This window comes from Podarcis erhardii (assembly GCF_964252035.2).
Source record: "Podarcis erhardii genome assembly, chromosome: 2".
Classification (NCBI taxonomy): domain Eukaryota; kingdom Metazoa; phylum Chordata; class Lepidosauria; order Squamata; family Lacertidae; genus Podarcis; species Podarcis erhardii.
This window is the reverse complement of record NC_138498.1, coordinates 38,432,091-38,504,179: the sequence shown is the minus strand read 5'-3', so window position 1 is coordinate 38,504,179 and position 72,089 is coordinate 38,432,091. Positions and strand designations below refer to the sequence as shown.

At 43.1% G+C, this 72,089-nt stretch overlaps 3 protein-coding genes across 3 annotated transcripts in view; all 3 read left to right on the top strand.

The window, feature by feature from the left end:
- Positions 1 to 1,092: 1,092 nt before the first annotated feature.
- Positions 1,093 to 20,638, top strand: LOC309335671 (butyrophilin-like protein 2). The gene is made up of 7 exons (XM_081850910.1): positions 1,093 to 1,112; positions 13,924 to 14,079; positions 15,627 to 15,950; positions 16,910 to 17,164; positions 19,063 to 19,209; positions 20,102 to 20,146; positions 20,344 to 20,638. The coding sequence occupies exons 2-7, from the start codon at positions 14,019 to 14,021 to the stop codon at positions 20,352 to 20,354; spliced, it is 843 nt and encodes a 280-aa protein (XP_081707036.1). The 5' UTR covers positions 1,093 to 1,112; positions 13,924 to 14,018; the 3' UTR covers positions 20,355 to 20,638.
- A 10,680-nt stretch (positions 20,639 to 31,318) lies between these two features.
- Positions 31,319 to 35,652, top strand: CD7 (CD7 molecule; the record flags this gene model as incomplete). The annotated part of the gene is made up of 3 exons (XM_081850969.1): positions 31,319 to 31,574; positions 32,452 to 32,570; positions 33,891 to 35,652. The coding sequence occupies 3 exons, from the start codon at positions 31,319 to 31,321 to the stop codon at positions 33,999 to 34,001; spliced, it is 486 nt and encodes a 161-aa protein (XP_081707095.1). The 3' UTR covers positions 34,002 to 35,652.
- A 26,146-nt stretch (positions 35,653 to 61,798) lies between these two features.
- The window catches only part of SEPTIN9 (septin 9), a 194,293-nt gene continuing 184,002 nt past the window's right edge, over positions 61,799 to 72,089 (top strand). Inside the window, exon 1 of the mRNA XM_081850852.1 lies at positions 61,799 to 62,129. Within this exon, the coding sequence (XP_081706978.1) occupies positions 62,108 to 62,129 (22 nt within the window). The 5' untranslated portion in view covers positions 61,799 to 62,107. The remainder of the gene's footprint in view (positions 62,130 to 72,089) is intronic.

Genomic DNA, 72,089 nt, shown 5'->3' with positions numbered 1-72,089 from the left:
ACTTACATCATAGGAGCCTACACAATGCAAAACACTGCTGCTGTATGTAGGTTTTTTAAAATTTGTTTTTTATCTTATATTTTGGAAATGTACATACAGCTTTTTAAAAGGTTTTTTTGGGGGGGCAAGAGAGTGGGACCCTAAGCTATAGCTTGTAAATCCGGCACTGGTCATGGCAGCAAAGAGAATGTGTGTATGAATTTAGTAGTGCTTAGTTTATTTTTTTAATTGCTGTCCTCTTAATTTTGTTAATACTGTTTTATCGATTAAAATGTCATATTGATTTGTCGCTCATACAATATGAGTTTTGCTCTCATTGTGGTTTATCTTATTTTTTTAAGTTGTTGCTTTGTTGACAATGTTTTATAGACCACAATTGTTTTGTTGATGACTTGTTAATTATTTTATATGATGTTCTGCTATGTTCTTGTTGTTTATTGTTTGTAATCTGCTTTGGAATTCATTTGAATGAAAAGCGGGATAGAAAGACAATCAAGGTAATTTGTTGGCTGCAAATTTTGGTGGTGGTGGGGGGGAATGTCTGCTTCTCTGAAAGGGAAGCATTATCTGTCTTCCTAACATGCTGCTGTCAGAGGGAAATGTCACTGTTAAAGGGAGCCTTTTTGCAGCAAAAGTTTGCAATGTATGAAAGAACCTGAAACGTCTAAGATAAGCAGTCAGATCATACCTGGACTAGGACCAACTCAAACCTAACGAAAGCGACTCAGCTACGCTTGGCAAAGAAAAAGCGCTTCATATGCGTTGAATACGCATTCTAACAATTGTGACACCAGATGGCGCTGTGGAGTTCTGTTTTTGCCAACCCGATTTCTCATTCAACGTTAACGACGGGTTTAACCAAAATGCTTCTTTGATGTGTCTATATCCAGCCCAGAACACGTCGTCGAGATGTGAAACAAGTGGGGTGGGGTGAAAGTGGGTAGCCTAAATGCTCAATTCCCTTATTTCCGGGAGGGTGGACTCATTGAACTTAATCCCTCATACGAGAAGTGAAAGCATTTCTCCGTGTTTTCCTTTCGTTTCGTTTTGCGAGCGCACCGTTGCTTCTTGCTGCTGGCTCACAAGCAGGGATCGCGCTTTCTACTTCTCAGGTAAGGCTTTTCCCAGTGGTGTTTTTTTTGGCTTCGGTCGCCCGTTTGAGAAAGCTGCAAAGGTCTTGCGAGGCTGGAGCGAACTCGAGTTCCTCTTGCAACGACAGCGCTTAGAATCCGGAGTGGGAGAATCCGATCCAGGCTGCATGGCGTCAAGATTCATAGCTGTCAACGTTTCCCTTTTTTTAAGGGAAATTCCCTTATTCCGAATAGGATTCCTCGCAAGAAAAGGGAAAGGTTGACAGCTATGCTGAGGGTGCCTACTAGAGGGTGTACTTCGGGATGAACGCTGTCCGCTTTCCTTTAAATCCAAAACAGATTCTGGATTAGAAGCCCGGGAGTTGCGGGGGACAGCAGAGTCCCTTTCCTTTACCAGCCATTTCCCTACTCAAAATCGCCTCCAGGTGCAGTTTAAGAATGCCTGTAGTGTACTCGCTGGATACCAGTATTGATTTCGGCTCAGTTGCTGTTGTTGTTTCGTCGTTTAGTCGTGTCCGACTCTTCGTGACCCCATGGACCAGAGCACGCCAGGCGCTCCTGTCTTCCACTGCCTCCCGCAGTTTGGTCAAACTCATGCTGGCTCAGTTGCATCTTGTGGCAAATCCGTTCGGCTCTGCTGTACACAACGGAGTTCCTCTTTCCTAAGAACTAATGCACAGCTTAGCTATTGATTGAGTTTCTTCCAGAGAACCATAGTTGGCAGGGGAGGGGGGGGGGTTCAGGAAGAAAGTGATTGGACGCCTTAGCAACTCTTCCCCCCACCCCCGTTCCTAAAATAATGCAAAACAGTTTATCCGGAAGGGATGCTTCTTGGTTTTTTGTTTTTGCAACGTGACAGTTTTGCTCCTTGGGGTGCAAATACTGTACATGGAGTGGTTGGTATTGACATCAGTTTGACTTAGAGTTGACCCATTGAAATGAATGGGCCTGGGTTACTTATGCTCATTAATGTTAATAGCTGTACCCTGAGGAAAACTGAGTTTGAAGACAACATCCTTTGAATTACTGCCCATCTCCTAAATGAAAGGGTTTCTTTTCCTGAAGCCTTTTATTTGCCCTGTAGGGCAAAGCCTAGCCAGTTATTATAAGGAGGCTGCTGAAGAGCATACTCTCCATTGCATAAGGAGTTTTGTTTACGTGGCAATGACTTATCTGACTTTGTACCTGGATTAAACTGGACTTGATGGGTAATGATACAAAGGTTGTGAGCCATCCGCAATCTCTGCCCAAGATCCCATGTGGTTCCAGGTGCTCACCCAGGGTTGTGTTTCCATTGAGAACAAAACGCAGTGGAGGCTGCAGTGTCTTTAAGAAATATGACTTAATTACACATTTTTATACCTGAGTTTTTAGGGACGTGGGTGGCCCTAGGACTTGCCGATCAGAAGGTCCGCAGTTTGAATCCCTGCAACAGGGTGATCTCCCGTTGCTCAGTTCCTGCTCCTGCCAACCTAGCAGTTTGAAAGCACGTCAAAGTGCAAGTAGATAAATAGGTACCTCCCGGCAGAAAGGTAAATGGCGTTTCCGTGTGCTGCTCTGGTTCACCAGAAGCGGCTTAGTCATACTGGCCACATGACCCAGAAGCTGTATGCCGGCTCCCTCAGCCAATAAAGCAAGATGAGTGCCGCAACTCGAGAGTCGTCCGCGACTGGACTTCATGGTCAGGGGTCCCTTTACCTCTACACCTGAGTTTAGATGAAGATGGTGCAGATCTTACAGCACTGTCATCTCAAGAGCCCTTTTCTTTATCTAATTGTTGTTGCTGGGTTGGGAGAGTCTGGTTGTTTGTGTGCTTATTGCTGTTGAGCACTCAACAGAAGGTCTCTCTCTTCATCACGGTAAAAATCAGATTGGCCTTGGATGGCCAACAGATCCATATGCTGATCTTGCAGACAAGGCGGCACTGTCCAGAAGAGCTAAAACTGAGGGACTGTAATGGAGGGAGGATGGACTTAGAATCATAGAATCATAGAGTTGGAAGAGACCACAAGGGCCATCGAGTCCAACCCCCTGCCAAGCAGGAAACACCATCAGAGCACTCCTTGTTACATGTAGTTAGCAAATGTTTGCTTTAACTGATTAACATTTAAATTAATTCCCCCAGATTACAGCTCGGCATTTTCCTTGTACATATCCCCATTTCCTTTTAAAAAATAAATCAGCTCAAGTTGTTCAGCTTTTAAAAAATAATGGGGTGGAGGAGTAAGACAACTTCCCTCTAATGTTCTACCATAAAAAAATAAGGCTTCTGCCTCTCTCAATATTCCCATGCAATCTAACAGAGTTGCCTCACTCCATTAGACTGCATAGGAGGTATAGATACAGATGGAATCCCCCAAATCCATGGAGACAAAAGTGCTCACCTCCTGCAGAGGAGCCATGGGACACCCCCATACCTCATGCAGAGTTTCAGGGGTGCATCCTCTTTACTACCAGGTGCTGTGAATGCACCTGGACTTTTTCGAAGCTTGTGAATGGGGCTGCAAACCTAGAGGGTGGAATTTGGGGCCAGCATCAGTTTTCACTATAATTCATGCACTTTTTGGAATTTGTCTTTCAGTTTTATGTTCCCAGAAACAGCATTATTTTTTTAAGCATCTTCGATTTTTCAAGTGGCTTTGTTTCTTAACTTCCTTCCTTAACAAGTAACATGCCTCTCTCCTGAGGTTTGACTTGTGGTTAACAGAACAGCATTAATCCTTCGGGTCCATGCCTGCCGAAATTAATTTGATTCGGTTTCATTTTCTTCATCCCCTAAGGCTTGGCTAAGGACCAGACCTGAAAGGAAGGGCCATAGGTAAATTGTAGATCATCTGCTTTGCAGGCAGAAGGTCCCTGGTTCGATTCCTGACTCGTCTCCAGGTAGGGAATGTGCCTGATCTGAACCCATGAAAAGCCACTGCCAGTCAGTGCAAACAACATTGAGTTAGATGGAATAATTGTTTTATTCAGTATGAGGCAGCTCCCTATGTTTCCTATGCTGGTGGATGTTTGTTTATTATTTATTTAATTTATATACCACCATATACCCAGAGGTCTCAGGGCATTTCACAGAACAAAATCAAAATATAAAACCACAAAATAAAAAATAAAAATAAAAACAACAGCCCAATAACTGCCCACCCCCAAAAAAAACATTTTAAAAGGGCATCAGATGTTAAATAAATCAGTCAAATGCCTGGTGTTCCAGAGGTCGGTCAGGGCTTCAACAGGGGTGCTAGTCATATCAGCCAGAAAACCCCTCAGAGCCATTTTGAATCCCACTTGACTCATCAGCCTCCGAGGGCTAATAGATCCCCTGCCTCTGTGGAGGGGAGAAGGTGCTGACAACCTACCGTATTTTTCGCTGTATAGGACACACTTTTTCCCCTCCAAAAACTAAGGGGAAATGTGTGAAAGCTTGGGGTTAGCTGCGCAAAGCCTCCACAGGGCAGCGGGGTGAAGGCACCCCGCTGCCCTGCAGAGGCTTCAGAGGCTGTCCCCGAAGCCAGAATAGCGATACAGAGTGATGCGCAGCTTGGGGATGGCTGCGCAACTCCTGCTGCACTCTGGGGGCTTCAGGCAGCTATCTGCAAGGCTTTGGAGTGCAGCAGGAGTTCCCGCTGTGCTCTGGGGGCTTGCAGATAGCCTCCTGAAGCCTGGAGAGGGAGAGGGGTCAGTGCACAGCAATCCCTTTTGCTCTCCAGGCTTCACTTTGCTGGAGAGGCGCTGCACAGTTTTCCCTCTCTGCGCAGCACCCCTTCAGCGAAGCGGGAGGAGAAATGGAAGGGGGTCTGTTTCTCCTGCCGCTTCGCTGAAGGGGCGCTGAGCAGAGAAGGGGAGATTTTTTTTCCCCCTGTTCTCCCCCACCTATGGTCCAGTGCGTCCTATAGAGTGAAAAATACGATAAATCTCAACAGAAAGCGATCTGACCATGACTGATGTCTAGGTCCGACCCCTTCAAATCACTGTCTTCCTGCCCAGTCGAGAAAAGGTCCAGAGCCTGGCCTGCCGTGTGCATTGGGCCAGTGACATGTTGGGAGAGCCCCATGGTTGTCATGGGGGCCATGAGGTCCTGAGCTGCCCCAGAACCAGCTGCCTGGGCATGGAAGTTGAAGTCTCCCAGTACCAGCAGTCTGGGAGTCCTCAACACCACCTCTGAGACCAGCCCAGTCAGTTCAGACAGGGAGACTGCTGGGCAGCAAGGCAGGCGGTAAACCAGCAGAATCCCTTATCTGTCCCTGATTGCCCAACACCAGGAACACCCACACACCCGACTGGACAGAGAGTCTGGAGATGGAGAGACTCTACAGACCACAGCAGCTCCCCCTCCTCAACCCTTGAGTCTGGCCTGATGCTGTACTGAGTACCCAGGTGGGCACAGCTGGGTGAGACCCACTCCACCCTGTTTTTTGTTTTGTTTTGTACTGTACTGTACTTTTAAAAAAAAAATTATTCAAAGTTATAACAAGACATATTATCCAAAAACATATCCTTATTCCCCCCCATTTTTCCTTTTTTTAAAATGATATTTATTAAAATTTCAAAAAAGTTAAAAGAATAAAAAAAAGAAAAAGAAGGAAAAAATACAAAACACAAAAAACAATTAAAAGCAAATCAACCTTTCCATATCCTGACTTTCATTTGCTTGTTTCCCTGACCTCCTCCCTTTTTTGTATTCTAGTTCAGTTACTTATTTCAGCAAATCCTTTCCATTTTTGCTTTTATCTTAATAATTTATCTTAATATATTATAACTTTACATTCTCACCTGTTAACAATCCATCTTTAAATACTCCTTTATAACATTACTGCTAAAACCACATAACTTCATTCCAACATCCTTCTAACATTCCTTAATTTTACAATATTTCAGTAAATAGTCTTTAAATTTCTTCCAATCTTCTTCTACCGACTCTTCTCCCAGGTCTCGGATTCTGCCAGTCATTTCCGCCAGTTCCATGTACTCCGTCACCTTCATCTGCCATTCTTCCCGGGTGGGGAGATCTTGTGTCTTCCAATACTTTGAGATGCGTATTCTTGCTGCTGTTGTGGCATACATAAAAAAAGTTCTATCCTTCTTTAACACCAATTGGCCGACCATGTGTAAATGCAGCTGCAGATGAGGCAGAAGGACCAGATGTTGATGCTCTTCACTGAAAAGATTTCCCAGACCTCGTTGTTTTGTCTTGGAGCAAGTCTACTTTTTCTTTTCCATCTGCCATAACACTTTAGCTGAGTGTCCAAGGTCAATCCCACAGCCACAATGTGTTTTGAAGTGGAAAATCCCTCTGGCCCAATTGTTGTAACAAATGCAAAAACTTCCTCTAGGGGGACACAGTAGCAGTCTGTACTTGTTGCAATAAAAAGTAGCACTTTTAAACCCCCATTTCACAAAGTAAAAAAACAGTTTCAAATTCAGTTACTTTCCAGTTACTTTCCCTTCTTTCAAGATCAGGAGGAGACAGCCAAAAACAATGTATCTCCCTTGCAGAGCTGTCAAAAAGTACTCTATTCACAAACAGTGCATTTCATAATACGGCATTTTTCCTCCCCCCCCCCCCAAGAATGTACCTTCAGTCTCTTTACATTTCCAGCATTTATTATCGGGCAAATGATATATTTTTGCGAGCTTGACTGGTGTCATGTACCACCTGTATATCATTTTCATTATATTCTCTCTTAAGGCATTACATGCCGTGAATTTCATACCTGTGGTCCATAACTGTTCCCAATCAGCCATCGTAATATTATGTCCAACGTCTTGTGCCCATTTAATCATAACAGATTTCACTGTTTCATCCTGAGTATTCCATTTCAACAGCAAGTTATACATTCTTGACAAGTTCTTAATTTTAGGATCTAGCAATTCTGTTTCCAATTTTGATTTTTCCACCTGGAAGCCATTTTTTTAAATCCAAATTATATGCCTCCATTATCTGGTAATAATGATTTTTTTTGGGGGGGGGGGTACAGTAGATTTTTTTTTTTAATAAATATTTATTAAGGTTTTTAAATATAAATGCACACATAACAAACAATCTTACTTCTTTTGCAACAATTTCAACACTTCTTTGGACTCCCTCACGTCTCCCGCTCCCATTTACATCATTAAAAATTTTTTCCAAAGAAATTATCAACTTGTTTACAATCTCATGTCCACTCATTCAAATATAATCTAACACTTCTTCCAAATTTTTTTTTATATTTTCTTTAGTCTCACTTATCATCAAATTTAAATCTAGTTTAGTGGTGGCCAATTTTTTTATAATCCAGCATCCTTCTTAACATTCAACCAAATTACATTGTTTTTGTAGATACATCTTAAATTTCTCCCAGTCTTCCTCCATCTTCTCTTCTCCCAGATCACGGATTCTGCCGGTCATCTCGGCCAGTTGCATATAGTCCATCAGCTGCATCTGCCACTCTTCCAGTGTGGGTAGATCTTGAGTTTTCCAGTTTTTTGCAATAAGAATCCTTGCTGCCGTTGTTGCATACCATTATCTGGTAATAATGAAGCCAATCTCGCACTCTATTTTTTAGTTTTTCAAAACTCTGCAATTTTAGTCTGTCTCCCTCTTGTTCCAAAATTTCCTAATATTTCGGCCATTTGGCCTCCATATTGAGCTTTTCTGAGCCTTCGCTTCCATTGGTGACAGCCACCTTGGAGTTTTATTTTTAAGCAAGTCCTTATATCTTATCCAAACATTAAACAGTGCTTTTCTGACAATATGGTTTTTAAACGCTTTATGTGCTTTGACCTTATCATACCACAAATATGCATGCCACCCAAAAACATTGTTAAAACCTTCTAAATCCAACACGTCAGTGTTCTCAAGAAGCATCCATTCTCTCAGCCAGCAAAATGCGGCTGATTCATAATAAAGTTTTAAGTCAGTTAATATCTTCAGTTAATATCTTGAATTTTATTCGAGGCTTCTTGCCCTGCCAGACAAATCTAGAAATATCTCTCTGCCACTTCTTGAAACACTCCATTTTATCCAAAATTTGCAATGTTTGAAACAAAAACAACATCCTTGGCAATACATTCATCTTTATCACAGCAATTCGGCCTAACAATGATAACTTCAGATTTGACCATATTTCTAAATCCTTTTTCACTTCCATCCAACATTTTTCATAATTATCCTTAAATAGGTTCACATTCTTAGAAGTCATATTAACCCCTAGGTATTTCACTTTCTTAACCAGTGTTAATCCTGTCTCCCTCTGAAACCTCTCTCTCTCAATCACTGTTAGATTTTTCTCTAAAGCCTTAGTTTTTAACTTGTTCAACTTAAAGCCCGCTACCTGGCCAAATTCTTGAATTAATTCCAATACTCTTTTGGTACTAGATTCTGGCTCCTGTAATGTCAAAACCAGATCATCAGCAAATGCTTTCAGTTTGTACTGTTTGGCTCCAACTTGTATACCTTTAACTGTTGTTTTTTCTGGGAGTGACAAGTCTATTTTTTCTTTCCCATCTGCCATAACACTCAAAAAATCCAAGGTCAGTCCCACAGTCAGGCAGTTTTGTTTTTCTAATGGAAAATCCTCCTGATCCAGCTATAACAGTTTCTAAACCTTCCTCTAGGGGGAACCGTTACAATCCGTACTTATATTAATCCAAAATAACTCCTTTTAAAGCAAACTTAAGTAGAAAATTTAGTCTCAATTTTTAGTTACTTTCTTTCTCCCTTTAGAGTCAGAGGGAGACAGTTAGAAACAGTTAGAAACAGTTCAACACAATGTATCTCTCTTTGACAGCTACCAGTCACAGCTTCAGACACAGCAGCCTTATTGTTCTATTTGCAGTCCGTTCCCAGGTTCTGAGCAATGGAATTTTAGCTTCCTTCCCTCTCTCTCACAGGTATAAATAGTCCAAAACTCCCCCCCCCTTCTCCTGCTTCCAGGGGGGGAATTTACTATTTTTGGAGGTTGAAATTAATCCTTTCCAATCGGCTTTCCAAGACTCTAGCTTGCAGGCTCTTTGCTTTGTTCTATTTACAAAAGCGGAAGGCGGACTTCCTGTTTATGCCTCCCCGCTACAATTCCGAATTGAGACTTTCTTCTTTTAAAAGTTTCCAATTTGTTCTACTCACGGGTAGTGTCTTTTAGAGCCCAATTGTTCACAGGAAAAAGTCAGCGCTCTCCGGCAACAGCTGCGCAGCTTCACTCCATGGAAAAAGCAGTTGATTCACAGCACCGTGCTGCTCACCCCACTTCACTCCGGAGACCCGAAAACGGGTTTCCCCGCGAGTAGGGGAGGCACAAAGGGTGCCCGCCGAATCCCACGTTCACAGGCTTCACCTGGCTGTGATTTCTGAAGGGTCTCCGTCTTCGCCGTGACGGCCAGACCCGATTTTCTCTTAGTCAGAGGAATTCCGCCATTACCGATGGCACTACCCCGGAAGTCCCTGGATTCTCCATTCATCCTTAAAGTCACAGTTATCCTTGTCCCATAGCTTATATGTCAATTTTGCCAGTTCTGCATAGTCCATCAATTTTTCTTGCCATGATTCTTTAGTTGGGTCCACCGTGTTCACCCACCCAGGTTTCAGTGATACATGCCAGATCAGCCTCCTCATCCATAATCAGATCATGGATGAGGGAGATTTTATTCTGGGCAGACCTGGCATTCAACAGCAGCAGTTGCAGACCCGAGGGCTGGCTGATATGATGACAACAACAATTCCCTAGGTTGAAGGGGGGGGGCTGGCACACGGCATGGTCACTAACTGCCTGTGCTGTATGCCCCTTACCTGGCCTGCCCCTCCTCCCACACCATACCTCCCTCTACCCAGTGGCAAAGCTGCGTGCTCCACTACTGGGAGTGGAGAGCAGGCAGGGGTGTGGCTGGTGCCCCCGGGGGCGTGGCACGCCTCCCAGGGGCGTGGTACGTGGGGGCAGTGCGCAGCGCATGTCCAGGGGGGCTGCCATGATAGCAACCTACCAGAATAGTGGTGCTGGGGGCGGTCTGTTTCCTCTGCACTCCTGTTCCTCCGCCAGTGCCTCTATCCGCAACCACTTTTATTGGGTCTCTCCCCCCCCCGCCCGCTCTCCCCTGCTCCTCTTCTCCCAGGCACATCCCACAAAATGCCCTTACAACTCAGTTAAAAACAGTTAAAACACTTAAAAAAACCTTTAAATGATATAAAAAACAATTTAAAAGCAATTTAAAAGAAGAAGCCCTTTCTGCTGAGCAGCAGCAGCAGTCCTTATAGAACAATTTAAAAGCAATTTAAAAGAAGAAGACCTCTCTGCTGAGCAGCAGCAGCAGCAGTCCTTATAGAACCTGTCAGGACCCACCCTGGGCCAGGTGGATAGAGGCAGGAGCAGGACCCTAGGGCTCTCAGCAGGGTTTTAAGCAATAGCTGGGCTGAGGAGGAGCCAGATTAGGTTTGTGGCATGGGAAGCCTTTAACTGTGTTGTGGGGTTTTTTTTGCCCTGAATACAGTCCCCAGTCAGAATTTGACTCTGCCCCTACTGCTCTGGCATTTTCCTTTTATAAGGAATAGCAAGTGCACAATTTGATCCAGCTACAGTGTATAATGTACAGTGGTACCTCGGGTTGGAAGTCTGTTCTTAACCTGAAACTGAAAAAAAAACACCTGAAACTGTTTTTAACCTGAGGTACCACTTTAGCTAATGGGGCCTCCCACTGCCACCATGCCACCACCACTCTATTTCTGTTCTCATCCTGAAGCAAAGTTCTTAACCCGAGGTACTATTTCTGGGTTAGCGGAGTCTGTAACCTGAAGTGTCGGTAACCTGAAGCATCTGTAACCCGAGGTACCACTGTATATAGGATTGTTCCTAACTAGGTTCGGTCACAGAGGTCAAGCGGGCATAAAAACCCAAAGCTGGCCTGTTCAGTTTTTGTTTTTGTTTCGATTTTTGGTCATTTGCCCAAAAATGTCAAGGACAAAGGCCAGGATTTCCTGCACAACCTGTCTTAAAAAAAATGCTGTGCACTTTTGGAGCTGGACTCCACCTCTGGACCTCTGCCAAGGCTCCTTCGCCTCTCTGAGGACCTCAGTTCAAGGATGGGAATTTCCTGATTTGGTGTTTTCATGCATCTTATCGTTTGTATTTGTATTACTGGGTGGAATCTCCCTTTCAGTTCTTAGATAGTTTGAGAGCAGAGTTTGCTGTGATGTGACCTAGAGATAAAGCTGCAGGCTGGAGAGCCAGAGAAGTAGAGCACAATGTTTGATTTCTGCTTGAATCTGAGGCTGCCGCTATGGGAGAAACAAGACCCTCTTGGGGTGTTAATGCTGTGAGCCCCTCCATCCTAGGCTCAGGTTGCATATAAATAAACCATATTTCAGAAAAGCAGCACAGTCTCCACTGGGCCTCATTTCCAAAAGGAAACATGGACCCTGGCTAAGCTCCTGGAACTCCTGGGACCTCATACCGCTTGGAGATTGGGGTGGCATGCAGCAGTATACCGGAAATCTGCATCCAATGAAGATACGGTCTTATTTTTTCATGTTTCTTCCTGTTGCAAACTTGGTAACTGGTGATAAGGAACTGTGAACAGGATACTCTTGTCTTGTCTGTAAGATATGAGCAGCACCCCCTCTGTTGGTAGAAAAGATAATGACATGGTAGATCCTTATTCAATAGCAGAATGGACCTATGCTATTTTTTCTGGCAAGGAAGTTGCTTCAGAGCTAGTGTTCTGGGATTCAAACCTTAGGAATTGTTGTTATTCATGTTTATAGCATGATAACCTAAAGTCTAAATTGTAGGGAGTTGGAATGCAGCCTCTTGGGTCTCGTTGGGTCACCATCCTCTTGCCCACTGGAGCAAATAAAGAACCTCATGTTCAGCAGGGAATGTAAGCAAATAATATAGAGGGAATTTCAAAATGGGTCCCTACCTGTAGTAGTCTGAAGCCATACAGCCATCTTCTGCCATCTTAGGTCTCTGCCACCTCATTTGCATAGAGGAGGCCTGTGCTTGGCAATGTTTCTATGTGCTGGATATGAGCAGCCTTTACAGTGGTACCTCAGGTTAAGTACTTAATTCGTTCCGGAGGTTCGTTCTTAACCTGAAACTGTTCTTAACCTGAAGCACCACTTTAGCTAATAGGGCCTCCTGATGCCGCTGCGCCGCTGGAGCACAATTTCTGTTCTCATCCTGAAGCAAAGTTCTCAACTTGAAGCACTATTTCTGGGTTAGCGGAGTCTGTAACCTGAAGCGTATGTAACCCGAGGTATCACTGTATATGAATGTTGGTGTTGCACTGAGGTTGGTAGACAGCAGCCACAGGGCACTGTTGTACCAGTCATGGTTCTCCCCAAAGAATTTTGGGAACTGTAGCTTGTTCCCCTGTTTCTTTCACGGGGGGGGGGGGGTTTAACAATTAATCCCTATTGCCAGGAAACCCTGGGAATTGTAGCTCTGTGAAGGGAATACAGTTGTATTTTAGATCTCAAACGCCTTGGCTCCCGAACAAATTGGCTCCCGAACGATCAAAACCCAGGTGTGAGTGTTCTGGTTTTCGAACAATTTTTGGAAGCCGAACATCCAGTGTGGCTTCCAATTGGCTGCAGGATGGTCCTGCAGCTAATTGGAAGCTGCACCTTGGTTTTAAAACGGTTTCTGGAGTCGAACAGAGTCCTGGAACAAGGTAGGACTGTAGAGTTCTCTTAAGAACTCTCAGCACCTGTAACAAACTATGCTCCCAAGGATTCTTCAGGGGAAGCTGCTTTTTTTCCCTCTAAAAAAATGTTTAGGGGTAGTCTCATTTTCCTACTCATATTGAAATACTGCCCCTCAATGAGGCCAAACATAAATTCACAAAATGTTTAGGGGTATGCGTCCCCCCAGAAAAATCCACTGGGTTTAACAGTGCTTTAATGCAAGAGGATGACGTGGCCAAAATATCCCAATATGATCTCAGTTCCTCACAAGACTTTACTGGATGTATGTACACGCAGATATGATAAGTATTTCTCAGGAGACTATCAGAAAGGGACAGCACTAAAAAAGCAGGGGTGGTCAACGAGGGACACTGTTGAATTGATACATTAAGAGAGGTTGACACCAGCACCGCCAGCCCCCCGCTAGGCCTTCCATACTTTGCAGTTTTAAGAGCTGGTTGAGTGTAACTTGTAAAACCCTGTAATTCAACCATAGTGCCCGCTTTTGCCCAAGTTTCTTGAAGAAAGATGATATCATGTGTTTGTTGACAGGAACAGAAATCACTGCAAATCAATGCAAGAGGATGATGTGGCCAAAATATCTGTGCCCCACTGGATTTTGAAGGCCTCCATCCCCAATGGGTACCTTTCAAATATATGAGCAGGTTTTGTTTTTTTATGCCTCCTTCCAGGAATTTTTTCCCTTCCCCAAGAAGTAGGGAAGACTCCCTTCTGTGACTGACACCCAGTCACATTCATGCTTGCTGATTGCCAGTCCCTTCATATTATGAAGCAGTAGCAGACAATGCGGTGATGACATTTACCTGACTTCCCAAAAGGTGTCTCACTGCCGCTTACTGGGAAGGAGAGAGCAGCACAATGCAGACATACCTGCAAGAGCACCAGACTGGCTTTGCTGGTGCATTTGCATTGTGATGGCAGTGACTCACCTGCTGGGAGGTCAGGTAAGCACCTCCATACCATTCACTACTGTTACAAAGTGATTTCACACTTATCCAACATGTTCTTTGTTCTGCAATATTTTTGGTGTGTTTTTTTTAAAGGATGAATCAACTTCAGAGGTAGAATGCGAAGGACTCTGTTGGAAGTGGTCTTCTTTCAAATCCGTTTCAACTGCATGAAAATGGAGGAGGACTCTCACAAATCCTCTTTTCTCAACAGGTGAACAACGAGGTCTTTCTCAGGTGTGCGACATGGTGTCAGAAACCTCTTCCAGCAGCAGGGCTGGCCTGTAGCACTATTTCAACATCGTCCCGATGGCATCCCTCCAGCTCTTACCTCTGTGCTTCCTATTAGTAACCACTCAGGGATCTAGTGGTAAGCATTCCTATGCGCATTGGTGACTGTGGGGTGCTTTGGAATTATCTTTTGCTCTTATCTTTGCCTTTCATTGCATAGGGATAGGAGATAGCCCCAGCTTTCAATACTAAAAATATGTATCAGCTGCTCTGTGTTCAGGTATTCTGAGCTATTAAGCACATTTCTGAAAAATGAGAGCTGTATTTTCTGCATTTCAGTAATATTACATAAATCTTGGTACAACTACAGCCATGGTGCATAAATCCTGATTAAGTACAGCTGTGCAAATTCTCTTGCCATGTGTACCTTTCTAAGGGATGCTGGGCAGAAAAATGAGACTGGTGTTGACCTCCAGAAGTTGGACTACAGGTCCCATAATCCCTCACCATTGGCCATGCTGGCCAGAACTGATGGAAGTTGGAGTCCCACAATATATTGAGGAACACAGGCTCTGCTCTCATCAATGGGTTGTGCTTTGCAGATTGTATACAAAGTGGTCCTTATGTGCTAATTTATGCTCCCTACCTATTGCTGTTGGTGATGGATTATATACTTTCCTGGCCAGTGCTCCTAACTGGATTTAAATGATTGAGTATTACAAATTCAACACCCTTCGAGCTTGTCTCCTGTTACTATTTTCTCCACAGCTTTATACTCCGACATGCATTTGTACAGGAGTAAGATGTTCAGCCCAAACCCACTCAGCATTTTATGGTACAAGCCTACACATGTCAACTCAGAAGTATGCACCAATGAAACTCCTTCTTCCCCAAATTTATGCCTTCCAGGTGTTCTGGACTATAGCTCCCATCAGTACCAGCCTGCATGGCTAATGGTGAGGGATTATGGGAGCTGTAGTCTAACTTCTGGAGGTCAGCATTAATCTCATCTTTCTGTCCAGCATCCCTTAAAAAGGATGGAAATTCCAGGTGGAGTTTATTATGCCTTAGGATTGTACCTTTTGCCAGCCTTAGGGTACAATCCTTATCTCAAGGGCTAAAACAGCCTTCACTAAACTTCCCTCCAAATGTTGTGGACTACAGCTTCCATCAGAGAGGCCAAGAGGTGGAGATGAGTCAGGCTGGTGAAGAGTCATACTGTAGGTGTCTTTCCCTCCTGCTCTGACAAATTCCCACCCCCCACCCCCATCTCCCAGAACCAGGATAGGCATGAAAGGGGAGGAGCAAAGACAGGCACACAGGTGCAGTCTCTGATTGTTTGTGGGGGGGGGGGATCCCGGAGATGAGGGGACTTTGGCAGCTGTGGGGAGGTGGGGGTCTTCAGTCTCAATAACTGCTTCACAGGAGTAAGACCTACTAGAGATGAGTTGCTGTGCTTATTAGGCCTGACACTCCTGTGCAGATTATAATTTTGGTAATAAAGAGTTAATTCCAACTTTCACGTTGTGATTTACTGCTGGTTTGCTTCTGACACTGAGCTACAGCCATCCCTGACTGACAGATGCAGCTGACCTTGGCTGTCATAATAGTGCCTTTTAATCGCCTGTTTCAGTGCTTGAATCAACTGATGCATTTGCTATGTCTCCCCACCCCATTTTCTCTCAGAATTCCCAGATTTCACATGTGTTGAAGATGTTACTGCAGCACTTGGGAAAACCGTCAACCTTACATGTGAGAACAACAAAGCAATGCTAAATGCAACAGTGAAGTTCTGTCATAATGAGACAAGTTGTCCAAAAGAAAGTGACCTCAACTCAATAAGCAATAAATATATTACTGACAATGGAAGAATTTCATTGATGGTGATAAATCAATCTGTTATCCTCAGTGTCCACAAAGTAAAAATATCTGACCAAAGACATTATAAGTTTTTTTTGGAAGCTGTTAATGGAGATGATCACAACAAATTTATATATCTAAAGGTTGTTGGTAAGTTTAAGCGAATGAACAACGGACATCAAGAACTCTGGGTTTGATGGGTTGGGGCTGGTGTCAAAAGCAAGGTGATATTAAAGTAATGAAAATGCATATTGGAGGAAGTGTGGGCATGCTAAACATATAGCAAATGACCTTTAGCTGAATGTGGTCCATAATAGTCTGGGAACAATTTCTTTATTGTTCTATTTACATACGTAGGTACCTGGCTGCAAAATTTTCTTCCACCCCAGATAAAGCTGGTGCCAACCTTTATAAAATTCTAGTGCCAGTTAAAGGCCTATTTATGACACAGAATCATAGAGTTGGAAGGGACCCTTAGGATCATCTAGTCCACCCCCTGCAATGCAGGAATAGGCAGCTGTCCCATACAGGGATCGAAGCTGCAACTTTGGTGTTATCAATACCACACACTAACAAACTGAACTATTTCCTGAGGCTTTGTGGTGAATTGTTGACTGCTGAGCTTATTATGTTATTTTAGTTTTCTTCAGTCAGCTGTTTGTTTGTTTACTTATTTTTATACCATCCTTCATCCAAGGATCACAGGGCAATTTATGATATAAAAACACAAAAATACATATCACAGTAACAAACAAAAATAATACCACCCCTACACACACACACACACACAGAGAGAGAGAGAGAGAGAGAGAGAGAGAGAGAGAGAGAAAGTTTAAAAGGCCATAATTTATCTTGGTTGGCTGGTGGTTTAGTTTATGTACATGAGATGTCTTCAACTAAGTCCTACTCAAAGTAAATTCAACAGAATTAATGAACTTTAGTTTGTAATGTCCATTAATTTCAATGTGTCCACTCTGAATAGGAATATCTTATGCTTTTAACTTACTGATATTGTAACCCACTTTCGGCTTCTTTTTCATAATGCAAAGTGGGGCTAGAAATATTTTAATTAAATTGATTAAATAAGTTACCACCTACATATTTTCCAGCACCGTATTCTGAACCTCAAATCAAAATTCAGAAGGACACTGTGGTGTGCACAGCATCGGGAGGGCATCCACAGAGGCAGCTCTATTGGTTTGGTGACCATGGAACCAACCTAACTCACAATTCAAAACTTGTGTCTTTGAAAAATGAAGATGGCTTATTCTCTCTCATCAGTACTCTTCAGCGGCATTCTCTTGATAGTGGCACGATATGCTGCTCCATCTTCAACAACAACACAAATTGTGATAATCCCCAGGGTGAGTTCAACAAAAATGTCTTGTTGCCTACAGACTAAACTGTCCAGAAAGCCATGGCAGTGACACTGGCTTGGATCCATTTGAAAATCAACTTTAACTTGTACTGTAGTGGAAGATTTTTGGAAGGGGAGTGGGTATTTTGAGGGCAAATTAACTGACAGGAAACTGGTTGTGATTTTGATTATGTTGTGAACTGCCCTGAGATCTATGGATGAAGGGTGGTATACAAATTTAATAAATGAAGAATAAAATAATAATAATCTAGATGGGAATGTGTTTTGGGGGGAGGGGTGAATTGGAAAGAAATGATTGGTGGGTTTAATGTTTGGAGCCCAGAGCCCAGTCTCTGCTCTGTACTGGAGGTCACTTCCAGAGAACCTGTTTATTGAGCATTCATCCTGATTTTTTTTTTTTTTTTTTTTTTTGTGGGGATGTTAAGCAATCAATGATGTTGCATCAAGCAATTGTTACCCCACACTTTCTGGTGTGTTTTCCTGTCAGATTAAGTCAGAATTGTGGGGTGGGTGGGTGGGTGGGTGAGTTTGTTATGCAAGAGCTCCCGATTAAGTTTAACTGAGCAACCTGAATTTCCTGTGTCAAGAGCCCAAGCTGCCATCTTGATAACACAGCATGCAAGTCGTAATTAGCTAGAAGATTTATTGCGATACAAACAATTAGTCTCGGACGTCTAACCAAGCATCTGTGCCTTAGGAGTCAGTTGACCCTTCTGAGGAGTGCATCCTGGTTCTGCAGAATATCCTGAACCTATGACCCTTATGTCTCTGGGTTTGTTTCCTGTCTAATACCTTTTCCATACGTCTACTCTTTGGGCTCAGGGGATTAATTGCCTCCTCTTCCAGTGAAGAAATGCTACCCCTTCTGCTTTCTGAGCCTGCCTGTGCTTCTTGAGCGAGTTGACTTCCCTCCCTCACACTCTCTGCTAACACCTTATCTACATTCCATTCCTTGTCAGGAGGAGGGGGAGGGAAGCTGCTCCCAGCTCTCTGACTGCTTCCTAACTCATGTTGTGTTTCTCTGCTTGGGGCAGATGTGTTCACAACATCCTGGTATATGATTGAATCCTACCCAAAATAGCAGTGGTCTCCAAGTGCCCTGAGTTTGTAGCCTTAGCTAGTCACTTATTTTGAGCTAATCCAACACTGCTCCTTGCAGTAGTCATTTCATACCCTCCAACATTTTTCAGATGAAAATAGGGACGTACTATTCCAACATCATCATCATCATCATCACCATCATCATCATTTTATTATTTATACCCCGCCCTTCTGACTGGGTTGCCCCAGCCACACAGAGCAGATTCCAAGTTATATAAACATTAAACAACTTCCCTGTTGTTTAATGAGATGTCTTCTATAGGTTGTATAGTTACTTATCTCCTTGGCTCAGGGGTTGGATAACGCCATACCCTCCAACATTTTCCTGATGAAAATAGGGATGTTGTAAGGAAAAGCGGGACATTCTGAGATCAAATCAGAAACTGGGACGGCTTCTATAAATCCAGGACTATCCCTGGAAAATAGGGACACTTGGATGGTCTGTCATTTGCACATCTCCAGGAATCTTCCAAGCAGGATCCAAGGACCACGGCCTTTCCCTCTGACCTGTCTCCTGCATCTGGTATTCAGGGGTCTACTGCCCCAGAACATGGAGGTTTTATAGGAGGGACTTCCACTGACAGATTCATGATGGAGGAGTAGAGCTGAGGAAAGGGATGTTGGCAGTGGTTTTATGATTATTTGTAGCTTCCTCACTTTTTTGAGGTACTGGTGGCTTGATTGTACCTGAGGCCTGAATATTTGCACATTGTCACAGTCAGTTGTGTCCAAAGAGACAATTCACTCCAGATGTTGCTTTTTTCCTCTTCCCCTCCTATACAGGTTCTGCTCTTGTTCGTGTTGGAAATGAAACAACTACCAATAAAGTATCACAAGATGCAGAAAAGAAAATATTAATTCCAGTTTTCATCGTTATTATCCTGGCAGCCATTTGTGCTGTTACGTTTTTTCATTGCAGAAAGAAGAAAGGTCAGTTTTTTATAAGAATTGGCTGCGGATTCATGTTTTTCTTCCCAGGATATCATTTGGAAACCTTCCTATGGGGGAGGAAACTTCTTCAGGGAGCTTATATACGTGTGTGTGTGTGTGTGTGTGTGTGTGTGTGTGTGTGTGTATTACAAGAAAGATCTGTGTGGAGCATATAATTTACTTATTAGAATAATTGTTTTCCCGCAATCTTTGGGACTCAACACTTCAGTTTTGCCTATAATAAGCCTACCCAGGCACCAGATGATGCTCGGTGTAGCATTTAAATTTCTTCAGCTTGAATCCAGAGGAACTACCACACAGTCCAGCCATGCACCCCAAGTCTGCCTCAAGGTGAAACTCTTCCAGTGTGAAGTGTGCCTGGGCTGGGGTGGTGCAAAGGTAGGCATTCCTCGTTGAGCCTTGAGCTGGGTGGCTGTCCTACTGCAGAGTTTAGGCTGGAGAAGTTTTTGCTGCCATGATGAAATCACTACAAAGGCAAAACGTGCTTGCTGTTTTGTAGATGCATGCGCAGGAGTTTGCGGGGAGGACAGAGAAGGTCCCCCTCTCCAAGCACAGCCACATAAAGCGTTTTCATCTTCATGGAGTTCAAGCCAAGATTTATGCATATGTGCAGCAAAAAGGTAATACAAACCACAACATTTCCGTGAAGAGCCCACAACTTGACTTTGAGTGAAAATTTTTAACAGCTTTTACAATGGTTTAGATGAAGTTTCAGCAAAGTATATAAAAACAGTGGCTACCAGGACATAGATGCCTTATTTTCTAAAGAGTGGAATGGATGGGGTAAAAGTAGACAGAAAAATACATAATTCTTCCTCTCCTCCCATCTGATTTGTCTTTTCTGGTTTCCCTTTGTTTTGTCATTCCTCAGGTGCAATAAGGAATACATATCTCCAGCGGCTTTTCCTATTTGAAGGTAAATATCTATTAAGTCTGCTAGTTAGTACTGCAGTTAATAATACAGGAAGAAAGGTGTATACATTGCTCTGGCCTTTTCAACATTGGCATGTTATAGAAAAATATTTTATATATTATGCTGATAGGCGAATGATTTCTTAGTTCATTGCAATCAGTGGCATTCTTGCTGTCATTATTATTCTTTCTTTCTCCTAGAGATGATATAGGAACGTCAGTGACAAACCAAATTGAAGCAAATGCAGTGACTGTGTAAAGAAACACATGGAAAACTGTAACACTGCGGGACTCTGCAATTCAGATTGCGAAGGCAAGGGACTCTGTGTGATCTTCTGCTCTGCAAGCCCATCTTACGACATCTCTAAGCCATTTTAGTGTCTTATTAGTCAAGAAAGACTTGCCTTTCACGTGAAAGAAGCAGTCTGCTATTTGGATTCCACTTCTTTCTCCAGCATAATACAATGCATCTTTCTTCAGGTTTTGAGAAGGGTTGTTTTCCATGCAGATGATAGATAGATAAATAGACACTGTATATACTTGAGTATAAGCCGACTTTTTCAGCACATTTATTATACTGAAAAAGCCCCCCTCGGCTTATACTCGAGTGAGGCGGGCGGCGGAGGGACAAGCGGCCTGAAAGGTGCCTCGGCTTATATTTGGGTCGGCTTATATTCGCGTATATACAGTGTATGTATGTATGTATGTATGTGTATATATATATATATATATATTTGCTTTCGTAGATTTTCACGGGTACAGGAATGCAGGTTTTGGTGTCCTCGGGTGTCTTCCCGTGTAAAAGTTGGGGTGTCTAGGCGACGTTTCGACGAGGTCTCACTCGTCATCTTCAGGCTGGTGCTTTCGGCTTCTTGTTACTGGAACAGAGCAGGGTCTCAGTGTTTGAGTTCCTATAAATACTGTAGAGGGGGTGTGGTGTATAGCCTCCAATGTTCTGGGCAGAGAGGAAGTTCCCAGGCTAGTCTACAAAAAACCTGATGGCTCCCTAGGACACACTATCTACCGGAAAAAAACACACACCAACCGCTACTTACATGCACAATCACACCACCACCCTGCACAAATAAACTCCGTAGCCAAGACTCTCATCTCCAGAACCAAACGCCTGGCTGACAAAGACCACTTGACAACTGAGTTACAGAATCTCTCAAACGTGTTAATTGCCAATGGATACCAGCAAAACAGGATTACGAAGCTAATCCAAAAGGAAACACCCCCCAAAAACCAAGACACAGAAGAAAACAATGGCATGGCCCTCCTTCCTTATATCAAGGGCACTACAGATAAAATTAGCAAAATCCTCCATAAACACAATATCAAAACAGCCTTTTGCACCAACCAAAAAATAGCCAATATCCTCAGAAACCCCAAGGATAAAATCCAGTTGGAAAACCAAGGGATCTATGAAATACCCTGCAAAGTCTGCCCAGCCACGTACATTGGACAAACAAACAGACGAATAAATGCACGTATCGCAGAACACAAGAATGCCGTCAAAAAAGAAGAAAAAACTTCCTCTCTTTTCCAACACATGAAAGAAACAGGACACGAAATTAATTTTGCAGATTCCAAATTGCTCTTTAACACGGAACATCACCACAAGAGAATAATCATGGAAGCCATCGAGATAGAGAAACACCCTCACAACATGAACAAGCGTGACGACACATCCCGCTTGCCAGACATCTGGAAATTAGCCCTCCCCACAAAAACTGACACCAGATCCAGAGGCACACAGAACGCCAACACCAATCAACCACACCAGACCCAAACCCAGACCCTCTCCACAGATGAATTACAGACACCATCCAGTAGCCAATCCATGGTGGCACCTCCGGATGCTGCACCCCCCTGCAATCCCTACACAGATCTGGCTGACACAAGCCACAAAACCACAGCTCGCCCCTATACACGAAGCCAAGCCAGAGCACAACTAAGTACAGTACAGCCATCTTCTCAGGAAAACTCTTCACAAAGTTCAAGAGGTCAAGACACAAAGACTTTAACAACTAATCCACACCTAATGACCCACCTAAGTGGTACTCAGGATATCACTCAAGAAATCACTCAAGATATCTCTCAAGTAATTAAGGAACAAAAGAAGAAAAGGCACACTAGCCTGGGAACTTCCTCTCTGCCCAGAACATTGGAGGCTATACACCACACCCCCTCTACAGTATTTATAGGAACTCAAACACTGAGACCCTGCTCTGTTCCAGTAACAAGAAGCCGAAAGCACCAGCCTGAAGATGACGAGTGAGACCTCGTCGAAACGTCGCCTAGACACCCCAACTTTTACACGGGAAGACACCCGAGGACACCAAAACCTGCATATATATATATATATATATATATATATATATATATATATATATTGTAAGTGCTATCGTTTTGTCTTTATTTTTTAAGAAGATATTTACCATACTCATTTGAAGAGGCCTTGTGATTATTACTTATTTTAAAAAAATAATATTTATTGCTTTTAAACCTTACAAACAAGAAGAAAAAACAGAAGAAAGAAAAAACAATACAATACAATTTATAAACATTACACCACACAACATTAACGCATTAAACTAAACAAAACAGAACAAAAACAATTTAAAAAACATACATCATACCATTTCAATGCCTTATCTTTCATTCCCTTGTTTCATCGACTTCCTCTCACCTCCCTTTTTGTATTCCACTTCTATTAATTATTTCAGCAATTCCTTTCCATCTTTCACTATTTTCTGTCATATCAATATCTTAACTTATTTTAACCTTATTTTCCATTAATACTATAATACTTATTTATGCTTAACTCCTTGTAACACTTCTACTAAAGCCATATAATTTCATTCCAACATTTTTCTAGCACTCATTAATTTTACCATATTTCTATAAATAAACTTTAAACTTTTTCCAATCTTCTTCCACCGTCTCTTCTCCCTGGTCTCGGATTCTACCAGTCATTTCCGTCAATTCCACATAGTCCATCAACCTGGTGATCTTCTGTCCGAAGCTCTTAACTCTTTTCCAGGTCCCTTTGGCAAGTCTTCTTCGTATTTATACATACACTTTACTTTGTCTTCTGCTGATCTTGTTCTTAATTTCCTTTCTTTGATGCTGAAGAGTAGGTCTCGGGGGAGCTCCAACCTAGCAATGTTTTTATTCCTTCTCGACATGTCATCCACATCTCCATGGTTAAAACTAAAATCCAAAAGATATTTCAGGACGTGTTTCAAAATCCCTCCAAATCTGAAGGTCTCCACAACTCCCATTTCCTTCTGACCCAGCTCCAGATCCCAAAGGTCAATAAATCCCTGCATGAGATGATCTATCCAACTTTCCTTCTCCAGTCCAAGCAGGGTTCCAATCTGACTTTCTCTGAATTCAATCATAGAGGGCAACAACTTGTAGTCATCAAATTGCCTCTGTAAGGCTGGGGCTCTCTCCCTCTCCACTTGTATTACTTTAGGTTCAACAACCACAACTTTCCCCCTCGCTTTCTCCACCATTTGGCATGTCAGAGTAGATTCCTGTATCGGTTCCTGAATAGTTTGTGTGTAGATGTTCACTTTTTGTCCCAAATTAGTCACTTTTTGTTCCAAAATATCAATTTTAATATTCATCACATCTGTCTTCTTATGGAGCTGTTCCAATGACTGACTTATCTTGCATAGTGCAATCACTAAGGCTTCTTCTGTCGACATTCTCAAGCGATCCAAGGTCAATCTCACGGTTTTCTCTTGCAGCTGGAAATTCCACCAGCCCAACTCTTGTAACAATTTCAAAGGCTCCCTCTAGAGGGAAACAATTTCTGTTTGTATCAATCCTTTTAAGCACAGTTCAAGCAATAAAATTAGTTTCAATTTTCAGCTACTTTTACTCCTTTTTAAACGCAGAAGGAGACAATGGAAACAGTGTATTTCTCTTATTTAACTACCTGTCACAGTCAATGAACTTTCCCAAAAACGTCAATCTTACTAGCAGTCCGTTTCCAAGTTCAGAGCGGTGGTGATCCAACTTTCTTCACTCTCTCCTGCAGGCTTACACGATCCAAAATTTTCCCACTCTTCTCCTGCCTCCAAGGGGGGTTTAATGATTTTAGCCGATGGAAGCTTAATCCTTTACATAGGACTTTCCAAGACTTTAGCTTGCAAATTCTTTGCTTCAATCTATTTACAAAAGGGGAAGGCAGACTTCCTGTTTGAAACCTCCCCGTTTCGGTGCCAAATTAAGACGTTTAAAAATCCAATTTTCCTTTTTTTAAAAATAATATTTATTAAGGTTTTAAAGGTTACAAAAAGAAAAGAGAAAACACCAAATTAAACAAAAACTAAACAACACATCACAATATAGAAAAAAGAGAATAGAAAAAAGAAAAAAATAACTATAAAAAACAAAAAAACAAAAAAATAGAAACAATTAAAAAACACACAAAACAAAAACAATTTAAAAACAAACATCATACTTTTTCCATATTCTATCTATCATTCCCTTGTATCATCGACCTCCTCTCACCTCCCTCTTTGTGTTCCACTTCCATTAATTGTTTCAGCAATTCCTTTCCATCTTTCTCTATTTTCTATCATATAAATGTCTTAACATATTTTTAATCTTATTTCCATTAAAATTAGTATACTGTACTTATTTAAGCTTAACTCCTTATAGCATTTCTACTAAGGCCATAAAATTTCATTCCAACATTTTCCTGTCACTCATTAATTATACAATATTTCTATATATAGACTTTAAATCTTCCAGTTGTTTAGAATCAAATTGTCCACAGAAAAAGTCAGCGCTCTCCGGCAACAGCAATGCGGCTTCACTCCGTGAAAGAAGCAGTCAATTCGAAGCACCGCGTCGCTCACCCCACATCGCTCCAGATCCCTGAAACCGGGTCTCCCCGTGAGTAGGGGAGGCGCCAAAGGTGCCAGCCGAATTCCACGTTCACAGGCTTCTCCCGCCTGTGATTTTTAGTGGGTCTCCGCCTTCGCCTTGGCAGCCAGACCCTGAATTCCATGGAGCAAGTTCCTCCCGATCAGAGGAATTCCGCCATTGCCGGAGGCGCTAACCCGGAAGTGTGATTATTACTTTTTTTGAGGGAGGGTGTGTGTCTTCAAATAAAAATACCTGAACTGTGGAAGAATAATACTACTACTGAACTATTTTAGTAAACTCCCCCTGCCCCCAGAACTGCCCCCAGATTAGTCTACCAGCTCCTGAAAGGAGTGTCTTAGCAAAGTAGCTGAGAAGTGGCACAGCCAACTATACAACTGTTGGTCAGTTTTGGTTTCAGCCACACTAAGCCCTCAAATTTAGGAGTGAAGCCCCATTGAACAGAATGGCAATCTCATTTTAATGTGCACTTATGGGACCAGTCAATTGCTCTGGTTTTATCTCTGATTTAAAACCTGGGGTGGTGGCAAAGTTTACCTAACTTGGGCTCATATACAAGCTCTGGGAACTCCACAAAAAGGGAAAATCTTTATAATCCTATGAGTTCTTCACTGGCTCATATTAAAAACCAAGCTGTGGAAAAAACTTCTGCCTCCTCCTGCCAGCTCCACCCACCCATCTTTGAATTTAGCCTTCACAACACCCTCATTTCAGTCCCCATGTCAGCTAATACAGCAAAGGACTACTGTACATTCCTTTGTGAAGAGGAAGGAAGAGGGGTAGAATAAAGAGTCTGTTAGACGCACATAACTCACCCCCCCCCCACCTGATGTGGATAGTGGCTATATCTGAGGATTGGGGGAAAGGAGGTATGTGTGCTTTTAAAAGTTTATTTTCATAACTTTGGTTAATTTTCAAATTACAGTGGTACCTCAGGTTACATACACTTCAGGTTACAGACGCTTCAGGTTACAGACTCTGCTAACCCAGAAATAGTGCTTCAGTTTAAGAACTTTGCTTCAGGATGAGTACAGAAATCGTGCTCTGGCGGCGCGGCGGCAGCAGGAGGCCCCATTAGTTAAAGTGGTGCTTCAGGTTAAGTACAGTTTGAGGTTAAGAACGGACCTCCGGAATGAATTAAGTTCTTAACCCGAGGTACCACTGTAATTGGAGCAGAGTGATGGCAAGCTTGCTCCTTGCTTCTGAAAGAAAGAAGAAGAAATGTCTCTCTTGTTAGCTTATGTTAGTGCGAGTTCCATTCTGTGGCAATTGTGCATGATCTAATCCTCACAGATTAACAAACAGAATTACTATTTTTTTTCCATTTTTGTCTGGCAAGATGGTGCCCTGGAAGCAGAGCTGCTGGGACAGAGAGAGGACATTTTGTCCTGGGTTGGGGGAGAGTGTAAGGAGACAACATCTAGGAGCACCAGCCTGACCACATGAGAGAGGCACGGACTCCATCTCACATGGCATCCATTATAAACAGCTCTAGCTCCTCCATCTTATAAGATATTCAGGAGAACAGCAGGTCCAGTAACAGATGGCGGTGAGAGCAGAGCAAGCACTGCACATGTTACCCTGCTCTGAGGTGGTGTCTAGTGGGGGCCCCAATTACTGTATGTTACTTGTAACTCACTGCATCCCTTTCAGATGCAAAAGAGAACAGGGCTCTGCTGTGTAAAAAAGGGAATTGCACTAGGTACACCTTATGCCAACTACACCTGCTGAAACCCCTCTTTTCTACACAACACTTAACAGGTGCACTGTGGGAGCCTGTCTTCTTTTGCATCTGGCCTCCCTACTTCCTATAGCATCTAATATATGCACTGTTGTGGCTGGGTGCTGGTCTACTTGAACAAAAGCTTTGCCTTCAGAAAAACACAAGACTTGCAGCTCCCCAGACATATAAAGCACAAACAATTCTGAACCCCGAGCCTTGAAAATGTTTCATTATCTATTTATTTTCTTACCCACATACCCATCACACTTACGAGCTCAACATGTCCCATGTGACTTGTGCTGTGGTTAACATCAGTCCTCAGGGTTGCTGTGTTTTCAGTTCAGAATCAGTTCAGTCACTTCAGTGACAAGCCAGTTCTGCTGCAGAGTTTTAAGAGAGTCATTCTGCAAAATGTCCAATTGGGTGCTTGCCATGCATGTTCTCTTCCTGCTTCCCCATGGGACATCAGCCTCCGATGGTAAGCATAAGAAAACTACTATTTTTTCTGACTTTGCTGCATTGTATCTGTATCTGTGGAGGGGAGGGGTTGCCTCCTTAATTCCCCCCCTAAAGTCCTCCCCCTCCCCATTTCTGCAACTAGGGTTCTACCAGTAACAATACTGTTTCTTGAGGCGTTTCTAGACTGTTGCTATTTTCAGATGGGATTCAGTCACATACCAGCAAATTTAGGTTGTGCGATTAAATTTGATTTGGAGCTCTTGTGCTCCCCCTGCTAAGAAAAACAAACAAACCTCCAGACATTTTGCTGAGGAAGGTGATGGAAAAATGCACTAGGAAGTGTGGCATAATGTTTGCTTGATGCAATGTTCTCTAACCTCTCCACAAACAGAACAAATGCTCAAAAATACAATCGGATTGCAAACTTTTTGAAAAATTATTAAGGTGAATGCTCAATAAACAAGTTGTCTTGAAGTGAACTCAGAGCAGGGCTGGCTGACCCATGAAGCCCAGTGAAGTGATCGCTTAGGGCAGCAGGATTCACAGGGGCAGGAGATCCCATTGTGGATCCTTCTCTCCCCACCCTCATTCTTGATGTAGATCTTCACCCCTTCTTCTCTGGTGGGCAAAGGGACACCATTTAGTCGTTTGCCTCGGGTGCCAAAATGTATTTGACTGGTCCTGCTTCAGAGGCTCCCTTTTGCCTACATAGCCATCATAGCTGTTAAAATCATACAAGTAGAAACTGCTCATGTCTTTTAACTCTTGAAAAATAACATTATCCCCCACCCACCCCAGTTGAAAGTCCCATGAATCCCAAAATGTATATCAAATTTGAAATTCCCATTTTGAAATCTTTACGTTTTTGAAGATTTTTGGATTTGGGAAATCAAAATCTACATGGCCCAAATGTTTCCCTGCATACATGATGCCATTTACAGTGAATTTACATGTTAATAATTTCCTACTAAAAAATCTCACCCCGCCCCAGCTGCTATTTTGCACTCAAAGGTGGTGTTGATTGTAAGCTACTGCAGGATTTGATGTGAGTCAGATTCCAGATCAGGGTCATATAGCTGCTTTTTCTCAAAATAGAAGGAGCCAATTTACAATGCTTTCTGAAAAGTGTGTAGAAGGTAAAGTGCAGTTTGACCCCCTTTTGAGATCAAATGACTGAGCTAGGGTCAATTAACATGGCATTTGACAGGGATTTTTGTTTGGGGTGTGGGTGTGTGGGTGCGTGCGTGTGTGTGTGCCTGCCTGCCTGCCTGCCTGCTGCACAGCCAGTGAACAACAGCCAGTGAACAAAACACTGTTTGTGTCTGCAGTAAAGAAAAATACTGCTACAGGCAACGTTAATAGTCTATTATTAATTTTGAAACCTGAGTGTATGAATATAATTAGCAGCTACATGGTGGTTTAAGCTAAATTTATATATAAAAGATTAAGATACTGAACTCTCCTCAAAGCTCTCTGAGAACTAGTCCTCATCGTGCCTAATTCTCCCCTCCATAAATGTTGAGTTCTCAAGGGGGGGGGGGGAGAGACAGTAAAAGATATCAAATATTCAAATGAAAACAGCAGAAAAAAGTTATCTAAGTTATCTAAACTAAAAACTAAACTAAACTAAAAGTTATCTAAACTAAATGAATTTGGCTGTACCAGAATAAGGTGATGATGGGCTCTGGTAGGCCTCTCTGTGACGGTAGGCAGGGTGGGTGGATGACAGTTGTCAGGAACTTTGCATTTTCCTATTAACATAATGTTATGGGGTAGATGCTGAGAAATGTAGGTTTTCTGCAATGAAAGTGAGCGTCTTTAGAAAACACTGCAGCAATAGTTCTCCGGTTTCCACACATCACTAAATCATGGTTTACTAATGGCTTAGAATTATGTGTGAACCCTTTTTGGTGGATTGGCTATGTTTGCTTACTGCCAGCAAATCGCAGTCTGAAACCATGGTTTATTGTTTGTTGTATGAACCTTGATTTGATGGTATATGTGAACTCGGCACGCTTTGTAAACCATGGTTTGTTTGACCACTACACTCCAGACACTCACCAAACAACAAAGGCAAGAGCAGCTGTAAAACAAAACAAGCTTTAAAGAAACAATTCATGGTTTATTTCTCAACTGTGCTTAACTTTGTTAAACAAACCATGGCTAGGCATTATGCGTGAAATTGGCCAGTGTGAATCCCTGGCATCTCCAGGTAGGGCTAAGAGACCTTGGAAAGTCGTTGTGAGTCAGTGTAGACCAGGGGTTGTCAACCTGGTCCCTACTGCCCACTAGTGGGCGTTTCAGGATTCTAGGTGGGCAGCAGGGGTTTCTACAGCACAAGCTGAATCCTCCTTCCATCGAGCACTGGTGGGTGGTAAGAAAATTTTACCATCAAGAAAGAAGCATTAGTGGGTGGTAGATACAAAAAGGTTGACTACCCCTGGTGTAGACTATGGTGGTTCAACCTGTGGCCTTCCCGCCAGATTCAAGAATGATAATCTTAAGATCTTAAAAAATTATCATTTGTGTCATGGGCTGCTAACAAAAGTGCATATATTAAATTTGTTTAATAAATCAATTGATTAAATATATTAATTGTGTATTTAATTATATATTTAATTAAATATATTGTGTATATTAAATGATATTAAATATATTGTGAACACTTTAATTCACAATATGGAAATTTAATTCAGTGTGTGGGCCGCAGGTTCTGTGCTGAAGTACTCTTCCGTCCCAAACAGTATGAAAAGTTGGACCGCCTTTATATAGACAATATTTCACTAGATGTCTCAGTGGTCTGATTCAGTATAACGAAGCTTCCTAAATTTCCATGTGGGGGAGCAGTCTTACTACAGAGAGACTGGACAAAGAAAAACATGCTCATACCTTTAAGCAGGCAAACAAATAAAACTGGAAGGGACATTCTTCAGTGCTCTGTGTGTGTGTGTGTGTGTGTGTGTGTGTGTGTGTGGTAGGTACAGTCTCCCGGGATGAAGAAACCAAATAAAATAATAATCTCAAATGGTAGGCATTTCTTCTGGAGGGGTGGTGGTGGTTCTCTTGCTCAAATTCTCCATTATTTTCTCTTAAAGGTCACATGCAGGCAAATAACTCATTGCCCACAACATTAGAATACGCACCCAGAAAAATGCTAAAACAATAAGCATTTTTTTATTAAAAAAAAAATTAACATCCCTGTGCTGTATCTGTCTCCTGCAAACAGTGATATTTCAGGGGCTACGGACAACTGCAGACAAGCACATTCATATCTAAAACTCAAAAGCATGTTGGTGCTAATGAGGAAAATCTGATTTCCCCAGGAACTAGTTGCGGTGTGAGTGCTGAATTCCCAGAAGCAGTAGCACATTCTGGAAGAATATGTATCCCCTTTATCTCCCAAGGAAGCCTTGCTTCTCAAAACAGGGCACAAACTGAAACACCGGTATCCTTTGGAATTTGCATTTCCAAATTTTGCAACACAGTTCTCTAACCAAAATATTTCTGAAGAAATTTCTTTATTAGGAAAACATGCATTAAAATACATGCACTAAGGAAAATAACAAAATACACTGCAGAAATATACAAGCCGGGGAAAAGAACATACAAAAACATGTCTGTTAGGAGAAATGCACCCTAAAATGTAGACGTATTTTCATGAGGACTTGCTTTCTGAAAGAATGCAAATGACGCAGAAATGTGGCAAACTGAACTAAAGACTGGGGAGCTAAGAAACTGGGAGTCACTGAAATTGACTGTGCAGTCCATTCCTACTCAAGAGTGAAAGGGCTTCCACCATTTCAGAAACTGGAAATGATTGTATCCACTCTCAGCTCCTGCTGGTTTCAGCATTTGAAACCTGTTGCAATCCATCATTCTTAAAACCCACTGAAGTCAATTGTGCAAGTGTACAGGTAAGTCCCATTATTTCACAGCAATACGGCCAATATCTTCAGAATCTCACCTGTCCTGTATGCCTGTCCTTCCCCCTTTTTTCCCCTTTAAGAAAACAAACCAGAACTAATAGTTATCACTGCTGAGGAAGGGGAGTCTGTCAACATTACTTGCAAGTTTGACCAACTGGCGATGTCAGGGCTGCGTTTGAGACGGACACTTGTGAAAACCATGGATGTGCTATATGTGAAAAAGCAGGGTCTATGCATGACCAAAGCACCTGAATATGCATATCGCATGGAGTACTTTGAGCTGAAGAACGCATCGACGATAATGCTGAAGCATGTGAAGAAGAATGACAGTGATGGGTATTTGTGTGGTGGCACCCTGATAATTAACCAGGAGCCCAGGATAATGAATTTCAGCACTATCATCTTGGCAGTGAAAGGTGGGTCAGGAGCAATCATTACTTCAACAGTTAGAGGGAATGGCAGAATGATTTGTTGGCTACAGGGCGCAGCCTGACTCCCTCCTCTGGCAACCTGCACAGAATCTTGCTTAATCGGTTGCCATTAATTTGATTTTAATTAATTTTTATAATGAAATATTTTGAATGTGTGATTATTTGATTGTTTGATTATTTGATTATTGTTAGCCGCCCTGAGCCCGGCTTCGGCTGGGGAGGGCGGGATATAAATAAAATTTATTATTATTATTATTATTAAAGACAAGTATCTAGCGAAATGTGCATGTATATACACACAACTAACTCATACCATTAGTGCAGTAAGTTGTCATGGACTGGCTGGATGCAGAGGAGTGCTGGGAGGCACCAACTGGGGAATCCCCAAGGGAACCCTCAGTGGAAGAAGGCTCAGAGCCAGGGGATTGGTGGGGGGACGGGATGGACGATGAGTGGTCAGAGGGAGAAGTGGGAACAGGCTGGGAGAAGGAGGTGTCAGAAGCTAAAGAAGCAACAGGGTTTAGTGAGCAGGAAGAGGCTGTGGCAGAAGGCAGTCCAGACTCAGAGGCAGAAGAGGAGGGGGCCAGGAGACAGAGATGAGGCAGAATTCAGGGAGTCTCCCTCTTCTGGACGATGCCCTTAACTCTTTAAGGGCAGTACAGATAATGTTAAGTAAGCAAACATTAATTCTTCTATTCATGATAGACATTTATATCTTAGGGCATGTTTGGAGAAAGACTTGTAAATGGCAAAACTTGCATCCACAACCCCAGCATAGCAATTGGGTTCCTGATTTGCTCTTCTTCACCATAGGCTTGTGTGGAAAGTAACAAAACATGTTCCTCTCTTTCTATCTCTAAAGAGACCTCAGCTATGAAGCTAACCGAGTGTCCTTCATTTCTCTGGGTGCCATATATCCTTATCTTCATGTCACTGCTCTTGCTTGTTGGACTGGGATATTTTATCCTATCTCATATAGATGTGAGTATGACTAACACTTTCCTTTATGTTAGCTGAGTTCCATCAGTCTTCCTCCTAAAAGATTTGCACCTCACTGAGGAAATATTCCCAAGTATATGGCATCAGAATCTCTCTCCCCTTCCCCATAATTGCTAAATTGTTGGCATAATAATGTGCTTCTTCATGGGTCTGTATGAATGAGATGGTCTCTTGGACTCAGTATCATAGTTATTTCAGGATTGAATGGGCTCATGCAATCTCAGTGCTGAAGAGAAAAGAAACAGACTAAAGATTCAAAACTACATCAAAGCATGTTGACAGACTGAGTATGCAGAATTATCCCAATTTAACAGAATAGAAAAGCACACTAATGGTTTTTCCTCTGCAATAATTAAAGCGGAGTAATACCAGTAATACCTAAAAGATAGGTGCTCTCATGATAGCTTTTCTCCCCACAGAATTGATGCCATCCACAATTACTGAATTACTGTTTGTTCCTAGCACGGTTTTCCCCAGAGGAAGGCAGCAGGACAAGAGGAAGTGTGGAGAAGCCCTGTATCTCTGAACACATAGATAACGTTCATCCTAAATTGTTGCATTCCTGAGTTTCCCCCACAAAGTCATTCTGCCTTATACTGTGTCAGACCATTGGTCCATCTAGTTCAGTTTTGCCTACACTAGCTGGCAGCAGCTCTCCGGGGTTTCAGATGGTGGTCCTTTCCAAACCTACCTGGAGATGCTGGGGATAGGACCTTCTGCATGCAAAGTATTTGGCCTCCCAGTGAGCTAGGGAGCAACACCTGCTGCCCCTGCTTCCAAGTGCTAATGTATCACAATCCTGTGATACATTTTGCTTCCATTACCATTGCAGTAAAAAAACTTTCAGCTGTTCTGGTTCACCAGAAGCGGCTTAGTCATGCTGGCCACATGACCCGGAAGCTGTACGCCGGCTCCCTCGGCCAGTAAAGCGAGATGAGCGCCACAACCCCAGAGTCGTCCGCGACTGGACCTAACGGTCAGGGGTCCCTTTACCTTGACTTTTACCTTTTAGGTGTGAGTTGCCTAGTGCTATTGTTTCAAAGTCTTTGTCAGTTGAACCAGGCTTCTCCAGACTGGCACAGATGTCTTCAAGCTGCTATAGTAGTGATCTGTATCACTGCTTGGGTATAGAAGAGGCCAAAGCTCTCTTTTTCTATACCCTGTTTTTCCCCAACACACTGGGTATCAGATCAACACATGCCTACCCATCCCTCCCCTTATCAATATTGACTCCAGCCCTTTGGGATGGATCCTTGTGAGCAATGCATATTAATTGCTGCCTGCTTTCTCCCCCTTTAACAGATCAAGAAATGCTGCAACAAAGGAAAGGCAGCAGAAACACAAAATATGGTCTATGAAGACATGACGTGCAGCCTGAGGCGCAACACTATGAATAATGTGTATAATAATTAGAAGTGATCTCTTGCCAGATGGAATAATCCCGTCATTCTCAGACCCAGCAAAATCCACTGCTGCAATGTTTACTGCAAACAATGAATAACAAAGCTTGAATCTGCTAAGAATCATGATCAAGTATTGTTATTATAACCACTTTAATTGAAGGAAGCTCAAGTCACTGTCTGGAAAAAAGGCATTTAAATAATGCTTTAAACTTAAACTTTCTAGCAAGAATACCACCCACCCTGCTTACCTACTAAACCCTTTGCCACTCCCCCTGTCCCGACACCAGGCCAACCCAGCTTCTCAGTTTACACCCGAACAACTCCTTCACTTTACACACCACCCATCCCCTTGCCTAATCTCTCACAGCTCATCCCAATCCCTGTCCTCACAGCTCTTCCAAACCCTCTTTTTAAGGAGTGATGCACACACTTCAGAGTGTGGTCTGCAAAACCTCCCACTCTCCTTTAAACAGCTCACATGGGCGGGTTGCCCCCCCCCCCCCACTGCTTGGGTGTGTTTTTTCTTGCTTGCTGTTCTGTAGTCTGATGGAGTTGCAGCATTATGCCAGCCTTATAATGTATAGTAAGAAGTAATAATTTTGTATTTTTAGACATTTGCATAGGTTTTTCGACTTTGTGATTTTTTGTTTCCTAGAACATAATTTCCCAGGGTTTGATACTGTGTATTTGACTCCCGATAAAAAGTGAGCTTAGCAAGACTTCTAAGTTTATGAGTCTATAGGAATTTAGGAAGCTACCTTTTACTGAGTCAGACCATTGGTCCATCTAGTTCAAATAGTGTCTTTCCTGGTTTTCAAATAGCAGTCTCTAACAGACCTACCTGGAGATGCCAGGGATTATACCTCCGACCTTCTGCACACAAAGCAATGGTCCTTTCTTCAGACCTCTGTTGCCAGAATGAGCGATAAATATTTCAATCAAGAATGTGCTATAAACATTTCAATCAATCTCCATCAAAAGGTATTTTTTGAGGCATCTCTCACCACAGGATATCCTCCTTGCACAATTTTGGTTTACATTCCAACAATGACATTTCCTAATGTTACCATACATCCTAGAAAGACACGAATATATGTGGTGCGCACTTGTACAACAAATGTTCTTACCAGCCGATGAGATTTCTCCTCCTAATGTCTTCCAGCTGCCATGATATTCATGGGTTTCTCTACTCCTCCTTCTGGGACTAGTCATCCTAGGAGTTTGTTTCTGTATACTTTCTTGCAACCCACTCACTGATGTCACCTGAGGTTCCACACATGCCTTGGAATTCTGTTGTTATCATGCTTTGACCTGGAGAGCCTATTGGTAATCTGGTTTATGATTAGATGATGTATTATACCCTGTACTTTTTTCTCCATGTCTGTTTTCCGGCAAATACTATGGTAACTGGAATGCCAGTTAAATGAATGAGCGACAGTGATTCTTGGAAAGCTTGCAGAACTGTTTACTTGGGGGAGGCACGAACGACATAGCTGGGCAAGCACAGAAATGTATGGACTGATGAAAGTTTCTGCCCATACATGACGACCATTATTCAAACACTGGGATAATGTAAGATTTGTAGGAACAAGTTTTGGTGTAATGGGTGAAGTCATCAGTCTTTTCATAACTAAATAAATGCATTTATGGGGAAAGGAAAATGATTTATCTTTTTTAAAATGGTAAACAAATAAATCATAGTATTTTATAATACTTACAAGGGGCTTGCACTGCCCTGCTTGCATTGCCTGCCAACTCTTTGTTCCCCTCCCCTGTGTCAACAAGGGGAGCATGGATGCATCAGCAATTGGGAAGGGGGAAAAAGGAGACTTTTTTTTGCATCAGCAGCTGAAAAGATCACTGTGGGCCAGGCCTGTCCTGCCTGTTCCTTTGCAGTGCTGGAGGCTGCCTGGTGATGGTGGAAGCAGCAGCAGCAGCACAGGACCTCAGGTGGCAAAACGTCCTGGGCTGGTGGTGGAGCTCACAGATCTTAGGAACACTAGAAGTTCTGTAAAGTGAAGGGGTTGGCACACAGAATGGGAGCCTTATGTGTGGCACCTCTTTTGGTGAGCATACAGCCTAGCAAGGTGTGCAGGTGCTGTGCACTCTAATGACAGGCTTGAGCAACACTGAGCAAAACAAGCTTCCTGGGTTCAGAGCCACTGAGAAGACCACAGACCCCACTTTCTTGCAAATGCTCCTGCCTATAGCACACTCTTTTTGCTCAGGAAATGCACTGGTGGGGGGCAGCTGCAGTGTGGTTGAGAGACATTTATAAGGTTGTTTTGACACCTGGACTGTAAGATGGTTTAGAAAAACAATAATCAGTGGCTGGATCTAGACACATCAATGAAGTGTTTCAGTTTAAAGCCATTGTAAATTTAAACAGGGAAAACAGGTAGAGAAAAACAGGACTCCACATTGTCATTTGGTGGCACAAAGTTATATCGCACATACAACACATATAAATCGCTTTTTCTTTACCAGTCTAGCTGAGTCCATTGTGATATTTGGCCGGCTGAGCATATACTTTGAAAATCCATTTCGGTTTCTAGATTACGAAGAGTGTGGTAACTCATTGCTTATTTATTTAAAGTATTTCTATAACACCCATCAGTAATATTCCTGGAACAATTCACACACAAAAAAGCACTGTAAATTTGAACAAAAGCTGCACAATTTAAAAAGCAGTTAGCAGGATTGAAATGACACCTGAAAAGCTCAGGAAAATAAAAAGGTCGTCACCTGGGACAGATAAGGGTATAACGTAAGCGGCAGATAAAGGGAGAGCATTCTGCATTTGTGGTGGCACCAGTGAAAAGGCCATCTGCCTCTCCTAAGATAGCAGGGACACCTTCATGAGGCCTATGGCTGAAGCTCTTCAAGTCTCCATTCATGGTGAGATACACAAGCTTCAAGTTAGAAATGGCACATTGCAAACTCGGCCTCTGATGTTACCCCTGAATTGGTGTCAATCGTTTGGTGGGTTACTATGTAGCCAGATGTGGATTCATATCCCTGGAAGGAGAGAGTATTAGCAGTGTGCATATCACATGCATATTTCTGGTACTAAGTGAATACCTTTTTGTTCACCCAGGCCTTCTAAACATGTGCTCCAATACAACCCCTAGGCTGCTGTTTTAATGTGCTTGTAAAAACAAAACAAAACAAAACCCTAATGCTCACTTAGTGTGGTGTTATGATGAACTCTGTTTGGTTTTATTGGATGCCTGCTACAGAAAAGTTTTACATAGTTCATGGTCAAGATGCCAAGGAAAATAACAAAGGTAAAAAAGCAACAGCACCACATTACATAGCTTTAAAACAAGACATTAGATTAGATAATACCATAGCAACATTTTCCCAGTAAATGACCTTCATGGTCCATTCCAACTCTACAATTCTATAATTCTAAGCTTCTCTGGCTCCAGATGTCACTGCAGTAGAGAAAGGTTGTATTATATGCAGAGCCCTAGGTAGGACTTTGGAAATAACAGTGAAGAGAAATTCTGTAACTTTCAAAGATGTCTTGGCAAACCTTTTCTCAAGGTTTTTCTCTGCTGTTGAGTCAAAACGGTCTGCACAATCAAATCAGTAACCTAAATAAAAATAACATCCTGAAAGTTTAGTCAATAGAGAGAAGTTGTTAACCACAGTAACCAAAGAAATGCTTTGGGGATTGAACAATTGTTCATGGTTTGGAGATAAGACATAGGTTGTGTGTACATACTATACTAAAACACATTCTTTCCCTCAAAGAATTTTGGGCACTGTACTCCTCACAGAGTTACAATTCCCAGCAACTCTTAACAAACTACAGTGCTCAGAATTCTTTGAGTGTGTGTGTGGGGGGGATGTGCTTTGAATGAATAGTATGTCAGAGAGAATGAAAAATACATGTTGCCATGGCTCTGAGGAAATCCAGTATCAGTTATGGGAAAAGATTTCCTACAAAGAATGCTCTCAACACAAGCTGCATGTTTGTTTCCTTTTATAAAAAAAGTATTTGAAAGCAAACCATGATTCTTGCTGCTGATCCTCTCAGGCACTCTTTGTGCTTTTCTAGCTGGCTATAGGCACACCTTTTCCGTGGTCTCATGATGGTGGTCTTTGTGGTAGGAGAGAAAGGGCTGGGCTGTTTGCTGCAGAAGCCCTTCAATGAGTTATTTTTAAAGCTCAGTTTACCTGCCAATATTCTGCAAAGCAAAGCTCAGGCTCACCAGCTCACGAACTCACAAGAGGGAACAGCATATAAATATTCATTTCAGCTCAGACTTCCTTGCAGGGATGAGTCAGTGCTAAAAAGCAGAGGGGCTGGTGTGTGTGCTCACTTCTTCCCTCAAGTGGTAGGATCCAAACAGTGAGCTGGCAGCTGGAAAGAGATGCTTGAGACAAGGAATGCTCTCTCTTATGTACAGTGGTACCTCTGGATGCGAACGGGATCCGTTCCAGAGCCCCGTTGGCATCCTGAAGTGAATGTAACATGTGACTGTGCATCTGCACATGCGTGGGTCACGTTTCCTCGCTTCCGTGCATGTGCGTGATGTCATTTTGAGCAACTGCGCATGTACGAGTGGCGAAACCCGGAAGTAACGTACTCCGTTACTTCCGGGTCACCGCGGAGCGCAACCCGAAAATATTCATCCCGAAGCTACTTTAACCCGAGGTATGACTGTACTTGTTTCTGCATTGATACACCTAGGGTAATACTGTTTAAGTTGTCTAATCAAAGCCACAGAGTTATAAATGTTGATGGATCTCAACCAAAACTCTCTGCTACCACGCTGCTTAGTCAGTGTAGCCAGGACGACTCAGGAACATAACTTGCGGAACGGTAACTTGATTTGTATTTGCTTTTATAATAAACAGAGTATAGTGCAGCTTTGTACAAGTTACTATATACAGACACAATTCAAACTCCACACACCAATCTCTGAACACCAGACTGCTGTGTCATGCTGCTTATAAGGGAAAACGTTTAGCCAATCAATAAATAACCTTTCTATCTCACTCTTTATAGAATCATAGAATTGTAGAGTTGAAAGGGACTCGAAGGTTTTCTCCTGAAAGTCAGTTAATGATGTAGAAAGGTGCATCTCACAAGGTGTTGCAACCATTCCTCTCTCGTTGAAGAACAACTTTCCATTTGATGCTTAACTAAAGGTGTTTCCATACTGTCTCTGTTTTCTGGTGGGATTCAACCACATACTGGCAGATACAGATCATGCAATTATAGTTGATTGGGAAGGTCTTGTTCAGCTGACTCACTTCCTCTAAAGAACTTATTTTGGGATAATAAAAGCACCCTGGAAAGTGTGGTAGGACACTTGCTTTGACACAACATCATCTAACCTCCCCGCTCAGAATGAATGCCCATTATAGACAGTGCCATCTAATCAGGATGAATTTTCATTAACGAACAGCTTGTCTGGAGCACCTAGGATGGACCATATTATGTGCAGGCATAATATGGTGGGTCCTGATCGTTTCTTTTCAAGTGCGGTCTGCAGTGGACTATGTTTGAATTTAGAACTGAATGCAAGCCACACTGCTGATACACCCAGGCACTCATTTAAGGTCTCAGTCCCAGAAGGTTCCCAATCATCCCTTCGCAGACATCCCTTCACAGTGTGGTGTAGTGGTTAAGAGCGGTAGACTCGTAATCTGGTGAACCAGGTTCATGTCTCCACTCCTCCACATGCAGCTGCTGGGTGACCTTGGGCTAGTCACACTTCTTTGAAGGCTTTCAGCCTCACTCAGTCACAGAGTGTTTGTTGCGGGGGAGGAAGGGAAAGGAGAATGTTAGCCACTTTGAGACTCCTTAGGGTAGGGATAAAGCGGGATATCAAATCCAAACTCCTCCTCCTCTTCACCTGACCCACATGTGACATCAGGAGCTGTCAGGTGACTGCCAGGTGGGTGTGGCTGGAGAATGGCTTTGTAGCACAAATTAGGAGTCTGGCAGCCCTAATTTGGTCTGTGGGCCAGAGGTTCCCTATGCCTGTATTACAGCATAAGCTTTCACATGTGTAAGAAGCTGGAGTTAAACAGCAGAGGAATGCAAAAAGTACAGTGGTACCTCTGGTTACGTACTTAATTCGTTCCGGAGGTCTGTTCTTAACCTGAAACTGTTCTTAACCTGAGACACCACTTTAGCTAATGGGGCCTCCCACTGCTGCCGTGCCACTGCCGCGCAATTTCTGTTTTCATCCAGAAGCATAGTTCTTAACCCGAGGTACTATTTCTGGGTTAGCGGAGTCTGTAACCTGAAGCGTATGTAACCCGAGGTACCACTGTACAGCCTGTGGCAATTAAAATAGAGCTCAAACACGTTCAAAATAAATGCAGGGATCCTTGCAAAGAGTGGTCATTGACAGCAAGTAGCTACAATGGCCAAATAAGAACCTCCACATTAAAAGGTAATATGAATTTCATCACCAAAAGTTGGAGACAAATTCCCTTGTCTATGTCCTGCTAATTTGGTTAGTTGCAGTTAGAACTAGTGTGCTGGCATAGCAAGTGTTCTGCTATGTGCATAGCTCTTTGTTTTTGTGTGTTTTAAAGCCTAAAGAGTCATTTGTGGTGTTGATAGCAGAGCTGTGGTTATGTGACATTTTGTCTTCTTTGAAATGTGGCATTTTATCAGAAAGGCCACTGCAGATCACTTACCACAACTATCGTCTTGGGTCATTCAATACAATGTAAGCAGAGTCTTGTGTGGGTGGACTGAATATTAATTAAAACTCTTGACAGGAAAGGAAGCTATGTGTGCTCTCACCAAAGTGAATTTAACTAAGTTGTTTTGGCCTAAGCCTAACTGTAATCCCCTTTAGACATTGCACACACATTTTTGTCAGGTCTTCACATCTTAATTTGCATGGAAACATGGGCAATCATTGAAACAAGCATGTTGTGGCCTATATACACATTTTTAAATGTCCATGTGCAGACATCTAGGCAACTTCATTAATCCAGGTTCCCCAATCATTTGTATGGTGGTAGTTAAAGATGGATGCATGTAAACAGGGACTTAATGTTCAAGTGTTATGTATTTGCTGCTCAAAACACCAGCATGACATTTACGGTATATTTTCTGCAGCAAACCATAAAGAGTGGAATGGACCTTACCCTTTGTTAACCCCAACTTGTGAAAATTTCAAATGCGAAACTTTCCTGGTCTAATATCTGCCAACATTTGCTGACTTTTAAAATGCAGCAAATTCACAGACAACAACCATCCACACATGGAAATGCATTAAACGAAAACCTGTTGGTTTGAAACCTGCATTGTATTGCATTGCAATAAATACAGGCTAAGTTTCATGTACAGTGGTACCTCGGGTTAAGTACTTAATTTGTTCTGGAGGTCCGTTCTTAACCTGAAACTGTTCTTAACCTGAAGCACCACTTTAGCTAATGGGGTTTCCTGCTGCTGCCACGCCACCTCTGCACAATTTCTGTTCTCACCTGAAGCAAAGTTCTTAACCCGAGGTACTATTTCTGCGTTAGCGGAGTCTGTAACCTGAAGTGTATGTAACCTGAAACATATGTAACCCGAGGTGCCACTGTACTCAACTATAAATAACTGTACCTTAAACTCTTAGCAAAGAAAAAAAACTACATTACAAAGTAACACGGTACAAACCAAGTTTGCTGTCTTTTCACACGGACACAATTGTTGTCAACTACAACATGTGAAGTGAATGGTAGCACTCTGCAACAAATTAAAGAGGAAGCATAAAATGAAATGCATACATGTCAACAGCTCAACTAACCAAAATGCAGGCAAGAAAGAAAAACTGTCAAACGAAAGTTAAGTTGCTTCAGCTGTGGCTAGATGTGTACATTGCAATATGCTTTATTTAGGAACACAGGAAACTGCTGCTTTATACCAAGTCAGACCACTGGCCCATCTAGCACAGTACTGCCTACACTGACTGGCAGCAGCTCACCCGGGTTTCAGGAAGGAGACATTCAAAACATTACCTGGAGATGCGAAGAATTGAACCTGGGACCTACTGCATGCCAAGCAGATGGCACTAAGCTACTGTCCATTCGCTCCATTTAGATCTTTCCTTTTGTAAAGTTTTGGTTGCAATTTAATATGATGAACTAAATCAAACTTAGTATAAAGTGGGTTGTGAAGAAACAGGATTTAAAATTTAATACAGTGGTACCTCGGGTTACATACGCTTCAGGTTACATACGTTTCAGGTTACAGACTCCGCTAACCCAGAAACAGTGCTTCAGGTTAAGAACTTTGCTTCAGGATGAGAACAGAAATCATGCTCCGCGGCGCGGCGGCAGCAGGAGGCCCCATTAGCTAAAGTGGTGCTTCAGGTTAAGAACAGTTTTAGGTTAAGAACGGACCTCCGGAACGAATTAAGTACTTAACCCGAGGTACCACTGTACATATCATTTTGTGTGAATTTTTAATCCCCAATGTGGGAACCATAACTCCGGGTCTCCACGGGCATGAGGACTAGAGGCTATATTTGAAAAATAAGACTTTCTCAGGGACCCAAAGCTAATTGCCCAGTCCTAAACATAGGAACATGGGTGGCGCTGTGGGTTAAACCACAGAGCCTAGGACTTGCCGATCAGAAGGTCAGCGGTTCAAATCCCCGTGATGGGGTGAGCTCCTGTTGCTCGGTCCCTGCTCCTGCCAACCTAGCAGTTCGAAAGCATGTTAAAGTGCAAGTAGATAAATAGGTACCGCTCTGGCGGGAAGGTAAACAGCGTTTCTGTGCACTGCTCTGGTTCGCCAGAAGCGGCTTAGTCATGCTGGTCACATGACCTGGAAGCTGTACACCGGCTCCCTCGGCCAATAAAGCGAGATGAGCGCCGTAACCCCAGAGTCGGCCACGACTGGACCTAATGGTCAGGGGTTCCCTTTACCCTTACCTTAAACATAGGTATCCAGAGCTCTATTTCTGACAACAGATGAGTAGATCCAATATATTTTATGGACCCTGGGATACCTTCCAAAGAACTATAGATTACATCCTCAGTGTACTTCATCCATGGAGACCCTTAAGGTCAAAACTCAGGATTTAGCCATGGAGATAGGGGCAAGAGGAAAGGGAAAGGGCAAAGGATGGGATATTAGGGATCATCCTCCCTCCCTTTTGCAGATCAAATGCCTGCTTTATTGCAGAACAGAACCACAAGGTAATGCATTTCTCAAACAAATCATACTTTGTTATGAAAATTTTACTTGCCAATCAAAAAAACAAGAACAAATTACTTCTTATTAACTAAAATCCCCTAGAAGTCCGGGGTTGATGGAAGATTGGCAAAAGCTATGAAACAGCATGAGATGGCTTAATCTCCTTTAATGCCTTTGCAAATAAAAAATAGAAAAAATCTTCCTCCATGAGATTGGAGGAGAATTTTATTTAATGAAATAATTAATTAAAACATTTATTAAGGCTTTAACAATTGAGCTAGCTGTAGATACTCATCATTTACTGAACTGAAAAATCTGTAATAAATAAGGTTTTCCCTCTTCTATAATCAAATGTGGCATAATTAGCCAATACTGAAAGAGGCGTTATAATAAATACATTGAAGAAGACTTGCCCTTATAATTAAGAGTTAATCAACCAATTCCTGTATGTTCATTTAATAGCTGATTATTTCTACATCTATTTATTAAGGATTAAAAACTAGTCACAAATACTTAAATCCCTATGTATTAAATATGTGTTTCATTTTCAAATGCTATTTAATATCCAGTAATGAGCTGATTAAATCTAAATGGGATACATACTAGAGAACTTGGGTTTTATGCGTGTGAACCTTCCATCTGGTTTATTCCCTTTCTGAGGGCTGCATGTCGCAGCACAGCTTTAAGACCTTTAATGAAATCCCTCTACAGAAGTCCCCAGCTCTGCTTTGGAATCTCTCTGACAACAGCATCAGTGGAGAAGCCACAGCAGGGATGGGGGACGTGTAGCTCTCCAGAAGCTGCTGGACTACCAATTCCCATCAGCCCTAACCATTGGCCATGCTGGCTGGGGCAGGTGCCAGTTGTAGTCCAACAATATCTGGATTGCTGCGGGTCTCCCACCCGTGAGCTACAGAATTGGCTCCACAGCCACTAAACTTGGTGTGCTATGGAAGACCCGTGGCCAATCTGATCCAAAGACCTACTCATGTTGCCGCTTCAGAAAACAACAATATGTCAGGAGAGGACATGCCAGAACTTGGAGCTTAGCCCAGGGGAGTTCTCCTCTGAAGAGGAGAGGAGAACCATAAAAGGGAGAGGCACAAGGGCCTTGAAAATGTCCCTCAGTACGAAAGAAGAATGGCAGATGAAATTAATGGACTATGAAGAATTGGACAAAATGACAGGAAGGATTCAAAACCTGCAGGACCAGAGATTTACAGAAGACTGGAAGAAGTATATGAATTATTTGAAGAACAACAAATTATGCTAGAAGGACTACAAGAAGTTTTGTAAGAAGAAATATACAAAGTGTTACAAAGTAGAAAAAGATAGAGATATTGGTTATGAGTTTGAAATTTAATAGGGAAAATAAGAAATGCATACTAAGAGATTAGATTGGAAAATTTTCAGACAGGACTGATGGAAATAAAAAAAAATTGAATAAGATGTAAAAGTATGTTTAATCACTGTTGAAAATGGTATGTTAAAAAACTAATAAAAATTTATATATAAAAAGAAAATGTCCCTCAGTATTTAGCACCTGGACAGCACACTGAGCAGAAACACAGGTCAGGCACTGTCAGGGACTAACTTGATGAGGAAGAGTGGTAGGAGCCACCCACCCAAAAGCCCCCCAAAGAAGATGGCTTAGGTCCCAGATCCTAGTGGTGGGACACTGAGGGGCAGTCTGATGAGCTGGGAGGTACTAGAAGCAATCAAGAGGTATCAGGAAAAAGGAGGATGTTCCAGGATAGGGTTAGAGGCTGAGAGTTGCAGTGTGAACACAGACTCAGATAGAGAAGAGTCAGAGATTGGCCTTGCTATGCAGCAGCAGGACAGTCGCAGACCTGCTGGCTCACCTCTGACACCTTGATTGAGGAGAGTCCTGAGCAACGGGCCAGACAGGCCAAGAGGAGGCGATCACCCCCTTGACACAGCCTTCGTCTGCTTAGGATGGATCCAGAGTGAAAGGCTAGTGGGGGAATGATGGAGCTAGTGGTCAGCTTCATCAACATCAAAGGCAAACCAGAGTGCTGTTAATAAAGAGCTAATTGAATTCTGTGCCTGCCAGGTGTGTGCCTACCCTGTGGTTGACATAGCTCCTTGACAGTCACTGGTCATGGTTTCCCCCACTATGGTGAGGTGTCTTGCATTTCTACTTCGGTTATAATTGTTATTTCTAAATATCCTTGCAATAGCAATGATGAGTCTTGGCTGAAGCTCAGGTCTAGCAGTGATGCAGTGCTCAGCTAGTAGCCCAAGCCCTCCCATCGATCAGACCTATTCAGTGATAGTCAATGGATCGTTTGTTTGCTTGCTTAACAGGCAAGCAACACTTAATAATCAAAACCTCTCAGCAGTTTGCGTAAAGTGTTACTCAGTGGGTGCAGGATGCTATATATGTGGGACAACCAGGAAGTGGTTCATAATATGAGCAAAAGTTGAAAGAATGTTTTGTTGAGAGAGGATAAATTGAAGGGGAGCAAACAAGCGGATTTTGAAAAGCTTGACAATTTTCGGTGAATCTGGTTGGCCTAGAGAAACAGGTAAAGCAGCTTTACGCCTGTAACCGAGGAAAGAATACACAGCATGGTTGTTGCAAGGCTGTAAGGAAAACAAATAGTATATTATCTACCACACTACAGGAAGCTATTACAGTCATTAATTCCTTTCCTCGGGGAACCCTGGGAATTCTGTAAAGAGAATTTTCAGCACGGCTGAGAATGGGAGAGATTGTGACAACAAAAATAGCATAAAGCCACACATATCTCTAAACAAGCAATAAGAAATGCACCCAGGAACGTTGTGGAATCCCTTTTACCAGGAGCCTGGGTGGACATCATCAGATATAGGCTGTATTTCATAAATTGTTCTATAGCAAGTCAAGAAAAAAGCATTGGAGCCCCTCCAAGTATAGCTGGCTCTCACTCCTGTCTTGTACCTGGGAAAAGTCCCCTCCCCAGTGTTGAGGAGGGGGGGAAAGTAAAACCAGGAGAATGGTGTTTCCTTAAATTAGATAGCATCTCTTCCTTAACTCTGCCACAGCTTAAAAAAGGGGGTTGAACTTGGAATTTCTGTGTGTCAGTTTTGTCTAATAGCTCTACTATTTGGGCAGCTCAAGGAAATGGCCAGTAAATGCCATCTGCATTTAGTCCCCTCAGCTTCCCAGACGCTGCTTAACCGACCGGAGCAGCAGGTTATTGCTTCATATTTTATCCAGCTCAGGCATCATCCCTCTCATTTATTCCTTCTATAATAGAGCCCGCAGTGCTTATTTTCAGAGAAAGGAGATTTAACCCCTTTGTCTGCCACGGCCATGATCCCCAAGCCATGGGCTGCAGGAAGACTGCTACTGTGCCATGAAAAACAAATTGAATAAGGGATAAAATAGTTCAGTGGCTTCAAAGCAGGTCTTGAGAAAAGAGGCTGCCCGCTGCTTCTCTGCATGATTAGCTGCCCTGGAATTGTCTCATTCCAGCCAACATCTGCTAAGGGTGAATAATTCTTTCTTGTGGAAATTCTGCTTGCAAATGAAAGGATGATGATGTGGTTAGATCATTTTATTGCTCCCAACGCAGACACAGAGTGGGATTACCAGCCTGTAAAGGAGGTAAACTGAACACAGAAAGACATGGGGAGGGTTCCTCTTGTGGTTATTATGTAATCTCAAAGAAAATCCTGTCAAAAGAAAGAGCCAAGTGGACCCTCAGTATAAGAATTTTGGGAAATAATGTCCTAAGGTGACAGAATCCGGCCTACAGTGTTGTGTGCCTTGCAGTTAGCCTGAACTGTAGTGGGGCAGGCCTGACCCCCCTTTTGGGATGACACCACTATCTACTGTTTTTGAAAAACAGGATTTGGCTAAAGTTGGGGAAGTCAGGCATGGTTTTCATTAAGGTCACCCTACCTTTCCCTCAGAACTGGAGAATAGGTTTCTATGGGTGGCAACTGAGAGGTAGACTCTCCCTGAGGACTGTCATGTGAATCCTGAGGTAAAACTTACCTGTTTTACCTCATGTTTACACGTTTTACCTCATGTTTACACACTCCAGGTCTGTGGAAGTGTTGGGGTCTGCAACACATTCATATGCATAGAAAGGCAACTCAGGAAGGATACTCATAATGCTTGTTGTTGGGTTTGAAGGCCATTCCCCCAGTATTCTTATTCCCCAGCACCATTGAGTGGTGGGAAAAGTTTCACCTGTTGAATTTCTGTCTGCCATGCAGCTGTTAAAGGCACATGTGCCCTGCCAGAAAAGAAGTAAGGGAGCATCCCTTCAGCTGTGCAGGAGGCAAGCAGATAAAATGAAGGTAGGAACTGGGTAGCTTTATCCAATGAGGTTTCTAGCTTAGGGATGAGATATAAAAGTTTAGACTCAGGCATGGCTTCATAATGGTTAAGAAATTTGTTCCTTTAGGAACAGCAAAATAGCATTTGCCCACTAGAGTGCAGTCATGTTAACATTCATGTTTGACTATTGAAAATTCATTATAAATAGTTTTTCACAATGGGATCTCCTAAATTAGTCTCAAGTCGGTTTTCTTCTATAATGGGCAAAAAAATCCCCAAGGATCCGGTAATAGTTTCTGGGCTTGTGGCATTGTGCACTAGCTTGTGAACTGTATCGATTGTCTTTGTAGTGCTTGCAAATGAAAATTCCCATTGTAACATACGGTATGAAACGAATGTGTTGCAAACTTAATGCTGGACACAAGAGGGCAATGTTTCCCTAGGAATTTTCTTCCTAATGTAATTGTAAGTTGGAGAGGAGAGAGAGATCAATCCTTTTCTTGTAAAATTAGCTTTACTTGTATCTAGGTAAAAATGACCCCATCCTCAGGATTGTTTCAACTAGATTTGCTCATTTTCTAAGAGCTACACTACATTTTAATATCTTTGCTCAGGACCTGCTACAAAATTAATGTGTGGGATGGGGTGGGGGAGATCATACCTACCCTCCACCATTTTTCAGATGAAAATAGGTGCACACTTGTGTATTTATAGTGTCATGCTTAACCCACTTTTCTGGGTGGTTGGAAGTTCTGGAAGCACAGTTCTTACCCGGGTTTGGTTTCATTTTGAAAAGAATGTCAGTGGAAGCTCCTTGGTATTTTGAAACTTTTAAGTTCCATTATATGTGTTGTGCACAGCTTTAAAAACCCAACAGCTCTCCAAAAGCTTATAAAGTCCAGCTCTCTCGAGTCAAACTTGCAGGTTGTTTCCTTCACAGACCCTGAGACTGCATCCTTCGCTGGAGGATGGGGAAGGCCTTTGGCTAAGAGGAAGAGGAAGAAGATCTCCCAGGTAGGGTTGGTTGGAAGAGATCCCTGTGTGCAACCCTGGAGAGCCACTCTCTCAACCCACTCTCCCCCTTATGCTGGAATTCATTTACTTCATTTGGTCTGTCCTCTGCACTAGCTTCTGAAACATGCCCTCCAGTAAAGTGATCATGAACATGTGTAGCTTGTACAAAAATAAGACAGGGTTTAATACAATGTTTTAATCTCACACTGGATCTGGCTGTACACTCAGCAGTTTTACCATCTGGATAACAGTTCCTGGGGTAGAGTGAGAAAAGAAAATACTACTCTCTAGCATACTCACCTATGTGCTTTGTAGCATTTTTTAAAGGAATCTACCAAATAACCCAAAAGAAAGTAAAAAATAGGGACAGAGATTTATTAAGGACAAGCAGCAGAGAAGAGGGGCTGTCCATGGTACAGAGACATAGTGGGAGTCCCTTTTCTCTCTCCCCACCCCCCAACCCCACCCCCAATATAAAATTTGACCTCAAATTGAAGAATAGTTGGAGTCTTATGACATGAGATGCCTAGCCGCTTGTGAATACGCTGCTTTGTTCCCATTCCTTTTACAGGTGTTTCACTCGAGGCTCTAGGACATTTTGCTTTTCAGGAGGCCACACATTACTTGCACAGTTGCAGCTGTTTTGCTGCTTGCTCTGATTCCTCCAGCATCAACAATATGCTCTGGATCCATCCAACAAATTCCTATTACAGCCCTAAAGTGTTCCTTTTCTTCACCTGCAGTGTTAGTTAAAGGCTGACTCATGCACCACACTGTCCTATAAGAATGCCACCCCAAGTTTCTCCATATGACCATAATTCTCATTACAGTTATTATACACTTAATGATCATGTAGTAATAATTCCCTTCTTCAGAGGATGCTATAAATCACAAGATGTGTGCATTTAAACATTCCAACAATAACTTGCCCTCTGCTCAAAAGAGCAAATGAAGGGCTATTGCCAGCTGCTTCAAGGATGCTATATAATTATTTAGTAGTAGTATTACAATTAATTTATCAGTTTTGAAACCACTGTCTCAAGGCAATTTACATAGGGAACAGTTCAAAACACAACAACACCACAAACATTTAAAACAAACTATAGCGTGGATGATAAGAACCTAAACATGGGAAGAGCCTCCCTGGGTCAGTCTGAAACAGGATCCTGGGCAAGTAGAAGCCTCTGGGCAGCTCATAAGCAGAATGAGCAGGGGAAGGGTCTGTAGTTCAGTGGCAGAACATTTGCTGTGCATGAGAAGGTCCCAAGTTCAGTCAACGTGGCTGAACCATGCCTCAAGCCCTGACTCAACATAAGGCAGATTCCTACATTCGTGTCACAAGCAGTTGTGGTTTTTTAAAACTCTTCTAACAACAACATGGGCTCCACTCAAGTGACAGGGATGTTGGTGTAGCCTGCAAGCTATATGCTGCCTGCTCAGTGCATCCCTATAAGTACTCATTGGCCTTCTACATGTGTCACCTGCAATGTGATGCCAAGAAGGCTTCAGGAATGCAAAGAGAAGGCAGGATCACATTCCCCCCTGCCCATTAAATCTTAGTACACCTGCCTCTCCCACTGTGATTAAAGACAAGTCAGGGCTGTCTAAACATCCCTTAAATCATGCCTCTGGTGGGAGGTGATTTATGCTGAGTCCAGAGGTTTTATTAAATTCCAGGCTATCGCCCCTTGTTCTTGCAGGTGAATTGCCAGTCAGTACCTCCCTGACATATCCATCAACATGGCAAGCCTGGCACTGCCTGCATCCTCCCTGTGAGGCTGAGATTGCATGTCTCCTTGCCCTCTTTGTTCTTTGCCCCCCGGATTCTTCCTTTGATCTGTGTTATCTTGAGAATTCTAAATTCTTGGAAAGAAACCCTAACCATGGCATGGCTGAGAACTGCCAAAAGTTAGAGGAGGGCTCATGGAGTTTGGAGAGGTATCCCCTCTGCCCCCCCCCCCAATACCTTGCTGTTACACATGAGAACTATACAGGGTTAAGGGCCCTGGGAGGGAAATAGCTCGTCCAAGTCATCTTGCATTGCTATGTTTTTATATGTGCTATAAGCCACCCAGAGTGGCTGGGGAAATCCAGTCTGATGGGTGGGGTAAAAATAATAAAATTATTATTATTAAGGCAGGAAACTATATCCATGTAGGTGATATTCACATATCCAGATGGGACACTCTCCATGATACTGAATCAGCTACTGGGCACTCCTTGGAGAAGAAGAGCAGGATATAAATGTCACTAACTAATCAATCAATCAATCAATCAATCAATCAATCAATGGTGTTGCTTTGCTTATATTTCCCTGATCCTCAAGGACCATGGAACAAGCATGCTTTCTTTACCAAACCATCTTCTGAACCAAACCATTTACTTATCCAAATGGCACAAGGCACATCTGCCATGGATTTGACCATCAGATTTGCATTGTCCAGCTGGGAACCTTAGAACTTGAGGAACTATCTGGGCTACAGAAGCTCTTCCAAATAGTGTGTGTTTTATGCCCCTCAGGATCTGAGGTTTCGAAGTGAAGAAGCTTCATGCTGCAATCCGATTGAACTCGGTGGGGCTTACTTCTGGGGAGACATGAAGGATTGCACTGCTAGCCTTTCAAGAGTGAAGGTGTGGAGGGCTCTCTTTTAGAACCTAGTACACATGCTGGCTTCCCTAGTGGCTCATGGTTAAGCTCTCTCTGCACTATCCACAAGCTGTAGCCAAAGTTTGTAGCTGATCCCAGATGTGGATGCCACACTGAGTCAAACTTTAACTTAGCTCAACACAGCATGGGAGCAAAAAGGACTGGGGGGGGGGGCAAAGTGGCTGCAAGCTCAGTCCCAGGACATCATAGTTAGACTTACCATATGAACCAAGCCATCGTCTAAAACTAGCTGATACAGTGAAAGAATAGATTTGACATAAACAGCTACCAAAGTGAAACATTTCCGCAGATTCACTTAGATTGCAGTCCTATACACACTTATAGCAAGCCTCACTGATAGGGTTTATTACTGAGTGAACATGTATTATTGGGTAAACTCAGATATATAATTATCGACTAAATGTAGTGAAAGCAGAATAACTCTTATTTGTACCTTCTGTGGTTATTCCTAAATAATGTTTGATAACAAAGCAGGTTTCTTGAGCTTTCCTTATGAATAGCATCCCTCCCTCCCACATCATGAGTCTGGCTGTGATGATGGACACTCACTCAACACAGGGCTCTTTGTTATTTTAAGAAGGATGGGACCATCATGTGCACCATGTGGATTTATTTCACAGTTAAGTGTGGACACACCCACAGTGATAATGGAACAGGAAAATGTCTTGGGGCAGGCTGTTTAAAAACAGACATGCATTCTGTGTGCTGCAATGATCAGTTCATAACCCCATACATCCAGCGCTGATAGATTTGCGGAATGAGCTTCAGAAAGAAGGGTTAAATGGGGAGAGGAGGGCAGCCGTGCTATTAACTCTGTGCATCAACCTCCCGGCCCTGTAACTGCTTGTTCACCTTAGGCAAGCATTCCAGACCCCCTTCATTAAGCTGTCTGCTTCCTACTCTGCAATATACAAATCACTCTCTAATTAGGCTCCATTTGTCTGCTACACCCTCTCGGCAAGGCACATGCGTGTGCCCAGATTTCACTGCAACTGGATCTTGGGGAGCAAGAGCAATGATTTGTAGCTGCCAGTCTTTGGGCATAGCCTGCTTGCCAAGGCAAACTTGGAGTGTGGCTGAGACTGGATATTTATGAGTCCACCTCTTCTTTTTTTAAAAAAGAGGCCAGGTCCCAGTGTACTTTTCAAAACTTTTGTTTCTCTCCATTAGACCTCAGTTGGGCTCCCAAAAGGAGGTTTCATAGAAATAGATTTGTAGAGTTGGAAGGAACCCTATGGAACATCTAGTCCAACCCTTTGCAATGAATGACTCTGCAGCTGTCCTATATAGGGATCAAACCTGTGACCTTGGTGTTATCAGCACCATGTTCTAACCAACTTAGTTTCAATGCTAAACAGGCAAAAATACCATCTGGTGCAGTCAGGCACAAATCAACCTTTTCTTTTCTTTTTCAATGAATACCAACCTCCATTGCTCTCCTGGGGAAAATTTTCCTTGCTCTCCCTCTTAGTTTAGCTTCTGATGCTGGGCCAAGGTGGTTTCATTTCAGAGAGCTTTGTTGTTGCTGGTATCCTAAATTCAAGAGGGTGTTTGTTGGTTGGTTGGTTGGTTGGTTTTGCTTCAGGCTCTTTTGCTGAATGATGACGAACTGCTTATTTATTTTTATTTTTTTCCTCTAAGTATTATTCTGTTACGTTTTATTCCACTGGCTTTCATTTACTGTTATGTTTGCAGTTTAATTAAGTGGTTTGGGCTGTTTATTTTACGCAGCATTTTGCTGTGGTTTTCAAACACTGGTTTTTGTTCGCCAACTTGGGGAGTCTTGGCCTGACAATATAAAATAAAATAAAAAATATTTTAAAATAAATAAGAGCTAACGATGCTGGGAGTTAAAGACCGAACAAATAAATGGGAGGGAGGTGGATAGAAAAAGGAAGTGGAAAGCCAAATCGGATTTGCATGGCAGAATAATGCTACTTCTATTTAATGTGGGTGTGAGGAACTTGCAGGACTCTCTGTCTGGCTCTAGGGACTCTCTCTACAGGTCACAGTCCATACTCCTATCACCATCTCTGTTTCACAAGCCCCTTTAGTCTTTTTGTCAGGATAGAATGTGCCCTTGAATTGTAGAGATGCCTCTTGCTTGTCTGAATGGAGGACAGAGAGAGGTGTGTGTGGAGACTAGCCTGTGTACAAAGGTAAAATTCACATTCATTGCTTCACCAACTTTTGCCTCTTTCCCCACCCAACACTGGCATGTTACCCCCTCCCTCCCCCAAAGACATCCCAGAAGGGAATGTAGCCCACAGGCTGAAGGATGTTCCCCATCCCATTTAATGTTTAGACCCACAAGCTGCTGTGTACTATACAGAACCAAAAGTAATCTTACGTGATCTCTATCCAGATAACTTAGAGCAGAGGCAGATTTTGGGAAGTGCAACCGGTTTGGTTGCACTGGGCACAGAGCCTTGGGGACACCACAAGGGATGGTGCAGCTATGATGTAGAATGGAAGGTGAGAGGTGGCATCACACAGGGCATCTCTGAAATTTGAGACCCCAAGTTTCACCTATTAGAAAATCTCCCAGAAGACTTGAAAGTCCAAACAACAGGTGACTTGCACTTGATATGCATGATCACAAAGGCTAAACCATGGGAATCAGTCACAGCAGTAGAGTAACAACACCCACAAAAACCCCACAAAACCCGATGGGATGATCCATACCACTGTCCCCTAGAAAACATTTAGGACTAAATCAGAGCAAACGTCAATCCAGTGAAAACCCAATTGAAATTTGCTCCAGTTCAGCAGTAAACATTGAGTTTTCCTGGGGAAAAGCAGAACTGTCAATGAGCTCTAAGTCCAGCCCTAACTACAGCTGCCATAGAATCATAGAACTGTAAGTTGGAAGGAACCCAAAGGGTCAACTAGTTCAAGCTCCTGCAATGCAGGAATCACAGCTGAAGCATCCCTGACCATTTCCTATGCTGGCTTAGGCTGATAGTCTTGGGCTGATCTGGAGAAACACCAGATTGAGGAAGGCTGTTTCAGAACACTCTCATCACCTCAGCCTATCTTTTGAAGTGGGGTGGTGGGTGGGGGACTGCAGCTGACCAGAGATAGATACAGGTCAGTTGGAAACTACCTTATTCAAAACCAGGATTTGAAGACCACAGATTTAAGGCTGTGGTGATGTCCACTTATTGCTATGGGCAATGATTCAGAACCTTCTGGCCCCAACCTGCCTCTTGAAGCAAGGCAACAGTGAACAGAACATCCATTTTCTAGGGGCCACTTTTCCAGTCCCCTGACCAATTCCCCCGCCACTTGCCTGTTGTGTGTGTTCATGTGCACCAACCTATATGCATAAGGCCCTTGCCAGCTCAGGTAAATCTTATTCCCTTCCTGGGCCTCAGTGAGTCAACGAAACCCGGGTAGATTCCAAAGGGCATGCAATCTTTTTTAATAATAAAACACACACACACACACACACACCTTGTGGCTTTCTGAGAGGATGGCAGTTTGTTCTTCCTCAGATCAAAGGAATGAGTGGCAGTTGGCAATGGGAAGGAAATTCCACGCCAGTCCGTTTCTGCAGCTGCTAGCGGGAAGGCGGTTCCATGAGCTCCTCCTGAAACGCGTCCAAGTTCTGAGGCTATTTTCCCATCAGGAGCCATCCATGCACACATCTGTCAGAGCAACGCTGTCTCCATGCAGCAGAGTGCACCCACAACAAAACTTGAAAAAAGCAGACAGAGGACTTCCCTGGTTCTTTGGAGGTGGTTGGCTGGCAGGGAGAGAAATCTCCTCCATTTGGAACTGTTGGGTGTGCAGGCAGAAAATTAAAGGTGCCATCTCCTTGACTGGCCTGAGACACAAGCCGTCATATACTGCTGGAAAGATTTGGGGCAGCCTGGTGCCCTCCAAATGCTTTGGATTACAAGCCCTAGGAGGGAACCTTCTGCAAGAAAAGAATAGTCCACATTATGTTTGCTGCTTCCTCTGCCTAATCCCTTCAGCCTTTAATAATACATACTTTGTTCTGATTTTCCTGAAAAACTGATGACGCTGAAAAATACACACTGATGTGTCTCCATGCAAGGTTATAGCAACCCCTAGAGTGGCTATAGCTGTCTCCTGGTGTCACCCAGATGTTTTGAACCACAAATCCCAGAATCCCTGGCCATTGGTCATGCTGGCTGGGGCTCACGGGGGTTGTAGCGCAAGATATCTGTTAGGCACCAAATTAGCAAAGGCTGGGACAGAGCATGCTACATGCTGACCTTCCCTCATTCACTGAAGGAGGAAGAGGAGTGCAGGGGGAGCACACCACCCCCAGCAGTGTGATCCTAGTGGGGTGCCATTGCAGCTGCCCCCTCCACCTGCGCTGGGTGCCATGCCCTGAGGACGTGTGTCATGCCCCTGTGGGAGGCACGCCACACCCCTGAGACGTGTGCCAGCTATGCCCCTGCCTGTTCTCCGCCCCCTGGTGCCGGAGCATGAAGCTCCGCCACTGCCCTCATTGCATCCATACTGCATTTACCAGTGCATGTAATACATTGCATGGACTGATCAGTCCTCCTCCCAGTCCCCTGCAGTTTGCCAGAACCTGTGGACAATGCAGTGCCCTTTTTCAAGCTGAGATGCTAAAAGATCTTGCAAATCTGATCAGAAAATCATTTTTAAAAGATTGAAAACACACACAACCACCCCACACCCCAATTTTAGGACTGACTCCATAGAAGAATGAGTTCTGGCTCTTGAATGCCAAGGCAAAACATACTCAAACGTACAACCAGCCACACAGAGCTGGCTTGAAGTTGCATCTGTGTCATCATCATCATTCGAGTTGGAGAGCTGCTTACTTGCAAGGGTTGGTAGCAAATCAGCATGGCTGGCATCTGCTCAAAGGCTTTGTGGCAAAATACCCCAGGATACAAAATTAATTTGAACTCTCTAATAGAGCCATCTGTGTTTGAGCTTCACTGGCTCGCTAAGAAATACTGTGTGAGGCTGATTAAATTAGTTGAGGCCCCTTTCTGCTGACTCAGGTCCACAACAGGCCTTCTGGCTTTACCAAAATACACAGGGCAAGTCTGTTGCCCATCCATCCATTCCCAAGGCTGCAGATGGGATTGCCCACCAGCTGTGGTTGGGAGAGGCCCCATAGAGAAGGCTTTGCCAACCTGGTGTCCCACAGATGTCCCATCATCCCCTGGGAGTGGCAGTCCAAGCCATTTAGAGGTGAAGCCTGCTTTGGAGTACTGCAGCTGGCATCTCCTGCCTTTGCAACTTCTTTATCCTATCTGCATCCTCTTCCACATGATATTCTAGGTGTTTTTAACTCTTCCTCTCTGCCAGTGGGCTGGATGGCACAGCACCACCTACTGTTTGCTTTGGCAGCCCTCCTTTCATCCTGCTCATCTGCCAAAGTGAGCCTGACAAGGAAATAAGCTGGGTGGAAAACTTTCTAAGCACCCTCCAGCCATGTAACCATGGAAGAAAAAGGTATTGTGTGTGCTGGAATGGAGCTGGCAGGCCCAGAAGTAAAACAAACACAGCACTGGAGAGAGGGATGTGGGTGATTTACAGCCCCATCACTCTGTTTTCCATCTTCACATCCATCAGCAAAGCCATTTCCCACATATGATGAAAGTTGCTTGGCAGCTAATGGCCCTGAAGTGCTGACCTGTTGCTCTTTTGCCCCTGCTTATCCTCCCCATTCATCTGCCCTTCATTCTTCTTCTCCGGCCTCTCTTTAATGAGGGGCGAGGACATCCAGTTCTTCCCCTTGGAGTATCTCTGGAAGATTCCTAACTCTGCTCTTTGGTGGAACACACGACAATTTTGCTGAGTCCTTTCTGAAAGTCCTGCATGTATCACAGCAAGCAGGCACAAATGTGAGGGGAAAGCAGGGAGAAAGCTAAATATTTGGCTCTTGTAGTTCATGAAGAAATCAAGAGATAATGTGACTTACTTCGTTTGAGCTGCACAATAGGCCAATTTGTTAAGCGTTACAATGCACCTTTTGATTTCAAAATGCCTGGGAGCAACATGGCTTTTGCCTGCCGGTGATCCAGGAACATTTACAGAAAGACTGAACCAAATTGAAAGTCTTTGTGGGGTCTGTGCTTTGTATGATTTCTTTTGTTTTGTATTTGTTGGCAGTGTTGCATGCCACCCCATCTCTGAGCGGTGTGAGATTCCAGGCACTTTATGTTTCCTTTGGAAATGAGGCACAGCAGGGACTGTGGTGTCTTTATGAAATATGGTTTATTTACACATATATACGACCTGAGCCTATGATGGAGGGTTTCACAGCATTAAAAACCCCAAAGGTTCTTGTTTCTTCCAAAGCCATTGCCTTGAATTCAAGCAGAAATCAGCCATGGCTCTCTCTGCCCTTCCAGACTGCAGCTTTTGCATCCAGCTTCTAGGTCACATCACAGCAAACTGCTCTATTCTAAAAGCTGGAGAAGGGGTCCCACCCATTCTTCATCTGAAAAACAGCCTCCTTTCCATTGTTCTCTTAATGGCCCATCACCCAGGTGATTACCTCATCAGGAAGCTAACCTGGCTTTTAACACTTGCTAGGATTATAGGGGTCTGTCACACACATAAGAGTACATTCACCGGAAAACAAAATGTTTATTTTGAATGTCAGAAGGCAAGAGCCAGAACAGAGGAGCCTAGGCAGAACCTGAACCTGGCAAGATGGAGTGGAACCGGGAAGAGTACAAACAGGTTGGGGCAGACATGGGATTAAATCTGAATGTTAGGGGCAGCATTTGGATGTTATGGTATAAATTCTGGTAGAATTGGGAGAGTTGCAGTCTTCCCCACCCCCCAACAGTGCAGAGCAGGTAAAGTGCTGAATCTTGATTCATTCTGAAACTCAATCAAGATAAGAAGGAGGTAATCTATGGCTCCTTAGGGAAGGTTCGTAGATCATTGGTAGACCGTGTGGTGCAGAAGGTTCCAGTTTCAGTCCCTGTTATCTCCAGATAGGCCCAGAAGACACTCCCCACCTGAAACCCTAGAGAGCCATTGCCAATACTGTGCTAGATGGACCCATGTTCTGACTCAATATAAGGCAGTTCTCCATGTTCCTTTGTACCTCTGTCTAACCTAGATTCAGCCTAAATTGGTTCAACCTCATCCATCCCAGAACCACCTCCAAATCAGGTGTTCAGGACCACAGCAGTATCCCTGGGAAATGAGAGACAAGAGTTGTGTGTCATCCACGTCTTCATGATTCTACAGTCCAAAACTCGGGGGGGGGGGGGAATTTCCCCAGCAGTTTCATATTGAAGAGCATGTGTTTAATGTATTCAAATCTAATTGCCATTGTTTTTCAATGGTGAAATGCTGTTCAGGGAACCCTCAAGCTGAAGAGTGGTTTATTAAATATTTGTAATAAGCAAACAAACACCAGGAGGATGAGCCTTGTGATTTGTAATCACAACATACTATGCAAAAATACACCCCCCACAAAAACACACTTGAGTTTGAATATATAATATTTAAAGAGAAGTCACAGCATGTTCTTCAGTGGAGATGTTCTTCAGTCCTGTAAATTGTATGTCAGCCATACGCTCCATGTTGGAAGGGCCACTGGCCCCTTTCCTCTGTTTAAACATTCATGTTTTGCCTTGTTAAAAGAAAGAAAAAAAGACTATTGCAAAGCTACTCCAGGGTTTGGGTGTAGGAAGGTGCCGTCCCAGTTCCAAAGGCCCGGCCTGGGCCCGGCTTGCCTTCTTGCAGCTCCAGAAGGTGGCAGAAGCTCAACCACATTGAGGGAGCCTATCATGGAGGCACATGGTAGTGGCTCTATCAGAATTTTGCACCTGGGGTCACCACCCCTCTGCACCCCCCATGCTACACCTTGCCTACTGCCATTGCACACAAAAAAAGCTTTTTTTAATAAAATGTGTGAATTTCCTTTCTTATCTTATGAAACAGCCAGGTGAAAAAAAGTTCTAAAATGACTTGCCTATCTGAAGCTGGTGGGATCTGTATTATATTAAACATTAACCTGTCCTCTTAGGCAAAAGTGCCGAGCCTCTTGACAATTCGGCCATCCAGGCAGCCTAACGAAAACGATCTTTGTCATGTGGCCTCTGATATTTTTTTCTATTCCTAAACTATTGCATTTTTTTTTGATTCAGCCCCAGGAAGGGGGAAAGTGTGCCAGGTCTCTGGCCTAGATTAGCAGTAATAAGAACTAATCCATTGCAATTAGAAAGAGTCCCAGTTTTTAAAGTGAAAGGGGGACGAACCCTTGGGATGTTATTTGAGGTGTATGAGAGGAAAGCCTGATTCTTCACCCAGTGAGCCGTCACGTACAGAATTCAGACTGGATTTTATACTGTTCTAAATGGCACCACCTTAAAAATAAATAAATCTGTAACTTAAATTACTCAGAATGGGAAAATTAAAACCTTCTCTGTAAGGGGCACTGAACTTAAGAACAGCTCTGGTGGATTGGGCCAAAAGGGCCCCACCTCATCCAGCATCCTGTTTTCACGGTCACCAACCAAGTGTCTGTGGTAAACCTGAGCACATTTGTGCTCTCTCCCCACTTGTCTTTCCCAGAAAATGGTATTCAGTGGAGGGAGGACAATAACCATTGTAGCTAGTAGCCACTGGTGGCTTTATCTGCCAACAGCTGACCTCAGAAGATGTTTCTAGTCCTTTAGTAGCAGGTAACTGGTCACCTTTGCTGTACTGTGCTGCAAAGTGAACAGGTGGAGCTGTGGTCTAAACTGATCGGAAAGTCGGCAGTTCGAATCCCCGTGATGGGGTGAGCTCCTGTTGCTCTGTCCCAGCTCCTGCCAACCTAGCAGTTCGAAAGCACACCAGTGCAAGTAGAGAAATAGGTACTGCCGCGATGGGAAGGTAAACGGCGTTTCTGTGCGCTCTGGTTTCCGTTACGGTGTTCCGTTGCACCAGAAGCAGTATAGTCATGCTGGCCACGACCCGGAAAGCTGTCTGTGGTCAAACGCTGGCTCCCTCAGCATGAAGCAAGATGAGCACCACACCCCATAATCACCTTTGACTGTCCAGGGGTTCTTTACCTTTACCTTACTGTGCTGGGATTCTGCTGCACCAATTGATTCCGTGCATCTTCTCATGAGGACAGAGCTTGTATGTTTTTCTTAGTTGGGCAGAAGAGAGAATTACAGGAGGAGCAGCTTTTCTTATCCCTGAATGACATGGTCCATGTGCTGAAATTTTACAGGTCTACTAAAGATACAGAACGTTTTGTGGGCTGTGTCTTCCAGGGTGAGACAGTTGTACCTTCTTAATAGTGGTTGTCCTCTACAAAGATTCCTGTTCTTCTGGTCTAAAGTCGATGCAAGGGATCCACCTCTTTTCCTGCATAGGGATGTGGGGTGGATGCTCCTCCTGAGTAAATTGCCTGCCCACATTCAAGTTATTTTTATTATGAAGATGAATATGAATGATATGCACATCCCTTTTCAATTGATTTTTTTCCTTTAAGTCTAAAATGTGTGTGACTGGCTTTATTGTAATATTTGTTTTTTATTGCTGTGGTCTGGAACTGAACCCACAATATCCCTGAGGCATTCCTGAGGCATGCCTGTATAAAAGTAAAATAAAATAAAATAGTGCAGTCCTTTTTTCTAATCCTGGTTTTACCATATAATTCTAGCAGCCAGAAATTGGCATGCATGAATGCATAAGTAGAAAAACCCTCCCAATAGGCTGATATTTATTTATTTTTTAAATGAAAATCAGCAAGCTGGTATCTCTTGTGAATGCTGCAAGAACAGCTCACCCTTTTTAGCCCAGGCAATGACTCCTTTTTTCATCTTTTAAAAAACAGGACCCATAATGTTTCAGACCCTTTCCTTACTTTTAATGTTTTCCCATCTCTTCACTCGTTTTCCTGATTCCCAATTACTTGCAATTTACTGCAGGTGTCTTCCCTGCCCTCATCGCCCCCAAACACACACACAAAATCTGCAAAAGATCAGATGTCATACAAGGTGCTCAGGTACCCAAGCCTCCTTTAAATAAAATATTAGTGGTGTTATGTGGAAACTTAGGTTGTAGACACGCTATACCTTTAAAGCACAATCAAAACACATTACCCCCATGAAAGAATTCTGGGTTTGGTCGCTTGTTAAATGTTGCTAGTAAATATAATTCTGTGGCCAGGTAAACTACAGTGGCCACAGTTCTTGGAGAGAAAGAACAGTACTTCAAAGGTGCCTTCAAGGTATAGTGTGTACAATGCCTAAAGTAGCTGCCTGGCATGCCCAGTTCCCTCCAAACAATGACTGGCTGCACACAGACACGTAGTCTCCTAAGTCTACACTACAGGATTTGAACCAATGTTCTTACGTAACCAGCAGCCTTGTGCAAGTCTCTCCTTTCAGAGGGGAAAGAGGAGCTTTGTGTTTACCTTAAACAGCCAGACAGGCCCTGATGTCCTTTGAACTAGTGCCTGCTTGCCTCTAGACCTAACTCTGACCTAAGCTACGGGGAGGAGCAGGGAGCAAGGCACACACAGAGAAAAAGCCAGTGGGTGGGTGTGGGACATAGTGGGTGGGGTGTCAGAATACCTCCCCCAGAGCACACAGGTTAAACCTGAAGGGAATCTCCGAGGCCTGGAGTGGGCAGGGACTTGCACCAAGCCTGATTTGCTCACAGAGGGGAAAAGGTTAAAGTGCTGCGGCAGCAGCTGAGCTCTTCCGCTAGCCGCCTCCTTCAGCTTTAGCCTAGTTGGAACAACCCCATGACTGCACATCAGATTAGAAAAGGTGTGTTCTAATTAATGGGAGTGCTGTGGACTCCCTCCTCAGCTGCAACTGTGTCTGTATATGCATGTAACACGTAGGAGGAGTACACTTTCCCTGCTGAGCCCTGCCTGCTGGAACAAAAGGATTATAAAGCAGACGCAGATCACCCTGGGGATTATTTGCCGGAGTAGCTTGAAGAAACTTTGCTGGCTTCCTATGTAACAGCTGGGACAAGAGCAGCATGAGGAAGACATTGAACACAGGTGAGCAGAGGGGGAAATGTTTCTTCAGGGGCTTTGCATCCATCACCTGGGCTCTCTTGCTGCATACAGAGAGAGCGAGCCTGGGTTGTTCGTTTTGTTTTATCTGTTGTGTGGTTAACTGCTCTGGAAAGATCAAAGTTGCCTGGTGTAGGGAAATAGGGAAAGCATTGGCAGCAAAAGCTGATGGGGGAAATGGGCATATGAAGTCTGAAAAGTTTGGCCAGGTCTGCTCAGAATTACATTGCATGGAATTCAGTGGGACTTACTTCTAGGTAAGTGGGGGATATGATTACAAACTAAATCCTTAGACCAGTAAAAAAAAAAAAAGAAGAAGAAGATACATGTATATTCTGCTGCTGTATCCAGTGGCGTAGCGTGGGTTGTCAGCACCCGGGGCAAGGCAAGTAATTTGCACCCCCTAACCCGTGGATTTGTGCCCCCTAACCCTAACCCCCAGATGTTGCGCCCGGTGCGGCCGGCCCCCCCTGCACCCCCCACGCTACGCCACTGGCTGTATCTCTCCAGAATTTATTCCAGATTACAGTTTGAATGTGAACCAATTAGTGTTTTTAAATGGTAGTTCTCCCCCCCCCTACCCTGCTAGTCTTGGAGGGCTTAGCCTTCAAAGCAGAGGAAGACTATGTGGGGGAAGGGAGATGGACTAAAGACTAGGAAGTGAGAGTGCTGGTGGAAGTAGCCCTTACTTGTTGAACTATAGAATCCCTACTGTGACTTCTCATGGTTTTATAGGGCAGCTTCATGGGTTGCAGTATGAGGTACTTTTTATATTATGTTTTCCACCACATGGGAAAATATGTTGTAGAACAAGAATCAAACTCATGAGAAGCAACCCTAAACTTTCAGTATACCTGTAAACTGTGTACTTGTTTTAAAGTTTCTCTGCAACTCTGAGGACTAGGAGCTTGTCAAATAGATCTCCTCACTCTGGAGATGTAGGGACTGGAGATCGCTAAGATAATTTAAATGAGTATGCATTACTTGAAACTGAAAATGGCCTGCATGCTAAGGAGTCAACTGGCATAAGCTTAAAAAAAAAAAAAAGTTGGAAGAATAGAAATTGGCAGGTACAAAGGAACCAGAGCAGATGTCAGGGTGTCTTGGCCTGACTCCACATTGTGCAACTGAACACTGGTGACCTCCCTCCCTCCTGAGGAAAAACAATATGGGTGATTTGTGGTGGCAAGCAGAGATGAGGGCAGCTTAATATTTTCACTACCTGTTACTGCTGCAAATTGCACCCCAGTCAGAGGCTACCTGTGGAGTTTTAAATGCATGTTTGTTTCCTGTTTGTGGAAATAAAGAGAGGCCACGCATTTGCATATAATACATATATGCGTATTTGCATATAATACGTACTATACACATTAGCATATAATACGTACTGAGGAAATTACTGAACCACAAGTAATCTCATACAACTTTAAACAGTCTCCAAAGACTTTCGGGAACTGTAGTTTGCAGAATAGGGTCTCCTAACAATTCTCAGAGCCTTTAACACTTCCCAGGATTCTTTGCAGGAAGCAATGATTGTTTAAAGTGGTATGATACTAGAAGAAGAAGAAGAGTTTGGATTTGATATCCCGCCTTTCACTCCCTTTAAGGAGTCTCAAAGCGGCTAACATTCTCCTTTCCCTTCCTCCCCCACAACAAACACTCTGTGAGGTGAGTGGGGCTGAGAGACTTCAAAGAAGTGTGACTGGCCCAAGGTCACCCAGCAGCTGCATGTGGAGGAGCGGAGACGCGAACCCGGTTCCCCAGATTAGGAGACTACCGCTCTTAACCACAACACCACACTGGCTCTCCATACTGTTTTGAATGTATAGTTCAGATGGGGCCTTAGAGGTCAGATGAATGTCCAAAACAGCCAATGTAGGTGAAAGAAGCTCTACATCTCTATGCCTGCTGACTTTACGTCTTGTTTGTTCAGCAATAAAATTGGACCAAAGGCTAAAGTGAAGTTAGGTCTCCATACAGGAAATAGGAATCTTTTTCATCTCAGCAAGGTACTTGCAAAATTCCACAATGGTCAGCAAAGTGCTCATATTTCTCTTCAACTGTGAGTAAGGGTCCAGGCTATCAACGTTAGCTGCCCTGAACTGTATGTGACCTATGAAGTTTCCTAGAAATAAATCCCACATGGCTACAGCAAACAAGACTGTGTGAAGGCCCAGGTTGTTGCTAGGGGCAACGCCAACATCTTTGCCCAAATGGTAGCAGAGCTCTTCGTTTTGAGTTGTTATGACACCGGTAGCCAATGAATCAATGGCCTGTTTTTTTCTCCAGCTTATTAGCAATTCAAGGAATTTTTATTTTGTTGGTTGGAAACTTATATTAGTGGTCATTATTCATCAGGCTGACACAGACAGAAGGCAATGTAGATAGTTTTTTCTCACTAGACTTCATTTCCTGAGTGTTTTTGGATGCTCAGAAGTCTGCTGCTTAGCAGAAGAGAGTATGTTGTAATACAGCCACAGATTTATCACACACTTTGGCAAAGAGTGTACTATGATCTCACAACTATTTGCAGAGCCAGAAACTACAGTAACTCTCCCCCGAAAGGAATGGCTCTGTGAAGGGGAGGAGAGAGGCTCCTAAAATTCTAGTGCTGTGTTTCTTGAACTTCTAAGAGACAAGGCATCCATGTACATAGGAGTAAGATCTATTAGCTCTCAAATGAGCTTGCCCCTATGTGAGTTGCTGTTCTGGGCATGCATCATTTGAATTCATTCTGGTGCACCTGCATCTAGTCAGGGTGCTCTGCTATTTATTTTTTCATTATGTCCGCTCAGGTCTTGACTTGCTGGCAGTCCATAATACATACAGCCAGTTTGCACTGACTTACATCTGAACTCAACAAAATGGAACCACCATCACACAGAATCATAGGATTGCAGAATTGGAAAGGATCCCAAGGGTCATCAAGTTCAACCCCCTGAGATGCAGCAATCACAACTAAATCATGTGGAGACTTTCATCAAGGATTATTTCATTTGTATCCCACTATTCCTCAGATGAGCTTTATGTGGTGCACCATCACTCTTTCCTCCACTGTCAACATTTGCTGTGAAGTAGGCTAAGCTGACAGAGGCTGACTGGTTCAAGGTGGCACTGGAGCTTCATGGCTAAGTGGGGATTTGAACTTGGGTCTCCCTGGTCCTAGTCCAACCCTGTAACCACTGCACCACTCTGCCTTTCTCATTAGTACATCTTGGACATGTCCTATAGATTGTCAGCAAACCAATACCTGAGAATTGATAGAGCCATTCATTATCTGGACATGAAAACAAGTTGTGTATACCCGCTCTTAAATTTTGCTGATTTTATTTATATGTTAATAATTGTTTAAAATTACTGTGTGTATACCACTTAGGGATTGTTTGGGCAGTTTATAAATTCTTCTGAATAAGCAGAAATAAACTTTGTAGCCACTAGCTTGCAAAACACCAGCACCATCTGTCCACTTCTAAAACCTGTACATAAATCAGATCCAGTATGTATTTCCTGACATGGGACCAACTCAGAGCAGTTGAGCCTTTGAACCATGCAGTGAACAATCCTCTATTAACAGAATTTGGAATTCATTCTTGCAAAGATACTGAGTCACTGGAATTCTCCTGAATGATTGCACAGTCTGAGCTCACGGTATTACAGTTTAATTATGTTGCAAGTTCTGAAAAACTGGGAGAGTCCTAATAATAAAGTAATATGTGACCTGAAAGCCAGGTTATCTATTAGACTGGAAATAAAGATTGGTTTGGCCAGTGGCGTAGCGTGGGTTGTCAGCACCCGGGGCAAGGCAAGTAATTTGCGCCCCCTAACCCGTGGATTTGCGCCCCCTAACCTGTGGATTTGCGCCCCCTAACCTGTGGATTTGCCCTAACCCCAGATGTTGCGCCCGGTGCGGCCGGCCCCCCCTGCACCCCCCACGCTACGCCACTGGGTTTGGCATATACCAATAATAGAGCCCTGTTCATTGCAGGAATAATAATTACTGTTACTGTGAAACTGATCAGCTGTATTTATTCATTAATCCCTGGAGTGGTAACCACAACTCTGATTCTCTGAAGGCTGGGTCGCATTACAGTGGACAGGCGTAACTATGCTTTTTGGTAGTCAGCAGCTAAATTGTAGCAGGATTTTTATGGAGGAGGACTTCCTCTCTACCGGATACATTAATCCACATCTGATTTTTGCCAAGCAAGGAACTGGGAACTGGGTCTGATTTATGTAGAGGTCTTGGAAGTGTACAGCATGGCCAAATGGCCCGGGATGTATTTAAAAGGACATGGGTAAATTCCTTGCCAGTGTTTTCAAAGCACAGAGCACATCATTGTTGAGTAGGGTACAGGAATAGCATACCACAGATTGCCACCAGAACAAGTGTCCTAAGAACCAAGTCTATTGAGGATTATGATTCATAACCTTCATAATGTGGGTGAAGGAGGCTTTTCCAGGTATTTGGATACTTACAAAAGTCTTCCAAAATCAGCACGTTTGAAAATATGACAAGTTTTGTAATAGGGCCACTGTTTTCCTGAATTTTTGCATTAGTAAATACAGTGGTACCTTGAGTTACAAACGCCTCAGGTTACAAACGCTTCAGGTTACAAACTCCGCTAACCTGGAAGAGTTACCTCAAGTTGAGAACTTTGCCGCAGGATGAGAACAGAAATCATGTGCCGGCGGCACAGCAGCAGCAGCAAGAGGCCCCATTAGCGAAAGCACTCCTCTAGTTAAGAACAGTTTCAGGTTAAGAACGGACCTCCAGAACGAATTAAGTTTGTAACTAGAGGTACCACTGTATTGGGTATAATGAAACCAAGCATGGTATAAAAGGCTGGCAAGTTTCCTTCTGATTCTGACTCATGAAGGATTTTGGGTAAGCTTCCTTCCTTCATCTCGTTTAGCATGTATCTACTTCCACTATGGTTCTCAACAGCTCTACTACCTACTCAGAAGCTCTGCCTGTGACATTTGCTTTTTCTGCTAGACATAGCACTGTACAATTCTTGCATAACTTCATTCATCTAATCCTTCAGGTTATCAGTGTAGTTGGTGGAACCCAAATTCCTCCTCAAAATTGCTCATAGCCCATGCACATTTTGTGACAACTTGAAAATCTGCTCAGTGCATTATTTGGTTATTTAAACAATGGTACTTCCAACGGTACTTCCAAAGAGTCTGTAGCTCATTGGTAGAAAACAGGCTTTGCATGTACAGGGTCTCTGGCATCTCCAACACAGGCATATAATGTAACAGGGTTGAAAAAGATCTCCACTTAAGATTCCGGAGAGCTGATTTTGGACAGCCACTTGCTGCTTACAGTAAATCCTGGGATAGATGGACCAAAGGTCTAACTCACTGTATAAAGCAGTTTCATATATTCATATTTGGCATGCCTGACAACCACAAACCACACAGGGACTGTGCTACACTAGATGGCAGCAGGCTAAATGCAACATTCCAAGCTGACATTGTAGTATAACTAACCCCACCCCCATTAGTCGAGACCTCTTTTTTTTTCTTTGGAGGTACCTTCTCCCCTACTTCTGGTTTAGCGCTACAGTGCTTAAGCAGCTATGGGCAACAATGCCATCTGGATGCGTACCAAGAACACTAAGCAGAGCCAGTTCTGGAGCCATACCCTGAAGAACTCCAGCTGTTGCCTCCCCACTGTTTGACAATGATCCCTTCATAGTTCATTATTGTGTAACAATTGCTACTGATATGGAATCTGAAACAACTGCTAAATGATGCAAAAAAAAAAAGTGATTGCAAAATTAACAACTGCTTGTTTTTTCTTGCTGGATTTGCTCACTAAAAATAGTCAATCAGAACAGCTGGACCTCGCCAACCACAACAGTTGCCCCTTGCAACACAGTAGGCCGCTAGATGCCAAAGATGAATGAAACTTCTGTTCAGATTAATGAGGAATATTTAGATATGAAGTTCGTTTTATATTTTACACTAACTGTCCATGGCTTGGTGAAGAAAGTGTTACCACTGTGCCAATGCCATCTTACTCATCACTCTGGCAGGGGGCCTGCAGAAGCCTGTCTTGGCCAGTTAAATTGCCAGATGTTGAGCAATCGTTATACATTTATCCCATTTTATTGTTTCTAATAAAAAATACATTTTCCTGTCTTGATTATTGTGTTGATTGAAATTCTAATAATAATGTCAAGCTCAAGAAACAAGTTAGTTGGGCTTTGAGTCCTAGTTAACTGCTGTTGAAGGCAGAATGCTTAGTGTACCTTAAATGCAATAAAAAAAGAAACCACTAATTTTCACCTAATCCTTGAGGCCAAATGAAGACTAAACCCAATGGCCAAGCCTATAAGGCCTTGCTAAAAGAGCTTTTGTGTCAGTGGGAAAATCTTCACTGATTATGGCAATAAATATCTGAAGGGAACGAATGGAATAACATTTTTACTGAGAGCTGCCTTTCACTCATCAGGAGAGAAATTGGACTGTCAAATCTCCTGAGAACATTTATTAAGTATGAGGGCAAGGGATAAGACTTTTCTTTATTTGTCATCATAGGCTTTCTCCCATGCCTCACCATATGCATTGTCTGCAGTCTATATCAGATCTAATATGTGATTCCATAGGAGAACAATGGAAGAGTGACAATCTTCCTTTGCAAGACGTGTTGGGCAATTCTTCTTCCACAATGCTGGCACTTGGAAAATACCGGGAACCATTGATACTCCCTAATTTAGGCATTTCTAAATTGGGAAATTTAAATGTGTGGGATGATGCAGCAGGGGAGGAGCATATAGTGAATGAAAACCGCCTCAAGGACTTGCCATGAAAGCTCACCTTGCAGAAATATTTTAATTGTTGGGAAGGAAGTTTAAAATTAGGTTGGCACCTGAGCCACAAACTCTGCAAGTCTGCCAGACCTCAGCTCAGCTTCTGATTTATTTTTGCTTCAGCTTGCAAAATCCAACCTGTGATTTGTTGCTTGGGCATTTTTCGTCTATCTTTCAGAATTTAGCTTGCTCCAATCTAGACACCCTCTGCATACGAGATTCTGTTTGCTTTCAAAGAATCAAGCTTTATCCTTGAAATCATAGGAAGAGAGCAGGCAAGGCAGTGAGGAAAGGCTTCTTTTAATCTGGGAGTGGCCACTAGCTGTTATCCAGAGAAAGAGCTTTATGTTTTCCCTTTAGCGAGCAAGAAGAAATTCCTGTGGCCTAGTTTTGTAAAGTCACATGGACTAGAACAGCCTGAGTTTGCAGCTGGAATTGACCACAACATATTAAAGGTCAGCTCTCTTCTCTCTTTCCACACATCACTTCTCTCTCTTCCAATCCCTCCACTAAAAAGCACCCATTCTCTGCCGTGGAAAACACTGTGCCCTTGTTTCAAGTAACTGCCTCTCTTGATGAGTTGATAGCATAGTTACATTTTTCAGCCAGTAAACAAAAGCCACCGTGCTTGGTCATGTTTGCCTGGAGACTTTAGGATTATGAAATCTAACCAATTCACATGGATCACCTATCAGCTTCCTACATGAGTCATTTCCTTTCTTGTGGCTGAACAGCCAGTCTGGTTTCAACATACTTGCTCTGTTCTTGACTTCTGACCTTTCAGTGGGTAAGACCCTCTACCATTGGGTCAGAAACCTTCCAGTTGTGGGGATGCACCTCCCTTGTTGCTTCACCACATCCTTGGCTCTTAAGAAGATGGGCTCCTTTATTTATTCAATACCTTTGTTGGCTTCTCCTTGCATACCACTGGTTGTCATTTACTGACACTGATTAGTACTCATTTTCCAGCTCTCGTCCAAGCATTTGTGTGTTCATTTTGCAATTCTAGGATTTCTCAGGGTCTCTGTTTCAGAATGGGAGAGTAAATTTGCCATTCATTCAAGATTTTGATGGTTAAGGAGCAGTGCATGCTAAGAACATATGTGCAACTATTTTTTCTCTTTTTTCATTTTTCATACTAGCTCTAGCGACATTTATTGATGCATGATGAACAGGTTTCTTTGTTTGTTTGTTTTAAATTGAAGCAAAAGGATTTGGGCTTTGTATACACAGCCAGAACATAGGGCACTTTATTCATTTTAGCTACTCATTGTGCAGAGAAGCCAGGGTGTTAATCTATACCTTACCATGGTCTTAAAAAAAGAGGGGGGGGGTGACTACGCCTTCTAATCACTAAAACATTGCTCCCGTCTCCCTTTTAAGCAACGAAGGCCCATGCCATGGGTGAGAGTATTGCTGTCAAGCCCCAAGTACCCAGCAGCTGAGATGCCTATTATGCACATGTGGCAATCAAGGGGCAGAGTCAAATTATGCTGAGACCAAAAACCAGCCAGTACAGATTGTGAAAGCACAAACTCAGTTACTGCTTTACACAGCTTTCTGCTAATATATGCATCTACTTTAATACAGTATTCACAAATGTTGCCTCTTACAAACATACATGATTTTCAGTCTCTTATGATTTTCTTTATACATGTCACCATTTCCCCTTCCACCATTTTTCCTTCTTTGCTGCAGGATCTTTTTACTAGATAGGATTTTTGAGTTTGCCATCTTTCTATTTTGCATGTTCATATACAGGGCATTAGTTGGCCTGTCTTCCCCAAAGGGAGACAAACTGGATCTAGAATTGGCCTCCACAGTCACTTATGGACTCATTGTTAAAACTGTTTTATGGAAGACCATCTTACTCGGCTACGAGTGATCTCCAAAGAAGAAGAATACAGGGCCATATAATTTCTTCATATAGATTGTGTTTGACTTCTCGTGTGTCATCATTTCACTGGCTTAATCTTTTACTGTGATTAGCCTTGTTTAAATTCCTGTAAAACTTATATGCTCAATAGTTCATCATACCATGATTTTCCCCTCCACTTTATAACATCAGAAGAGGAAGTATTACTGGGATTTATCATCAGGATTGCTCAAACCTAAACCATTAGCCCTGCCAGCAAGGATCTGGCTTTTCCACAAAGCTTTTGCTTTTGTTAAATCATTTATCTGCAGGAGAAAGCCTACATGCAGCTGCATATGGATATTTATTATCTACCTTAGATAGATCAGACTCCTTGAGCAAGACTACTAAAAATTCTTCTGGGCACCTAGAAATATGACAGTGGCGTGTAGGAATAAGGATATATTTGTAGGCCTTTGTTAAAGAACGTTGGCTGGTAGAGTGCTATGCAGCGACCATGAACTGAATGTAGCAAGAATTGCCAATTATGCAATAATTGGGATGGGGCGGGGCGAGGGCAGCATGGTCTATATGAATACCTGAAGTAGACATAAACTGTATTGGTAATACTTTCTTGAAAGGAGAGACCAGTTTGCCCAGTGCTGGCAACATCTCCTCAGGCATAGGTGCCAACTCCCTGGGGCCTTGGGTGCCCGAGCACCCACATGAAGGGCTGGGCATGCACAGATTTCAGTGTCAGGGCCAAGCACACTGCATGGCACCCACAGCTCTGGGCACCCATGGTTGTGGGGCCAAGCTGGCACTCCTGTCCCCAGGGCTAAGGCACACCAGGGGATATTCAGTGGGCAAGGGATTGTGTGCTGTGTTCATACTTCCTTCCTTTTCCTTCCTTATCTCTTTGGAACCTCACAGGGCTGGTGGCTTGGTGCAGACACAAGGGTGGGATTGCAGTGATCAGTACCAGGTGTTGAACAGCGCTTTCCCTGATAACTGGTGGCAGTTCAATGGGTGTAATGAGCTCTTCAGAGACTGAGAGCCAGTTCAAGCACTTATCAGAATGGGCAATCTGTACACAATGTAAGGTAAACAAGACTCCCACTATGGGCCCCTCCACATCTTCTTTTTAAATGGGTGCATTCTGCACCGTGTCATTGATGCAAAAATAGTGCATTAGTGGTGTGATTATGTTGAACTATCCAGACATCATTCTACTTTATTAGTGGTTCTGCAACATCTCCCCAATGCTAT

What these genes read in the sequence shown, in the direction of transcription:
- LOC309335671 (XM_081850910.1), top strand. Translation starts at nt 14,019, where the DNA reads ATGGCATCCCTCCAGCTCTTACCTCTGTGCTTCCTATTAGTAACCACT. An exon ending in AACCACTCAGGGATCTAGTG is followed by an intron (nt 14,080 to 15,626) that starts GTAAGCATTCCT and finishes ATTTTCTCTCAG; the next exon opens with AATTCCCAGATTTCACATGT. An exon ending in TATATATCTAAAGGTTGTTG is followed by an intron (nt 15,951 to 16,909) that starts GTAAGTTTAAGC and finishes CATATTTTCCAG; the next exon opens with CACCGTATTCTGAACCTCAA.